General features: G+C 45.6%; 4 protein-coding genes and 1 non-coding gene across 19 annotated transcripts; 2 read left to right on the plus strand and 3 right to left on the minus strand.

Annotated features, from left to right (window-relative positions):
• Positions 1 to 9,489: 9,489 nt before the first annotated feature.
• Positions 9,490 to 17,457, minus strand: tfap2a (transcription factor AP-2 alpha). Of its 4 annotated transcripts, none has more exons than XM_028970193.1 (7): positions 17,351 to 17,457; positions 13,927 to 14,343; positions 13,345 to 13,396; positions 12,022 to 12,250; positions 11,547 to 11,665; positions 10,585 to 10,726; positions 9,490 to 10,208 (listed from the first exon to the last, which is right to left on the minus strand). In XM_028970193.1, exons 1-7 carry the CDS (start codon positions 17,381 to 17,383, stop codon positions 9,920 to 9,922), a joined length of 1,281 nt encoding a protein of 426 aa, XP_028826026.1. In that variant the 5' UTR covers positions 17,384 to 17,457; the 3' UTR covers positions 9,490 to 9,919. The 4 variants fall into 4 exon arrangements, with proteins under 4 accessions (XP_028826026.1, XP_028826025.1, XP_028826031.1 ...); XM_028970192.1 differs by lacking the exon at positions 17,351 to 17,457 and adding an exon at positions 16,106 to 16,225; XM_028970198.1 differs by lacking the exon at positions 17,351 to 17,457 and adding an exon at positions 15,452 to 15,677.
• Positions 17,458 to 22,241: 4,784 nt separating this feature from the next.
• On the plus strand, positions 22,242 to 34,090 carry LOC114766978 (zinc finger protein 883-like). Of its 6 annotated transcripts, XM_028958387.1 has the most exons (5): positions 22,242 to 23,002; positions 25,492 to 25,596; positions 27,753 to 27,881; positions 31,182 to 31,286; positions 31,892 to 34,090. In XM_028958387.1, exons 1-5 carry the CDS (start codon positions 22,891 to 22,893, stop codon positions 33,757 to 33,759), a joined length of 2,319 nt encoding a protein of 772 aa, XP_028814220.1. In that variant the 5' UTR covers positions 22,242 to 22,890; the 3' UTR covers positions 33,760 to 34,090. The 6 variants fall into 6 exon arrangements, with proteins under 6 accessions (XP_028814220.1, XP_028814229.1, XP_028814238.1 ...); XM_028958396.1 differs by lacking the exon at positions 31,182 to 31,286; XM_028958405.1 differs by lacking the exon at positions 27,753 to 27,881.
• A 485-nt stretch (positions 34,091 to 34,575) lies between these two features.
• On the minus strand, positions 34,576 to 34,694 carry LOC114784970 (5S ribosomal RNA). Its single transcript, XR_003748974.1, has one exon. It is a non-coding gene; the product is annotated as a 5S ribosomal RNA (ribosomal RNA).
• A 512-nt stretch (positions 34,695 to 35,206) lies between these two features.
• On the plus strand, positions 35,207 to 38,340 carry tmem14ca (transmembrane protein 14Ca). The gene is made up of 5 exons (XM_028958503.1): positions 35,207 to 35,287; positions 35,499 to 35,575; positions 35,647 to 35,748; positions 36,191 to 36,278; positions 37,089 to 38,340. The coding sequence occupies exons 2-5, from the start codon at positions 35,500 to 35,502 to the stop codon at positions 37,144 to 37,146; spliced, it is 324 nt and encodes a 107-aa protein (XP_028814336.1). The 5' UTR covers positions 35,207 to 35,287; position 35,499; the 3' UTR covers positions 37,147 to 38,340.
• mak (male germ cell-associated kinase) lies at positions 37,279 to 47,006 on the minus strand. 7 transcript variants are annotated; one of them, XM_028958444.1, is made up of 16 exons: positions 46,835 to 47,005; positions 45,627 to 45,876; positions 44,772 to 44,826; positions 44,556 to 44,677; positions 43,599 to 43,678; positions 42,516 to 42,648; positions 42,219 to 42,390; positions 41,874 to 42,041; positions 41,340 to 41,603; positions 40,779 to 40,966; positions 40,557 to 40,699; positions 40,335 to 40,469; positions 39,852 to 39,923; positions 39,461 to 39,580; positions 39,214 to 39,309; positions 37,279 to 38,529 (listed from the first exon to the last, which is right to left on the minus strand). In XM_028958444.1, the coding sequence occupies exons 2-16, from the start codon at positions 45,725 to 45,727 to the stop codon at positions 38,369 to 38,371; spliced, it is 2,010 nt and encodes a 669-aa protein (XP_028814277.1). In that variant the 5' UTR covers positions 45,728 to 45,876; positions 46,835 to 47,005; the 3' UTR covers positions 37,279 to 38,368. The 7 variants fall into 7 exon arrangements, with proteins under 7 accessions (XP_028814277.1, XP_028814269.1, XP_028814287.1 ...); XM_028958436.1 differs by lacking the exon at positions 43,599 to 43,678 and adding an exon at positions 42,799 to 42,881 and having other exon boundaries at positions 46,835 to 47,004; XM_028958454.1 differs by lacking the exons at positions 39,852 to 39,923; positions 43,599 to 43,678 and adding an exon at positions 42,799 to 42,881.
• Positions 47,007 to 57,830: the final 10,824 nt, after the last annotated feature.

The raw sequence follows: 57,830 nt of genomic DNA on the forward strand, positions 1-57,830 counted from the left end.
GGCCTTTGGTCCCTGAATATGGAGAATAGGGGTTCTCTTGTAAATGTGCATTGTCGCTCCTGTACATTATTCATATTTGGTGCAACTGGAAGAAAGTATAGGCATTTTGTACCAATTTGGCAGTGATTAATACCCATGACGCATGAGGAAAGTCTGAACTCAATCCTGTGTATTAGTTTTGGCTAGATTTGCTCATGCTAATTCCCACTTCTCATCGGTTAAGTAATAATTCATAGTAGACTTATTCTCTGTCTGTGGCCAGTTGGCCGGGGGTCAAGAAAACAAAACGTGTCAGCTGATCTCTCCAATCCTTTTGACAGGCTTAACACTAATAGATGTTTTCGACCAGAGATATTTAATGTATGTGTGCGTGTGAGAGTACTGCTGTATTAATCGTGCTGATCGACCTTCCCTACAGGCCGTCCCATTGCCAGACCGGGAGCCGCCAGGTCACAAAGCCCTCTTTGACCCAACAAATTACCCAAACTCAATCTCTGTGCAAAATCTAATTCATTATAACTAAGTTTTTCTTCCATTTGCACAGACTGCAAAACAGTAAATTGTTACACTGTGGTTGACACAGGGATGAAAGAGGCTCAGAACACAAGGTGCCTTTGATGGTGGGTGTGGCGCTGAACACCCCTCGCTATGATCATCTGGGTTCGGGGGGGGGGGTGCAAAAAAGAAAAAGTAGCATCGCCAGGCTGTTGCAAAGCTGATTTGTAAAACACCTGTTTGCAGTGGCTAAAAGCAATAGCCTTTAATAGCCGGCCATAAATCGCTCACCCTATTGTCCTGTCAGCCAGGTAGCCCTACCCACCCACCCACCCACCCCCCCACACACACTATCTGAACAATGTGAGAACAAGGGCATCTCATTCAACAGACTGCGCGGGTCCCTGCTGTCGCTTCATGCGCTCGCTGTTTATGAAATGGTTGGGCGTCTCGTTTGAATTCACTAATTGCATCGCACGACTGGTTTGGTTAACAATTTTTTTAAAAGTGCATTCAAATTTTTATCTGATTTGCTTCACAAAGATTAGCTTGACAGCTTTTCGGACCGATGTCTGACAACTCATAAGAATTTAACCCTGATGAGGTTCTTGCACGTTAAATGAATCATTTGGTAAGCTTGTTCCGATGGTGCGAAGAAGTGCTAATATGCCGGCGGTCAGCCGTGAAAAGAGCAGTCGGCATTGGACAGGTTGGACTCTGGCCTCTCCGGGTTTGAAAGACACAGCTTGGTTTCTAAGTCGTTTTAAGTCAAAAGATGTTTAGAGGGGGTCTGAAGGTGAGTTGAGATCGCCTGAGATCAAATCAGTCGGGTGTAGTTCCGGACATCTTGGCTCTCGCCGTTTCCGAAGGGAGAGCCCCCATTATGTGTAAGATCAAGGGGCTGCAGATGTAGCGGTTGCAGCGGTGAGGCAAGCTTTGCCGCATTGTCTGTCTAGTTAATGTGAAGAGGTTCTAATAAAAAGCCACCATGTGCCAATTGAGCGCATACAATTAACAGATTAGGGTGATGAAGAGGTTGCATGGCTGCGAGGCAGGGCCGCCTCCCCAGGCCCCAGGGCAACATGGGCAGGGGAGTGGGCTGTGCCACTGATGAGGGGGCCAGATAATCCCCCCACCCCACCCCACGCACCACCCTGTCTCCGTCTCTCCCTCTCTCTCTCTCTCTCTCTCTCCTCCCTCAGCCCCTCTCCTCCTCGCACCCGTGCCCTGGAGCACCTCAACAAATACCTGCTCAATATTCCAGCAAAGAGAGGAGGTGTTGGGTGGAGATTTGTGTCGGGTGGGGGGTTGGGGGGGGGGGGGGGTACATGGCCTGTCTGCAAAAAGGAGATACAAAAGCCGCTGAAACAAAAAGCGGAACATCTGCTAAAGCGATTGTGAGCAAATACGTTTGACAATTATTGTTTACAGTGACAGTGGTAACAGTTCACAAAATCAAACCACATTTATACTTGCAGTGAAGCAGATGGGCCTACAGCTATCCATTAACAACCTGTCAAAAGCTTAATTTCCAACTTACTTTTATGTTTGCGCTCTGCCGTGTGAAGGAAGCGCTTATTTAGGATAATGATTGTTATCAATTTGCCTGGCACGTAGCGCTGACATCTAATTCGTCGTCTTCTTCCCTCCCCCCCCCCCCCCCCAAGTCGCCAACGCATGCAGTTCATTCGATGGCCCCCTCGTCCTCCCCGCCTTAGCGCCCCAGAATCGGATTTGGTTTCGACGAGGGCCGTGATCGGACTGTTTGATGCAGGGGGAGCTGTGCGTTAACTGATCGGACTCCGCGTAATGCCGACGGTCAACGCGCGCAGGCGCCCCTCCGTCTTCTGCATGCAAAGCACGCATTTTGAATACGGCACGCAAATGCCCAGACTTCAGGCAAATGCTCGTTGCAGCGAGACATGATACAAGAGGTGCTATCTTTTTATTTGTCTCCGCTTAGCGCCGGTGACGGGGTGGGGGCGGGCACACGCGAAGACCAACACCTCCTCAACCCCGAGCCCCTCTCACCGAGCCTCCTTAGCACCGTACATCTGATACACTCAATCAAACGTGTTAAGTCATAATTAACCCAGGCCCCCGTTGCTCTAATTGATGCCCATTAGAGGGTCACGCGATTCTGTGATAAACACATTGCCGAGCGAAAAGGCGGCTCAGATCGGCGAGCGGAATATGCTTACCGGGGGTAACCAACACTTAATTATCAATGAGGTTTTTGCACCACTTGAGAGGCCCGGGGCGGCGTTTTCCTCGGTTAAAGTAATGGGCTCCTTCTAATGGAACTTGCGTTCGCTCCGCCATCAGCTGAGGGTGAAAACGCACGTTTTGTTGATTATAAGTGGTGGCGCTCATTTGTCAGCCGCAAAAGTAGATGCGCTGTAGAGGGGGCGGTCTGCGGCGCGTCTTCAGCGCCGCGCCCTCTCCCGGGACGCTTCGATGCTAAGCAGGGTTAGCGCCTGCTACGAAGTCGGCCGTTTCGGCGCACGGGCCCGCCCGTGTCGAGAAGAGAAGGCCACACAGCCAGATGAATGACACGGACTGTTTAAGGGGAGTGGAATTAATGGCTCATCAATGAGCCCTGAGCTGCTAACTCAGCACTGCATCGTGGGCCGTGAGCTACAGCTGGCATACAGAGACCCCCGCCAAGCGTTTCTAAATGGTAGCGGGAAATAATAAAACTGTATTGGCATTTAGAGAGGATTTTAAACCCTGTGATTAGCCCCCATTATTATGCATTACTATGTAATCAATATTATGGTGTTTTGCCCTCTTGATGGCGATGAAAGTATGAATGAAGGAAGTCATCTCCAGAAGACATAATTGATAGTCATGCTTTGTGTCTCTTCAACACAATAGAGAAGCTAATGGCTCGCCCATCAGGGACGTGCAGAGAGAGAAGGTCTCCGCCGAGGTCACCGTGAGCCAAGACACAGGAGGTAAGAGACACGTCGAAAATTCAGGACCTGCTCTTAAACAGGTGAGAGGCGGTCAGGGACAAGGGCGTTCAGGTCAAAGGACGCACACATAAAACAAACCGCTAACAATGGCCTATATCAACAAGGACTCTGGGAACTGATTAGCATGAGCATGGAAGTAGACCAAATGTTAGTTGAAGGTAGTGTGATGCTAATGGAGAGCCTCCCTCTGAACCCCCACCTCCAGCCTGCAATGATGCTAAGTGTGTCTCTGAGGCCTGGAAGCAGGCGACCAGGTAGGGAGACAAGATTCCGAGAAGGACCCTTGGACAACGTTTCCAACAGAGGTCCAACAGACTGGTTAGTCCAGAAACAGACAGCGATGGAGGAAGAAGCAGATCAGATGTGTTGCCTGCTAGTAACAAAAGCTTCATTTGCGTTAAAAACACACAGAATTTGTCTCTTTACTTCGCATCAGGGTGAAGTGGCTAGATTGACAGGCAAGGGTGGTGGGCTGCTCTTCATCATATGTTCCTGGGACAGTCGGCTGATCTGATGACCTCCCTGCTGCCCGGGGAGCAGCATCAGAAAGCCCCGTGCGGCAGACGCATGGTTACCTGCAACGGTATCCAGCACGACCGGGCACCGCAGGCATCTACTGATGATTTCGTACGAAACTAATGTCACATGTAGGAGTGCGGGTGGACCTCGGATTCTGCGACATCTGACTCTACAAATTCAACCGAAATGTGCGAATAAACGTCCAGGCTGTACAACGTGGGCAGAAATACAACAAAAAAGAAACAAATTCAACGAAAACCTGCATGTCGACTGGGAATCTCCACGTGTGAATGTACAATCTAGATATATAGACAGAAAATGCATATTTCACTGTATTCAGAAACAATTACTTTATAACTTGTACGGATTTTTTTTATCTTTTTGTTTCCACAGCGAGGTTGCTTTATAATAATAATAATAGAAACACGTTCACATTCATCTCCAATCAGATAAGCAGTGGTGTTTAAAAAAAAAACAAGATTCATTTCTACAGCGCTGGGGGCGTCCTGGCCTGAGCAACTTCCAATGAACTGGCGCACTTTACTTTGTCTTGGGTCGTTCGTAATTTACGTGTTTGGGCGCCAAAATGTGATCTGCCATAAATAAATACATACATGTTTTAAATTCACAGCAAGCCTAAAGTTAGTCGCTGTCCCGTTGTAAAAAAAAAATATATATATATATATATATATATATAATAATAAAATGGAGAAAAACGCGGAGAGGCCAATCCTACGAGTTGATTAGGTCTCCAGTGAAAGCTGCTGCCTGAGTAAAGTCCTTTATCACGGGGCGGCACCGGCATCGCCCGCAGCTACTGCTGGCCCGGAGCAAGGTGCCGGGAAAAGCGAGCGGGATCCTATCACCGGGCCCCATAATAACGCCGCAGCTGCGCTCTGACCCTTTGTGATGGAGCAGATAGCTGCGAGATGAAATAGTGTTCTTCTTTCGCCGTGAAATTATCATGTCTATTAATTCGGGCAGACGTCGCTCTCTCTCTCTCTCTCTCTCTCTCTCGCTCCCTCTCTCCCCCCTCTCTCTCTCTGTCTGTCTCCGTGAAAATATGCGATTTCCGAGCAAATGGTCCGTTTTACTGGAGTAATTTTTCATCGTTGATTCGCAGAAAAATAAGGCCGACGGGGCGCTGAGGGGTGGCGGCGGGACGAGGGTTCCTCCGTGCCACAGTGGCGGGACTGTAAACTGTAACAAAGCATGTGACACGTACCGTTATTATCTCCCTCAATGTACGCATTCATCACGACCAAAGATGAATTTTTTTTGGAGAATTCGGTCAGCTCGTCTGGAGCGATGGTAATTAAAAAAAAAAAAGCAGCCATTCCTATATGGGATACGAACGTTGATTATGAGGATCGCGCACCACAGTATTAATAACGCGCACCGTTGTTTGTTAATAACGACGACGACGCGAACGCGCGACTTCACTTCAAAGCGCCTTTGTGCCCATGTGCGGCGGGAAAGGGCGGCTTTAAAAAATGCTTTGGGTCTGATTACCATGCATTAACCCGGCGAAGACCTCTAAGCATGTTATTGGGTCAACATTGCTCGAGGGCCCTGCGACTTGCAAAAAAGTACGATATCTCCAAATAACAGACCGACGCCGAGCCACCGGGCCGGTGGTGCAGCGGGAAAACGTCCCCAAATTATTCTCTCTCTCTCTCACTCACTCACTCTTTAAATAGGCATGTTTTTATGTCGTAGAGTCGGTGTAGGTTTTTTTTTTCCTTTCTGTAATAACAACATTTCAAACTGAAAAGTTTGACGCCCCCGTGTCCTTATCGTCTAAATATTAATTAATAAAAAAAGAAGAAAAAAAAAACGAACCGATTCGTACTTACGAATCGAGGTTTGTGCTTATGGAACGAAATAAATTAAATGATTGTGTGAGTAAAAATTCTAACATTAGAATATTTTGCATTCCTTCGTATCGAGTTTTTTTTTTGTTGTTTAAAGCGTGACGTTCCAAAAATGACGCACCGTCAGTGGAGCCGTTTTAACGTGTTATCGGTTTCTAGATAGATAGATAGATAGATAGACAGACAGACAGACAGACAGACGTGTTATTTAAGGAGCGTGACGTCGTTCGTTAAACGCGCGTCGTCGCCTGTGAGGTCCCGGGTTCGATAGAAGGCGACAGGGCCTCAGAAATGGTCTGATTGAAATGGCGTGTGCCTGGCTGACGGGAGCCAGCGAGGGACAAAGCCCCGCGAAGCCACGGCCACTCGAGCAATTATTCGTGCACGCTGAATTTGGATTAGCGCGATGGAAAGAAGCATATGTTTGGCCCGGGGCGACACCCCCCCCCCCCCCCCCCCCCCCCCGGCTGGCGGCAGAAAACGCGGGGAGAGAGAGAGAGGGAGGCCGAAGCTGGAGTAGAAACTCTATTAAGCGGAGAAGGAGGGGAGGGGACATTAACACACACATTTCTCTCTTTTTTTCGTTTCCTAAATATACTAAACAAGCACGCGTGTTGTGACCGAATTGTGACGTCATCCCCCGTAGCGTTGCAATTTTGGTATTCATCATTTGCAGGTCATCATTTCTATGTGGTGTTCGAGTCGGCCCGCAACTCCTGCGTGGACACCTGTCCTCTAACTCTTAACGCTTGCCAAAACGCGGTAGGCGTGGCCTGCCTACTCCAGATTCGTTACGTGTTTTCTGATCGATTACCCGGTGCCTCGAGTAATCACGGGCGACTTTTCGCGAAAAGTCGTTGACCTCTCCCTGCGCTAGAGGGGCGAGGTCGGGCGTGTGTGTGGGAGGGGGGTCCTCACGTCGGCGTCGGGAACAATTAGGCATTTTGCGCCTGGGTGGAAACCCTCCGACCGCGTTTCGCGCCACCTCCGCTCTCGGGGCCGTCGTGTCCTCTCCCAACAGAGACGTCGGCGTCGTTTTGTCCTCTATTAATTACCACAAATAATCCTTCCGAAATGTAACTGCGATTTTTTTAACAGAAAATAGAAATGATTTATTTTAACATTTGAATGAAAGAGAGAGAGAGAGAGAGAGAGAGAGAGAGAGAGAGTGTGTGTATGTCTCTGTATTTTGAATGGAAGCAGCAGTCGGGTGGGTTGCTCGTGGGCACCAGGGAGCAGGGTGCCGTTCCGCATTACCTACACTTCACCGTCTGAACTTAATGCCTCCCGACTACAGCGGAGTCAGGGAACATGCGCGCCTGCGTAAGGTGCGCCGCACTCCACGGCGCATGTCTGAGTGTCTGAGTGTGTGAGTGTGTGTGTGTGTGAGAGAGAGAGAGAGAGAGAGAGAGAGAGAGAGAGAGAGTCGCTGTGTCTGTTTTTTTTTTTCTCCGAATGTGTGAACGCATTATTTTTAATATTTGTCTGTTTTAACGTCAGAGCCGCCACGTTCATTTAATCAACTCGTGCTAAAGGGTTTGGGAGGGAATGTTGAGAAATGTTCAGGTTAATTATCAATCAAGAGTTAATACTGAAGGTTAAAAGACGACGTGTTCAACGCGGATCCCGGTTTCTTTTACTTACAAATATACATTTCGCCCAAAAAATGTGTATCGCTAACCGAGTGTATGTCATTTAAGAATAGCAGTAGAGAAGTAGTCGTTTTTTTTTGTGCCCTTTATTAGGAACGATTGAATGAACTGTTGTGGATCATCGAGTAAAAAAACGCACACATGCTTGTAATGGCCGCTGTTGTGATAGATGCTCTTCCGAATGCTTTAGTTTCGCTCCTAGAATTAAAACAACATAGAAATATAAATGTATATATATGTGTAAAATAAATTACATTAACATTACCCACGTGAGCCCCTAATTCCGATGTCTATAAAATGACAATTTATGCCTTTTTTTTTGCATGGCAGCAGGAGCAGCAGGGTATTTCTCTTTATGAGTTGAGCTATTGTGCCTGGGGTGAGGATCCCACACACAATCTGAGATGCAGCCAACAAAAACAGGCCTGACAGACAATGGCTCGCTTCACCTGCTCCACCAGCGCGCACATGTATATATATTTATATTTAAATCTATCTCCACACACACACACACACACACACACACACACACACACACATATGCGCATGTGCGGTGAACTCATTCGGAAGCGCGGCCGTCAATAAACGTTCAAACTCAAACCGCGCGCCGGGTTACGTAACGTTGCGTGCGGCGCGCGCGGGTTAAGGTGCGTCTAAGCACGTGATCACCACGAGCGGCATCAGACGGGACGGAGTGAAGAAAATACATCAGCAAAATTAAAATGGCGTGTTTCAATTAGAAACAGAGCAATTCACACGATGCACATTCGATTAAAAAACAAGAATAAAAAATTATAATACATCGAAAAGCAGACGCGTAGAGTCGGTAACCATCCGCATAAGCCACTCAGTCCAGTTTAAAGAAACGTTTCGCTGCAGGGCTGAAGTCTTCTATGTAGTTTGACTCGCAAAACAAAATTAAAAATCTAATTCGCCGCCATATTTGTATGATCCTGTGCTGTGAAGGAGTTTGAAGTAAGTCTTATAATAGTTATTATTATTATTAATATTATTGTTATTATTATTATACATGATGGAAACAGTACTGATTATTGCAAGCAACCGTCAAGGGACAGTTAAACCCAATTACTGAATAGTATATAACGAATATATATAACAGCACACTGCTGCGAACGAAAACACGAAATAACAATAAATTGCGTGAATAAAACTGACATGAAGCGTATCAAATATTTATTTTTTTCTGGGCAACAAAGGACTATAATACATTGACAGGCATGGGAACTATTGCCAGCACAGGTCTATACAATACAGCTAAAACCGCCTCCAATTTGGATACTGGACGTACAAGATATCAGATGGTCCCAGATGCTTTGAATTTCTTCAAACAATTAAAATTAAAAAATTAAAAAAGACAATATCAATTTATTGCTCTTATGGTGCTTCAAGGGAAGAACAGGAGGTGAAACGTATTCTGATTGGCACAACACTTGAAAGCTTGTATTTAAAAAAAAAAAAAAGAAGAAGAAGAATTGAAACATTAAACTATTCTCATCAGGGTCTGATGCTTTTTTCGATAAAAAATAAAGAATGGCGTAAGGTTGATATCGAGAGGAGAAAAAAATGGAAGTTTATTTCTATTCGATTTTTTTGTTCACTTGCTTTAATCTCGCCTCAACATGCTACAAGAGGGCTCAATTGAAATATCCCAGAGAAAAAAAAATACCCCAAAAAACTTCAGTTTCTTTTTTTTCTAAGAACCATAAAACCACAGAACTAACCGAATATTTAAACCCACTAAAACAGGAGGCACCAGATAAATAAAAAAGAAGATTCAACAGACGCACCATATGTACAATTCCCATTAAATTACACATAAATAAATATATACATACATGAAACACAGATTCCCTCACATCACCGCGAATCGTGTTGAAATTCAGAGTTCAAGTTGGTCTCTCGGAGTGAAAGTCTGAAGTCGGGACATGGTCGTGGATCTTTTTTTTTTTGTTTTTTTTCTCAAGTTTATTATTCACAATACTGATAAAAAAAGAGAGAATCGTCCATCTTTCCGCTTCTTTTCTGTGGTTTGGCTACAATCGCGTATTGGGGGGTGGGGTGGCACGGGGGTCCGTTGCAGCTCGTTAAAAAGATGGAAAATGAGGAGTGCATGAAAAGTTCTCGTCTTCTCTTTTCCACTCCGGGTGTATGTGTGTGTGTGTGTGTGTGTGTGTGTGTATGAGAGAGAGGGTGTGTGTTTGTGTATTTCGTTTTCCTTTCTTCTTATGGTCGGCCATGAATCCGTGGTTTTAATCGTCGTGGTGAGGGAGAAAGTCGTAAAAATGCGCGATCGATCTTGTAATATTTGTTTGTTGGTTTTTTTTATATCTATTTGTATATATATATATATTTCTGTAGGTCTTGGTCGGGGCGGTCAGCGTCACTTCCTGTGCTTCTCGTCCTTGTCGCCGCCTTTCGTGCCGCTGTCGGAGTGGCTGTTGGGGTTGCTGCTGAGGTACATCTTGTCCATGGCTTTGACCGCCTCGGTCAGATAGTTCTGCAGCGCGGTGAGCGCCGCGCACATGGCCGGCGTGCCGAATCCGTGCGAGATGAGGCTGAAGTGGGTCAGGCAGCTCTGGATGCCGGGCTCCAGGATGGGCTGCGGGCGCGAGTTGCCCAGGGGCGAGCGGTCCTGGGACAGCAGGTCCGTGAACTCTTTACAGATCTGTCTAAAAATGTCCAAAAAAGAAAGAAAGAACACTTTACACCCCCTTGCCATCGTAAAGAGCTAAAAATGACATTTCCAGTCGTAAACCTCCGATCTGACCTAATGGCCGAGTTTATTATAGGAAGTGATGCCCCAGTGGATCGTGTCTAAACACCAGCAGAGTAATGCAGGGTCTGTAACTCCAAATAACCGAAAACCCCACCGACCGTTACTACTAATGTTAATAAAATGAATAAAATGAGTCGTTTTTTGGATAGTCATGGTCAAGCATATCGACTTTCGCCGAACATAAATTGTGGGCCGAGTGGAGTATTGGCCTTCGGCGCATGCGCAGCAGCGCGCCCGCGGGACACCTGAAGGAGAGGAATGGCACTTACTTCGTCGCCAGCAGCATGTTTTTCCTCTGGACCTGCTCGTTCGGGTCGGAATGCTGGCGGTTCACGTACTCGGCTACCGCCTTGGCGGGGAACTCGGTCTCGCACACGTACCCGAAGTCCCTGGCAAGGTGCACCGCTTCGCCTGGGAGGAGGGGAGGGGCAGAAAAAAAGCGGGGTTCAGTGGCGGTGCAACGCGGTGCACTAACTCACCGACGATCGGGCCCGGTGCGATTAACAATTTATTAGCGCCTTTGCTGTTTTAATTCCGCGGAACGGGTTTGGCCTTTTAACTGCGGAACGGCGCATGCGCGCCGATCAGCGTCACGGACGTCCGGTCCGGCGTGGACTGTCCGCTTTCCACAAAAACTCGGGAAAAAAAGCCGGCGTCCCTTCACCAAGCAGCGCAGCACCCAGCACCCACCCCCCACCCCAGGGAATCGCTTCTCCGGCTCTAATGATTAACGGGAGCCAATGGAGCGTCCCGGAGCCCTCACCTCCCAAATACCACCGCGCTGAATAATCCAAACGGATTAGTCCTCACAGTGGAACATAATTAACTCGTTCGGTTATTTATGTAAAAAAAAAAACTAGATATGTACGCGTGTGTTATAATAGCTTTACGAACCACCGGTCACCATTATTCCGTCGCGGCCGTTCTTTTGCCTCTCGAAAACGTGCACGGCGTCCTAACCACAGCGCTCCGATAGAGTATCGTTAAAGCGTCGTTATCGCGACGCGATTTGTCGTGTGGCTGACTAATAAATGTCTCCAGTGATGTTTCACAACGAATTCTACAGACGTTGCACTTAATAAAAAATCCACTTTTTGGTTTATGCGCATCGGTCTCCTACCATCACAAGCATGGTGGCGCTCTAATGGAATATCGTTTTCTGCCCTGTAATAAACGGGGGCCGCAAAGCCCGAGAGCACCTGCCGCCGGAACCGGAACCGGCGCCGCTCACCTTCCACTAGTGACGTCAGCAGCGTCACGTTGGCGGCCTTGCGTCTACCTGCGGGCAGGTTTAATCCAATTTTGTCCAGTTTCTCTCGCAGGGACCGGCCTCCGTTCTTCGATTTGGCTCTGCAATGGGGAGGGAGGGGGGAGAAAATGATCGGTATTTTACACGAATCATAATAGTTCATATTCATATACTGTATATGTTAAGTAGAGTTCATGAAGCATATAAATGCATAAAAGTTCACTAGTCTGTGTGTTCTGAAATGTGATGTTTTTTTGTCTTGTATAGAATATATGTTGTGATTTTTTGTGTTTTATATATATATATATATTTATATATAACTGTAGATAGTCCGAGAAATGGTCGCGGACTGTGCACAGTATTACTGATTAATATTAAAAGGCGCCGGAGTAGCGCAGGAAGAACGCGCTGCCGATACTGTAATATTATTCGTTTATTATTGGGAATAAAAGTGTACCTCCTCAGCACCCCGCCCAGCAGGGACGCGTTGAGACACTCGGGCGGCGACAGGCGCCTCTGCACCTCCGCCACCGTCACCTTGTACTTGGACGTGGAGCTGAGCAGCGACAGGCGGCCCGGGACCGAGCAGAACACCTCGTTCGGGTTGATCACCCCGCCGAACAGGCCGTCCTTGTTAATCGGGATGGCCGAGACGTTGCTGTTGTTCTTGGACAGGGAGACGGGACCTGGGGAGACGGGGAGGGGGGACGAAATAAGAAAAATCGGTAATCTGCTTCGGTCTCTGCTCGTGCCGCCCGATCCATCGTGACAGACAAATATTCAAGATTTGAATTTTTTTCTACTGGAACACCTTCATCATATCTCGATGGTTTTTGGCACGTTTTTACCGAATTACCGACAGAACTGACCGCTGCAAAGCTATTTAATGCGATATGATAATTTATAATACTTCTGGTTATTATGAACACCCCCAGAAGCCAGCAGATGATGATGATGATGATGATGTTCGAAGGGGATGCGTTCCTAAACGAGATTTTTTTTTTTATGTCAAAATGGACACGACGGTCTCGGATAATAAAGTGGCGCCACCCGTCCTGATTTTTAACGTGGATTCGCCGCGACGCGGTACGCGGGAGAGACGGCTTCCGGCCTGGCATGTCGACTGCAAGTGTGTGTGTGTGTGTGTGTGTGTGTGTGTCGCTACAAACACCGTTTCTGTAAACCGTCCGAGTGTCATCTGTAGACATTTCTCACCCAGAACGAATAATAAACGGCGCGAGAAACCGAGCATTAAAAAAAAAAACCCATGTGAGAATTATTCTGGGAGGGGGGGTCCGGACGGTAACCGGAGACAAAGGCGCGCGCGAGCCCCCGTTTCTTTTTTTCCCGGGATAGATCACTGCTGACGTTAATAGCTCAGGGGAGGCAAATAGAGACGATGGGAGTTAAACGAACTCTGGAGATTATCAATTATCATTGTCTCCTCGACGTCCGACACACACAAAAATAACGATAATAATAATACTAATAAAAATAATCATCCGACTTCAAATCCACGAAAAAGCACTAGAAGCTCCCACGGACACCACACACGCGCGTGTTATTTCCACCAGTGAAAGTTAACCACAGCTTCGCGGATTTCCCCCGTCTGCTAATGCGCGGCTTAAAGTATCAAGAGGTTTACATTTCGTGAAACCAACGACAATAGAAGAAGAATATATATATATTTATTTATTTATTTATTAAAAATATTTTTTAAAAATCTCGATCTGAGTTAAAATCCAGGGCCAGTGATGGAACGGAATGAGAGAGCTTTTACCTTTTTTAATGACGGTCTGGTCGGGGATGTGGATGCCTTGATCCTCGACATGCTGGAAGGGGGGAAAGGCGGGAGCGAGGGGGTTAACAAGGTCTAAACACGCTCTTTCCAAAAAAATAAAAAATATCGCAATATTTGTAAAAAAAAAAAATGAATGTATTACGTCGTGGCGTTAATAAGGACGTTTTTTTTTTAAATAGACTGTAAATATGCGGCATGAACAGGCTGCGTCACTCTGGTCTCCGGCCTACATTTTTTTATAAAATAAAAGCTTATTATAAAAAATAAAGGTGAAAATTGATAATTCAGGTATCACCTACTTTTATCATTTTTTTCGTTTAAACTCTCTCGACTTGTTGTAAACAGGCACCTTAATTTTTTTTTGTTGCTTTATTACAAATCTTATTTCTGGAGGGAATTGGAACGTCCAACAAAACGCAAAATAACCAAACGAATTCGATCTAGAATTATTCGGGCCTTTTTCGCCCCCCCAGAAATGTGCTCGTAGCTGCGCGGCTTTGTCCGGGTTTCTTGAACACGGTAAAAAAAATAAATAATAATAATTAAAAAATCCGTCCGTACCTGAACGTCATCTAGCGAGTGAGGTATTCCGTGGATCGGCAGCGAGTCCGCGAGGCCCGCCTCGAGCCCGTGGCCGGACGGCAGCAGCACCTCCCGCCGGTACTCCCGGCACAGCTGGTGCGGCAGGGCGCGGTGCTGGTGCAGCAGGCCGCCCTCCTGGCTCTGCCGCTGGCCCGGCCAGGCCGGGTGCTGCGGCTGCGGCTGGCCGTGCAGGGAGTTGAGGGAGTAGGGGTCGCTGACGTGCGAGTAGGGGTCCTGCGACTGCGGGTAGATGGGCTGGTAGGGCGGCGGGAAGTAGGGCGGCTGGAAGTCGGAGTTGGGGGTGTGCGAGAGCGGCGGCGCGCTGGTGTAGGGGGACTGCACGCCCCCCAGCTGGGGCAGCCTGGCCGTCCCGTTACTGGTACCGTCGTGACGGTCCTGGGGGCGAGAGGGGGGGAAGAACCGCGTTACAGTCAAATAACAGCAAATTAATCTTGTTTTTTAATTGTTCCACCCGGTCGTTTTTTTTTTTTAATTTAATTTCTGTGATAATAAAATAAAGCCGACCCCGACTCACCATCGCGGAGAAGCTGTGCACTAACATCTCCGAAGATTTTTTTTTTCCCCCGAGCGATTCAGCAAAGACAAAAATATAGACGAGCTAATAAACGACGAAAGGATTTTAAAAAAAAAATCGCAGATCTGGTAACAGAAAAAAAAGAATAATAAAGAGTAATAAAAGTGGAGCAGGAGCGGAGGAAGAGAGCCCCGCTCGGACCGTCAGACGCGGGCGGCGGAGGAGCGATAATCCATCAGAAGCGTCTCCAGATCCGGCCGCTGCCGCTGGAGGAGGAAGAAGACGCGGCGGAGGAAGAGGAGGAGGACGGCGGGCTGCTTTCTCTCCTTCTTCTTCTTCTTCTTCTTCTTCTTGTCGGAGAAAAAAAAAACTTTCTTATATCCGTGGGTTTTCTCCCCTTTCTCGTCTCGTCCCGTCACCGAGCTCGCCCTTCTCCCGAGCTCACACCAGCCGAGAAGCCGCCGCCGCCGAGTCCCCCGCGCCGCTAACAGCACATATTCATGGCTGGGAATATTAGAGGAATACTTAATAACGGGACGAAAACGGTCGGAAATCGAGCGTGAAGCGAGGAGGCGACTCGAGGCAGGGTCCGCGCTAAATGACGTCCATTGAAGGAGGGAATCGGTATATCTAATCAGAGATGGGGAGAGAAAGAGAGGGAGGGAGGGAGGGAGGGAGGGAAAAACGAGGGACATTCTCCTGCGTCTGACGAATCAGAGAGAGGGGGGGACATTTTAAAAGGTCCGAGGGCGAGCAAAAGTGAAAGAAAGGAAGGGAGCGAGCAGAGGCGCGTGCGTCTCCAATAAAAAAAAAATCATATATTTTTATAATTGATTTATTTTGTCGAGTCGTGGCGTTTTCGAGAAGGCCGGTACTTATAGGTATTTTTTTCCCACGTACCTCGTTTTCACGGGTCGTTTTTTGTTTCGTTTTGTTTGTTTTGGTTTTTGTCTTTTTTTTTTTTTTTACCTCGTTTTTCGACGTCTCGTGCTCCATGAACCCCTTTCCCGAGCTCCTCCGACGAGTCCGTACCCAGATACAGGAAGTTTCCACGCGAATTCCACTCGGAGCGGCAGTCGGGCTGCCCTTCCTCCGCCTTCACTCGCGAAAACGGCGGAAAACGCGGTTTTATTCCCGCCGACGGGACAACCGGGGAGAGAAACGCGGAGTTCTTTCGTTCTTTCTTTCGTTCTTTCTTTTTTTTTTTGGTTTCCTGCTTGCGGGGCGAAAACACGTTCGACTGGCTGCGCCGCTCCGAAACAACTCCCCCAAAAATAAAAAAACAGAAAGTTTCCAGCACACCGCACAACGTACAATAATAATACCAACAGACACATAAAGGAGCCGACATGATGCCGGGAGTCTCGCTTGAAAAATTCGCACACTTTTTAACCAAGTGTATTGCTATAAATCCAGCAATAATAATGACGTTGTTAAGGTTTCTGAATTCTTATTTTCATCACTGCTGTCGTTGTTAGATCATTAAATAAAAGTGTTCATTAAATCCAAGTTCAATTCCCGTGCATTGTTTTAGGTGCGTTCATGTAAATATCAATTCTTCACTTCATGCAAAAAAAAAAAAAAAAAAAAAAAAAAAAAAACCCACAGCGCCCGGCCTCTTACCTCGCAGTCTTCATATTTAATATTATCTGTTAATTTCCAGAGCATTTTCATGGGTCGGGGTGTCTGCTGCGGCCGGCGGACGGGCTTTTCGCGCTCTGAGATCTCCCTCTAACGGCGGAGGCGGAAGGTAATAACGCGCGCCCGCGCGCGCGCTCGCGCGGCCTCATTAGCATATACCACCCGCGCCGCGGGAGCGCGCGTCGCAGGTAAAAACGCGCGCGCACTCTCACCCCCCTACACCCCTGTACGCGTAAACACACACACACACACACACAAACGCACAACAAAAATGTCCATCTTACCGACAAAGAGACAACTGGAATGAACTTTATTTTAAGAAAATCGTTTTTCAGCTGATATGTGTTGGGAGTGTGAGACGCGTGGGAGGGCGAACTTGTGACAGCGACGTTTTTTAATGTCGCCCGACTGTTGTTTTAGTCCCATTGAGATCCGAGGCTGGACACGCAGTCGCGTCACTGTCATGCAAAAACGTCCCATTCTGCACAAGCGTCCTTTTTTTTTTTTTTTTTTTTTTTAGAAATGTAAATCATTAACACAACAACATGCGCGGTTGCATGTGAAAGGGTCTCTGCAGTAAAGTTTAGCCCCCGGTCGGCGGCGGCGCGAGCACCCCACGTCGCGGGTCAAGGGGCAGGCCGACAACTTTACCTGCGGTGCATTACCATTTCTGGCGGGGTGGCCCTCGACCAGTTGTCATTAATGAGAGGGCGACAGAAACCGGCCAGCAATGACAATGACCCGCTGCCGCGGCGGCTGGACGGGCCCGGGTCCGACGCTGCGCTTTGTTCTGCCCCTGTTTGGTGTGTGTGTGTGTGTGTGTGTGTGTGTGTGTGTGTGTTGGGGGGTGTTTCTCGGCGAAACTGGCTGCGTTTCTGTGACACTGCGCGGGGTTAAACTGGGCCTGTCACAGGACCCGAAACAGACGTGGCCAACCCTCCCCCCATAACCCCACACACACTTCATACTTTGTACTTAACACTCGCCTAATCCTGCAACTCTGCACTATATTTAGAGTACATCATAGAGTACGTGGAGTACTTTTGACACTACATCGATTTTGTCACAATTGACCATATTAAAACGGTCGCGTGATTAAACGGCAGCGTTTCGCCGTCGCAGCTTTGATTCGACATTATTTACGTGGAAAGGGAGGCCAGTATCTCTCTCTCTCTCACACACACACACACACACACACACACACACACACTAGCGCGCCGCACGTACCTGCCAGTCCCCCATCTTGCCCATTAGCGACATCCTGCCCGGTCCTCTGCGTCCTCTGCGTCCCACGCACGGCGCCAGTTTCTGCCTGTACCTGAACACGGCCAACTCACCTGGCCAGAAAGACGCACCTGGGGCGCATGCGCACCGAGGCGCCGGCGTGCGGGAGCAATTTACCTAGAAAGAAGGGGCAAAATAGAGAGATAGAGGGAGGCGAACCACGTCCCACCTATCGCTCCCCAACCAGAAGAAATGTATATAAAAAAAGGACAGAAAGTTGGAGGAGAAGAAACGTGTGACAGGTTCAGCGAACACAGCAAGATGCACCAGATGACAATATGAAATATGAAATAAATAAAGATGAAATAATCCCGTTCTTCATTTAATGTCCGTTACAGCGACAGCATGACCGCGTTAGTCACCCGCACAGCAATAACAATGCATAATAATTATTATTATTATAATAAAAAAAAATATTATTATAATAAACGGATTGGTCTTCTTTGCTTCGAACAGGAACAACACGTGCGCACAGGTGTGCGAACACTTACATAAATATATTTCAATTAAGATGAAAAAAAATATATATTTTTTATATTGTTAATGTAAAAAGTTTTTTTTTTAAATAGTAAAATTAATAATATGCGTAAGCCTGTGCTTTTGATTGTTATCTCATTAGGAAATCGCTTGAACGTGCGACAAATTGAATCTTCTCATTTTCTGAAGTCAATATTGAATTAATTGTCGCGTAAAATGCTTTAAAGTAGAGTAGTAAAGCAAAGCAGTTTTCTGGCACATTGACCTCTTATTAATAACCAATAACCCAACAAACACAACACACCTAATAACCTCTTATCACAACAACACAACAATCACAACACAGCATCAGGTGAACTTTTATTTCCGCCTGTCCCGGGAACATGCAATCGAAATTATTCTAATAATTACACATCGTCTTATAACCACGCACCGTCATAGCTGCGACGTGAAGGGAAACGCGCGCGTAGGATTTATTGGGACAAATGTCACCAAGTCGGCACAATAAACATAACGTAACTGCGAACAACTCGTTTGTTGTAAACTTTTACAGCGAACGTGTTCTCTTGGCTGGGTGACTTGACGCGGGCTAGTTGAACTTCGTGTAGAACAAGTCTGCGTTTCTTACGCAGCAATCATGCGTCCTGTGGCGCCACCTTCCGTTTGAAGAGAACATTGCAGGACTTCGGCAACGCTGCTGTTTGGTGCTGGTGGCGGGAATCTGGCCCCAGATTTTTACTGAGTGAGCCTATTGATAATCGTGTTCAAAACTAACTGAAATGTACAATGCATGTCTTACTATACACATAAATGTCATAGTTATCGTTTATAGCGAACTGAAGTGATTGTCATTGTGAAACACAGCACACGGTGACAACAAAATGTTGTGCTCTGCTTTTAACCCATCGCCCGTGGTGAGCAGTGGGCAACCATGACAGCAGGTGTGTGGGGACGGAGCTTTGCCCAGTGGCATCTTGGCGACTCGGGATTCGGACCTGCAACTTTCCGATAACGGGTTCCGCTAGGCCACCACTGTCCCATAAAGTGGGGTAATTCACCTGCCACCTTCCTGTAAGTGACAGAACAGCACATACTGCACAACCATATAAAATATTTTACTCTTCATTAATGCACGGGTCTTAAAGTGGCCACGTGTGATTCCGATTCGAACCAGCAACCTTCCGATTACGAGCCCGTTTCCTTACACGCTAGGCCACCACTGCCCCATTACATAACATTATTTTTAAATGTTAACCAATTATCTGGATAATGCATGACTTGCTAATAGAAATTCTGGCGCCATTGACGATCAAAGCGAATATTGCAGTGAAATCCATTTTATGAAACTGTTCCAGACACTCCAGCTGATCAGATCAAGATGGTGATCCCCTGCCGACGGGTTATGATACGTTTTTTATTTAGGCCCATAGATGAGTCGCTCACATCATCCAGATTTAAGATTCCAAATGTTGGAATTGGCAAAGCTCTGTTCAGAACATGGTTTATTGGCCAGTGTGTGGCGCATTTTAGATTCTATCTCGACTTCAAGCCAGTGGTGGCCTAGCGGTTAAGGAAGCAGATCCGTAACCTTAAGGTTCAAATCCACTGCCACTGCCACTGAGGTCCCCTTGAGCAAAAGCACCGTCCCCACACACTGCTCCCCGGGCCCCTGTCATGGTCCCCGCCCACTGCTCACCAAGGATGATGGTTAAAAGCAGAGGTGCACCGTGGCTCACAATGACAATCACATCACTTCTTAATGGAACATTTTGACATTACATTTACACCATTTAGCAGACACCCTTGTCCAGAGTGACTTACAACGTGCTTTCAGGTTACCATCAGGTTCACTAGGACCCCAAACCCAATGGATACAATCAAACTAAATCAGACTACAAGACAGTTAGTCTAAGTTGTCTTAATGGGAAGGTTAGGGTATGAGAAAGCACCCAGGGACTGTGCTGGTCTGACCTCTTCATTACACCACCCAGAAGAGAAGAGAAGAGTCTAGATGACCTTTAACCTTCAGTGGTCAGCATTAGTGTTTTGAATCTGTTACTGGGAGCCAGTGGAGGGAGAGTAGCGGTGGGGTGGGGTGGGAGAATTTGGGAAGGCTGCTGCTGCATTCTGCGTTAGTTGTAGAGGCCGGATGGTATTCCGAGGTAGACCTGCTAGAACGGGGCTCCAGGAATCCAGTGGCGAGAACCACGTCATTGTTGGTGCGCTGCCGCCATCTAGTGGCAAACATTCGAACCGCATGAAATGACATACGTAGGCAGAAGGTAGAACTTTATTAAACCCTCAGGAAGGTCCCTCAAGGAAATTTCTAGCAGCAGTACAATGGCATAAAATATAACACAATGGATGAAAATTATATTGGAAATATTAAAAGTACAAAAACAGCAGCAATCACACAGAGACACTGAGTAGTACTAAATAGTGGTGGTATAAAAGTAACAATTAGCGAGCCTGATATTGTCCATAATGGTCAGCAGCTTGTTCAGACAGCTTTTGTTGCGTGGGGTGTAACGAACATCACTCACTGACCCTCATCACTTCTCGACTGGACTACTGTTATGGATTGGTCTTACCATCAAATTCAACAACAATTCCAACAATTTAAGATAAGATAAGATAAGATAAGAAGAACTTTATTTATCCCGAGGGAAATTATTTTGTCAACAACATGCTCAATGCAGAAGGAGAAACAAGAGGAATAAATTATATTTACAAAAAATAGTACAATATGTGCAGTTATCAAAAATAGCTTAAGGCTCAATCACAATAATGATATTACTATAACCAGTGAAATGCCCAAGATAGTGCTAAGTGACATATCGATCATGCAATGGGTAATATTTAATATTTTACGTACATAATTTCCATAACATTGCCCATGCCGATGATGCTCAGAGTCATGAGTCCATCTTTGGACCAGCAGGACCCAGGTCGTGGTGCGGCCCGTAGTCCATGTCCGCTCTCTTCTTTGGACTCTGGAGGTGGTCTGGCCGCCTGATTCGGAGCCTCGGAGAGAACAAACAAAAAGAGCGGCAGACGGAGGCTTGACTAGGTGACTGTGTATTAAAATGGACTTCAGTTATTGACTCTGTGTCTGGGATCACTCTGGCAACGCAGATGTGTTTTCAGTTTCGATTTAAACCCTGATACTGTGTCTGAATCCAGAACACTGAGCAGCAGGCCATTCCACAACCGCAGAGCTCTATAAGCGAAAGATCTGCTCCCAGCTGTGACCTTCTGTACTTTGGGTACCAGCAGTGACCCCACACCCTTTGAACAGGGGGTGTGGCAGATCATAAATAACTAAAAGTTATTTCCTCTGGTTCTAGTTAGAACTCTCGCAGCGGCATTCTGAACTAGCTGGAGCTTACTCATGCACACACTAGAGCATCCAGACAGTAATGTGTTACAGTAATCTAACCTTGAAGCAGAGATGTTCATAAATAAGTCTCTAGTCTTGAGTGACAATGTCAAGTCAAGTCTCAAATGACTGAAATGATGGTTCTGTAGATAATACTGCTTTGGTGTAAGAAAAGTGCTTATATATTTTTAGACCATAATGCATTTTTGCAGTAGACTATGCTATTTTGCACGGATTATTACCCGGGAGGGGTCCTGTTAGTGAATATTTTTCTGCATTCTTCGCAATAACTTTTTTCTTTAACCATTAATATTAATATTATGATTATTATTTTATTTGACTGTATCAATCAGGATACACTAAGATTTTTATAGAAAGATTTGAAATCCACAAATACTAAATGGCTCAAACTCTACTCGACCCAAGAGTGCCATCATCGTCAGTCTTGATTTGAAATCTGCACATCAGGGAGGAAAAATAAATCTGGGCAAAAAAAACTGAAATTACAGCATTTAATTTGAATGATGGATAATATAGCTGTAGGAATGTACTTTTATCCCATCTGGTTAAAAGTCAAGTCAAGCCACAATTCATTGTTTGTGCGACTCAAGTGTAACTCGAGTCCGAGTCTCAGACTCCAGTCCCCATCTCTGCCTTGAGATAATAAAGGCGTGAACCAACTTTTCTGCATCGTGCATGAATATCATGTTTCTGATCATTGCACTATTTCTAAGGTGAGAGAATGCTATTTTAGTGAATGTTCAAGAGTCTGCTGAAACCCTACCAATTTACAAAGGCCTTCAGGCAATAAGCCTGAAGGTAAGGTGAAAGTGATTACTTGTCACACGTGACACGCCACATCACAGCACCCGGTGCACCCACTGAAACGTGTCCTCTGCAGAGGGAGCAGTAGGCAGCGTCATACGAGCTCGGACAGGTAGGGTGGATTTGGACATTTAAAAAACGAATCCTAAAAGGTACGGGCGACCAGTGGAGGGAGGCTAAAAACGAGGTTTGCAAGGTTCTGATGTTCATGTGTTCAGGTTAAAATGACAGTGGTTGCCAGAAGGCTGCAGCCAGCCGAGTGTCACCACGCACTGGGTGCCATGGCCGACCCACTTCTTCTACAGGGATGGGTGCCATCGAGGTCCCCACACAGAGATTTATCTCCTTCCACACCACTAGGTGGCAGAGTCGCGCCGCCGGCCTCGTCACTTCCCTCCAGACAGACAGCGGCCGCGGCGGCGAGCGCAGGCAGAACCGAGTCGGGGGCGCGGCCGCGCGTCCCCGCGTCCACGCGTCTCCCCTTCCGGCGAGAGGGACCAGAGGGACAGAAAGAAGCGGGCAACTTTCGTGTCGCTGTCACGCAGGAGGAGGGGGGGGCAAGGCGTGAAAAAAATGGCTACGCGGAAGTGTCGCGAGGGATTTTTTTTTTTGTCACAGCATATAAATACACAAACGTTGCGTGCAAATGTCTCCGTATTTGCCTGCCTGGTGGAATTAAGCAACGGGCCGCCACGCGTAATTAAACGTAATTAACGTTGTTATTACCGACCGACCTGCGGCCAGAGAGACAGAAACCCGATTTTACAGCACGTCGCCGGCGGAGGACGCTGTCACGTTTCAAATGGACTGCGTGGACTCGGACCCGCGGCTCGGCAGGGACTCTGCAGGCCCAGTCCCATCTTCTGATGGGGATGAAGATGAAGACGTACCGGGAGACCTGGAGGATGAGCAGAGTGAGTAGGACATCGATTAAATCCTGTTTGTACAGTGTCCCACTGTTAAACCCCGCTTTTTGGGGGTGGGGGGTACACACACCGAGAAATGGAAGGACCACTGTGTACCTATATATATGGGTACAGGGTGGTAGAAGCCTAGTGGGTAACACACTCGCCTATGAACCAGAAAACCCAGGTTCAAAGATGCTTAACCCTGATTGTCTCCAGGGGGGACTGTCCCTGTAACTACTGATTGTAAGTCGCTCTGGATAAGGACGTGTAAAATTATATTTACACATAAGTATGATGTAGTGATCTGCCCAGGGAGCTGGGGGGTTAAAGACCTCGTGGAAGGAGCCACAGACGTGGGGAGGCTGGTCTCGATCTGGCAACCTTCAACTCACAGGCACAGAGTCTTAGTCCACTGAACTATACATTTACGGTATTTACCAGACGCCCTTATCCAGAGTGACTTACAATCAGTAGTTACAGGGACAGTCCCCCCCTGGAGCAACTTAAGGTTAAGTGTCTTGCTCAGGGACACAATGGTAGTAAGCGGGATTTGAACCTGGGTCTTCTGGTTCATAGGCGAGTGTGTTAACCCACATATATGCTACTGTGTCTGTCCGTCTGTCTGTTTGTGTTTTTTTTTTCTATCATTCATGTACATTCCTTTTGTCCTTTGTTGTGTTATGCTGCTGTGAAAAACTTATTTTTACAAACATGAACATCAGACACTTTGGGAAAAATTGGTCAGATCCACTAGCCATTTTATCACCATTGTACAGCTGAAATCTAGCAATTTACAAGCATTTTTGTTGGTACATTGGGGTTCATTTGGATAATTTCCATGTGGTGCAGGTTCGTGGGTACAACTATGTACTTTCCCAAATCCACATTTGTGGACATGGTGTCACAAAGGACCTGTCCTGTACTTTTTGAGGTACAATCAACTGAAAGGAACAGTTTTGTACCTGGATGTTTAATATTGTACCCTGTGCTTTAAAGCTGGAGGCGGGATGAGGAGGAGAGTAAAAAAGTAAAATGAACCCACTAGTTTTGCGTAACGGAACTAAAGAATATTTGTGCTCATTTTTACATTCAATGGCCTCTGCTGTTGCTGTTAACTACGAACGTATGTACATACGTACAGCCGCGGTCCGTATCCTGCATACTCAAAAATTAACGTAACGCAATTCGAGATCTGCACTCAACAGATGACGATTTTAAGATACTGTATTCGTTTATTTGGTTTGCAAGTATATCACAACAAACGTTAACAATCCAACTGTGTACGACTACGCATGCGTAGCTCACAGCAAGTATATTTCTGGCTTTACTCTGATCTGTGTTGTGTGTTCCTCTACTGTGACCAGTCAACGCATTACAATCTTGCTAGTTCACCTTTGGACAGATTTACTTTATTTCAGTGAGACTTGGTCATTTGCAGCCACTTCTTGGTCATTTCCTGCTCTCAGGTTGAAATGGTATTTATTCATTTAGACGCCAATCGTTAACTTGCGTCTGGCTGATTTGGTGGCAAGGTTTTCTGGCTAACATTTACAGTCAAAGATAACAGCAGATCACCTGCATTCTGGCTACATGGGCCGGTCCATTTATATTCTTCCAGTATGGATCATAATCTGATCTCCTGTCAGTTATGACAATATTTGTTTTTTTACACGGTATGAACAAAATAATGTGCAACCTGGATTCAAATGCATTTTGATTGGTCAATTACTGCAGTGACTAATATGCTTCAAGGTGACAGTTAAATGATTGACTGAAACACTGCCGCACAGCACACAGTGCACACAACAAAATGTGTCCTCTGCTTTTAACCCATCACACTTAGTGAGCAGTGGGCAGCTTGGCGGATCGGGATTCGAACTGGCAACCCTCTGATTACGGGGCCGCTTCCTTAACCACTAGGCCACCACTGCCCACAGCAAGCAGCATATCATTTTGTCTTAACTGATAAACTAATTATCTGAATATCTTCTAACACAATAACCACATTGTCCATGGCCATGGGATGTGCCCTCCAATGTCACTGCGATTCAAATGGGTCAAATTATTGGCCTGCATCAAGCAAATAAAACCACTAAGGCGATCACAAAATTAACAAGGCATTGTTGAAACCTGGAAGGAAAGCAGAGAACTGACATCTTGGGAGGGAAAAAATGTGGATTGAGAACATTTTGGTCAAATCATAGAAAAACGCACACACACAAAGTTAAATTTCCACAAGATTGGGAGAAAACAGCTGTGTGATCATGATGAAGCCACTTGTTAGTGAGTCTAACTGTGGGGATTCACATGGACAAGCCCTATGTGTGAGAAGACATTCAGGAGAACATGAGAATTTATTCTGCCATGAAATCTTGAACAGTGGAACAGTCAGGACCATTGGGAGGACACAAATGTGATCATATTGGACCATATAGATGCTCTGTGTGTGATAAGGCTGACCGATACCTAAATTATTCACACTTCTGCATATGAAGGTACCAAAGCTGAGCCTCGGAAAGAATCCGATGACTCAAGCATGGCTCCTGTGACTCCAAAGCTCTCTGAAGAGGAAGGAGGACCATCTAGTTCTGATAACCACAGTGAGTAGCATTGAAATTGCCATTTTATATAATGGAATAATTTGTAACAGAACAAATTGTCTCATTAAAAATGGGACATATCTCTTTATAGAGTGCCAGTATCCTTGCTTTAAACTTTAATGCCCATTGTCGAAATTCCTCGTTTGGTTCACTAGGATCTGTGAATACCACAAGCTTAATAACTAAGACTTGTATTTTAAATATACATAAGGGTTAGTAGCATTTAGTATTTCCTAAAAAGGAAAAATGTTTATAGACTGTGTTTGAAGATCTTTGGTTACTCAGATGGAACATTCAATATGCATTCAAGCAGAGGCACCTTGCCGGTTCGGGATTTGAACTGGCAACCTTCTGATTACGGGTGTGCTTCCTTATCCGCTAGGCCACCATTGCCTGACATGAGTGAGATGCAAGACAAGTAGGAAAGGGAATCACCTATAGCTAACCAAAGGTTGCATGCACTGACAGAAGGACAGTAAGTGTTTAACGTCCTGAGGGACACCATCATATAATTTGCAAGGAGCAGATTTGTATTCCTTCCATGTCACCTGATAAGGTCGGTCCTCCAGATAGGAAGCTATCCACTGTCATGTCATGGCACTAATTCCAAAGCTCCTGAGGATGGTCCAAGATGGTCTTGTGTATGTATCAAATAAAAGTTTTTTAAGCTCGAACCTGACATTGTTGTGGTGGCTGATGTCACGCATCATAAGTCTTTTATACATTTTATAACAACATTTTTCAGGGGCAAAGTTTTTTTTTTCCACTCCACAGACACCTAGTGTCCATTTCACGCTAATTGAAACACATCACCTGAGCGCTCATTTGAAAGTGAAGTGAATGTGAAGTGTTTTTCATTGGGAAACATGGTGCACACAATGAAATGAGTCCACAATGAAATGCATCACCTTTAGTGAGCAGTGGGGCAGTGGTGGCCTAGCGGTTAAGGAAGCGACCCCGTAATCAGAAGGTTGCCGGTTCGAATCCCGATCCGCCAAGGTGCCACTGAGGTGCCACTGAGCAAAGCACCGTCCCCACACACTGCTCCCCGGGCGCTGGTCATGGCTGCCCACTGCTCACTCAGGGTGATGGGTTAAATGCAGAGGACAAATTTCACTGTGTGCACCGTGTGCTGTGCTGCTGTGTATCACATGTGACAATCACTTCACTTTACAGTGGGCAGCCATGACCGGCGGCCAGGGAGCTGTGTGTGGGGACGAGCCTTTGCTCAGCCTTCTGATTACAGGTCCACTTCCCTATCCGCTTGACCAACCACTGTCCAATTAACCGTGCAAGTCCTAGCCAGAGTAAAATGAAGGAAATTAAATCATGGCAACACAAAATGCATCTATATAACACATAACATGCCACAATAAATGTACTGGCTGAGTGTTCCCTTTCAAACCGATTATCAGGCCAAGATGAGGCAAATTCAAGCCCTTAAATCACCTGCACTTTTAATTTAGATTTTCTTTTTGTTTATCTTGTTTTAATGTTCAGATCAGTTTTAAGCACCAACACATTTTCTTGTAGACTTGTGCTTCAAATAAAGACCTTTATGTTAACCAGATTGTTGGTTAATCATTTACAAGTCAATATTGCCAAAATGGGCAGCAATTAAAGAAAAGAAAAAGAAAAAGTGGACCTCCAAAACTGCATTGGTAAATGCGATGCTGTCGAACCCAACTTTATGCGCACCAGTACAACCAGTGCAAAAAGTTAGTCCTGTGTGGTGATGTAGTTATTCTTTATTATTCCACCCACTTCGCGAAGATCACAAGTACCAATGGCAGCAAAACAAAACACAGGGCGTGATGCTACTTCCACCATATTTAAAAACACTCCAAACGCAATGGCAAGTTGGTATTCCAGCATATCCAGTTTGTGGAAGGCCTGGGACTTGGTGGTCCCGGGTTGTTCCTGAACATCCAAACCAATTTCCTCTAAGCTGAGGGTGAAAATTTGGCTTTTCTTTGAGACCTTGGCAAAGTGGCAACACCTCCCAATAACTTGAACTGATGATCTAGGAATTCCCGCACTAGGGAATTGGCAGCTTAGTATTACACAACAAGCCTTGGCATGCGGTGATGTGTACTGTTGTTCTACTTCCCATTTCAGTGAACAAACGGCTGTCTTTTACCAACTTATTTCCTTAGGAAGATACTCCTCAACGATGACTGGTGCCGGTCTAGTAAAAAAGCGGAAGCGGCCGTATAAGTGCTCTGATTGTGGAAAGGACTTTGAGAAACCCGGAAAGCTCGAACTACACAGGAGAATGCACACAGGTGAGAAGCCTCACCGCTGCAGTCACTGTGGAAGATGCTTTGCTACAATTCAAAACATGAGGGTGCATGAGAAAATTCACACGGGGGAAAAGGCGTACCAGTGTCCGGATTGTGGGAAGAATTTCATAACTTCCAGCCACCTAAAAACTCACAGCTACACCCACACCGGAGAGAAGCCTTTTAAATGTTCCCTGTGCGACAAGCAGTTCCGACAGTGGGGCGGCCTGCAGGTCCACACGCGGAACCACATGGGCGAGAAACCGTACCGCTGCTCCGTCTGCGGCTACGCCACCGTAACTATGCAGCAGTTAAAACAACATCAGCTGATCCACACCGGCCTGAAGCCCCACCCCTGCCCTCAATGCGGAAAGTGCTTTGTTTATAAAAAAGATGTTAAAAGACATCAGCGAATCCATGAGCGACAAGCTCCTCCTCCATGTTCTGAGTGTGGGAAGACATTTAAGCATTTTTCACTACTGAAAAAGCATAAGCGGCAGATGCATTCGCAGCAGGACCAACCGGTAGATGAACAGGCTTACTGGTGCTCTTGGTGTGGAACATGCTTCACAACTGTAGAGGACTTGAAAGACCACGAGAAAATACACCCAGCTTTCCAGTCGTACTGCTGCTCTCAGTGTCAGTGTTCTTTTACAACCCAGACATCCCTAAGAATACACGAGCAAAGTTACTGTGGTGTAAAGCCTTATGTCTGTGTTCAATGTGGCAAGACCTTTGGTCGAGCTGGAGATCTAGAGAGACACCAAGTACGTCATGAAATAGAAATGCCTCCTCCCTGCTTCGTCTGCCAGAGGGTCTTCCGACACTTTGGATCACTGAGGAGGCATGAGCAGTTGGCTCATCCTAGCACAAGTGAGAAGGGAAGCAGTCCCACTTGTTCCACCTGTGGAAAGGGCTTCAGCACCCTCTCCGTGCTGAGATATCACGAGAGGAACCATGGGTCCGGGGAGTCCCACTGCTGTTTGAAATGTGGCTTCACTTGCGAAACGGAGAACGATTTGAAAGACCACGTCGAGAGCCACGCCAAGCCAAGACCATGCCGCTGCAACCAGTGTGGCAAGACGTTTACAAGACCTGCCGACGTCAAAAGGCACCAAATGATTCACGCCCGACAAAATCCTCCTCCCTGCTCGGTTTGCCAAAGGGTTTTTAAAAATGTTGGGGTGCTAAGAAGACACGAGCTGCTGGCCCATCCCAAGGAAGGCCAGGAACGGACGAAGAGCGCTTGCTGCTTCTGCGGGAAGCGTTTTAAGAACTTGACCATGCAGAGAAACCACGAGCGAGTTCACGTGTCTGAGAAGTGTTACCGCTGCTTGCGGTGTGAAGTCACCTGCGAAACGGAGGATGCCTGGAAACAACACGTCGGCATGCACTCTGGGCCGAAGCCGCACCACTGCAATCAGTGCACCAGGAGCTTCGGCAGACTCAAGGATCTCAGAAGGCACCAGGAGATCCATGCCAGGAAAGTGCCCCCATGCTCCGTATGTGGGAAGGTGTTCACGCGGTTTGGGGTGTTGAAGAGACACGAGCAGCTAAAGCATCAAAGGAAGATTCCGATCAGGAAGTACACGTGCGCTCAGTGTGGGAAGTGCTTCAACAAAAAGCCATACTTGAAGAAACACGAGAAGGTACACTTGCCTAAGATGGTACACCAGTGTTCCAAATGCGTGTTCACGTGTACAAATGAGACGTACTTCAAGCTTCACCAGCAGTACCACGCCGGTGGGAAGGCGCACCACTGCTCTGTGTGTGGAAAAGGTTACAGTAGGTCAGCAGATCTAAAGAAGCACGAGCGCGCCCATGAGGTGGACACTCAGGCAGGAAGCAAGCCCATCTGTTGCGCCCTATGCGGCAAGATGTTCTCCAGCCACAACACTCTGAAAGTACACGAGAAGATACACTTTAGAAAGAAGCCTCATACCTGCCCCGAGTGCGGGAAAGATTTTGTGTCGCTAGCAACGCTGAGATATCACCAGCGAGTCCACACTGGAGAAAAGCCGTACCAGTGCTACCAGTGCCAGAAGAAGTTCGCATCTTCATCGTCGCTGGTGATACACATGCGGCGTCACACGGGCGAGAAGCCGTACCCGTGTACGCAGTGCGGTAAGATGTTCAGTCACGTCGCAGGCCTGAAAGCACACGAGCGCACGCACTCAAGCGACAGGCCGTATATCTGTCATTTATGCGGCAAGACGTTCAAGGGCCTCCCTTCTCTGAAGGCGCACCACGTCGTCCACGCGCTTGGCAAACGTCACCGCTGCTGCACGTGCAACAGGAGCTTCGCGTCGGCCGGAGGCCTGAAGCGGCACGGGAGCATCCACACCGGCGAGAGGCCGCACCACTGCCTGGAGTGTGGAGAGTCGTTCCGACTGAAACTGCAGCTGAAGAGGCACAAGCGCTCTCACCCGCCGGGGACCGGACACGATGGCGTGCCTCGCATCTCCGACGTGGAGACTCGCCCGATTAAGCAAGAGACTTGAGACAAGGGGCGGGAAAAGCCCTTTTAAAGCATGATTCTCATTGCTACTGTCATTGGTATTAATGGCGTTTTTGTATAATAATTATTATAAGAAAATCACTGTAAACTAAACAATTACCATTTCGTCAGATCGCTGGGAAATACGTCTTTCAGGAGAGATAAGTCACATTACTCAAGCATGAGTTGTAGCTGGAAATGTCTCAGTATCGTTGTTTTGGTTTAATATTGCTAACATTTTGTACCACTTGTGGGCGACATGATACCGGTATTTGCCTGAACACCGTCTTACATTAAATTGAATGTGCTTTTTTTTATTATTAATATTTGGGAACAGTTTAATACAGGACCTTTTATGAAACGCCTTACCCTTTTCATACCAATTTGTGCATGTCTGTGCCTAAGGAATTAAGACATTTTATGGCATTTCAAAATGGTGGACATAAAACAAAGTACACTTAAAATTAACATAGTTTAATATTAATATTATGAAAAAACATTGCAAAAAAAGCCCACACTGCACCTATAAGGGATCAATGTGTTTATATAAATAAAATAAACAATATTCAAACACATTTGCTTTGATGATGATGATGGTAAAACACCCGATGGAGTCCGGTTTTGTCTGGCCATCCATATTGTGTGTGCTGTATACCCTGTACATCCTCACATCAGCAGGTCCTCTTTCAATTTTGCTCCACATAATCTTAATTCCATAAATTGATTTTATAACACTTAGGTTATCTTTTGCACAATAGCGATCGTTACAAAAAATACCCAAATTATTCACACTTCTGCATGTGAAGGTACCAAAGCTGAGCCTCAGAAAGAATTTGATGACTCCGGTACGGCTCCTGTGACTCCAGCACTCTCTCAAGAGGAAGGAGGACCATCTAGTTCTGAAAACCACAGTGAGTAGTGTTGGAACGGCCACCTTGATTTATATTATCTGGTCAGATATAACATCGCGGGGGCGGGTTTGAGTCCAGTAGCTACGTGGCAGTGGTGGCCTAGCAGTTAAGGAGGCGGCCCCATAATCAGAAGGTTGGCGGTACGAAATCCGACCCCCTGCAAAGCGCCGTCCCCACACGCCGCTCCCCCGTCATGGCTGCCCACTGCTCACCAAGGGTGCCGGTTCAAATCCGAGGACACGAATATCGTCGTTTCACTGCGTCCTGCGCTGCGGTGCACTTTAGCGTTTGACTTTTTGACAGAAAACGTGACTGATCAGACCAGATCGTCTTCTTCCACTGGTCCATGGTCCTCGGACCATTTCTGGTTAGTATTAACTGCAACATACCGGTGACAGAAAGTCCCCGAGATCTGCAGTCCTGGCTTCGTCACACTCGCTCTTTTCCTGCTTCCAGCGTATCAGCTCCTGGAACCGACTGTTAACTTGCCGCCTACTCGATCCGCTCCTTTAACATGTGCCATCGTCACTCAGTGTTCAGATGTTACTGACTTCTGTCTAATCCCGTTTCCAAACACCTTGTCTTTTACCGACTTGTTTCCGTAGGAAGATACCGCTCGGCGGCAGCTGGCGCCGGTCAAGCAAAAAAGCGGAAGAGGCCGTACAAGTGCTCGGACTGCGGGAAGGACTTCGAGAAGCCCGGGCGGCTGGAGCTCCACCGGAGGATGCACACGGGCGAGAAGCCGTTCAGCTGCAGCCACTGCGGCCAGCGCTTCGCCCGACCCCAGAACATGCGGGTGCACGAGAAGATTCACACGGGCGAAAAGGCGTACCGGTGCCCCGACTGCGGCAAGCACTTCATCACGTCCAGCCACCTGAAGACGCACAGCTACACCCACACCGGCGAGAGGCCGTTCAAATGCTCCCTGTGCGACAAGCAGTTCCGACAGTGGGGCGGCCTGCAGGTCCACACGCGCAACCACATGGGCGAGAAACCCTACCGCTGCTCCGTCTGCGGCTACGCCACCGTGACTATGCAGCAGCTGAAAAAGCACCAGCTGGTCCACACCCGGCTGAAGCCCCGCCCCTGCCCTCACTGCGGAAAGAGCTTCCTTCACGAGAAGGAACTCGCCAGGCACCAGCTGATCCACGAGCGGGGGACGCCGGCCCCTTGCGCCGAGTGCGGCAAGACGTTCAAGCACCATTCGTCGCTCAGGAGACACAAGCACCTGATCCACTCTCAGAAGAGTCAGCCAGAGGTCAAAGTGCACCGAGCCAGGTCCCAGTGTACACAGTGTCACGCCACCTTCAGCAGGCCGTCCGGCCTCAGGATGCACCTGAAGATCCACGCGCGAGAGAAGCCTCCGCCCTGCTCCGTCTGTCAGAAGGTTTTCCGACATTTCTCGATGCTGAAACGACACCAGCAGCTGACGCACCCTCGAGGGAGCCGCGACGGAGGCAAGCCCACCTGCTCGTCCTGCGGGAAGGCTTTCAGGAGCTTCTCCGCGCTGGGGAGACACGAGCAAGTCCATCCGTCTCAGAACTCATACCGCTGCTTGGACTGTGACTTCACCTGCCAAACGCTAGATCATCTGAACGAGCACCTTGAGACGCACACGAGGCCGAAGCCGTACCCGTGCAGCGAGTGCGGCAAGAGCTTCTCCACCCCAACAGACCTCACAAGGCACCAGCTGATCCACGCGAAGGAAAAGCCCCCCCCCTGCTCCGTCTGTGGGACGACCTTCAGGCACGTCGGAAATCTGAAAAGACACGAGCAGCTAGTGCATCAAGACGGGGGTCTAGGGAGGGAAGGATCCCAGTCTTTTTGCTGCTCACTATGTGGCAAGAGGTACTCCAATCAGCGTGGATTAAAACGCCACGTGAAGATACACGCAGACAAAAAGGCTCATGAATGTCCTCACTGCGGGAAAGGTTTCGTGACGTCAGCGGGGCTGAAATACCATCAGCGAGTGCACACGGGAGAAAAGCCGTACCAGTGCTACCAGTGCCAGAAGAGGTTTGCGTCGTCGTCGTCGCTAGCGACGCACATGCGACATCACACAGGCGAGAAGCCCCACCGGTGCGGCCAGTGCGGCAAGACGTTTGCCAACGTCAGGGGTCTCAAGTCTCACGAGCGCTCCCACACCAACGAAAAGCCCTACATTTGTCATCTATGCGGGAAGACTTTCAAAGGCCTCCTCTCCCTGCAAGAGCACCACGCCATTCACACGCTTGCAAAAAGACACCACTGCTCCACGTGCACCAAGAGCTTCGCCTCGGCAGGAGGCCTGAGGCAGCACGAGAGCATTCACACCGGCGAGAGGCCGTACCACTGCTTGGAGTGTGGCGAATCCTTCCGGCTAAAACAGCAGCTGAAGAGGCACAAGATTTCGCACTCGCTGGAGGCCGGACGTGATTTCATGCCCACGATTTCCAGCGTGGAAACTCTGTCAATTAAACAGGAGGCTGTTTAATCTTTTGCCATTTTCGCGCCGCTCCCTTTCGGCTTGCCCAAGTAGGGGTCGCCACAGCAGATCATCTGGCCGGGCTGATGCCCTTCCTGACGCAGGCTCGGGACCAGCACCAAGAAGCGCATGGTCACATGTGTCCCCAGTGGCTGGGTCCTTTTTCCTTTTTCATAATAATAATAAATTATAATGTGCAGACATTGTCATGGTTGTTTCTTAACAAAGTTTTCAGGTATGTACACAATTTTGTAAAGCATTGAATGTAAAATTGATCCCCTTTTCCCTTGTAATTCTACGTTTGAAATAGAATGTCAATTGTAAATCAAATTACCACTTGGTTTTGGTGTGTTGTGTGTTTGAGTTATTCAAGATTCAAAGAAATTTATTAATCCCAGAGGGAAATTGTTCTTGGTTATACAGTTGCTCAGATTAATCAGTCCAATTAATTAATTAATCTACCGGGAAGGATGAAAAGTTAAAAATTAAAACAATGTAAAATACAACGAGAAATAACAATAAATAGAAGTAAAATAAAATAGAATAGTGTGTATACACACACACACACACACACACACACACACACACATATATATATATAAACATGTGGCATGTTTATTGAACCATTCGTTCAGATGATTTAGAAAGCATAAAATGTGCCCGTTCATTGAGTTCTCGCTAGAGGGCGACATTTCTACACGTTTTCCTTTGGAATAAAAATATTGTACAAATGCAATTTTGAATTTCATACATTTTCTGGAAGACGTATTTGCAGTGGTTTGTCCGGTTTTTCAGAGATCACACACATCGCAACGCGAGAAGAAAAGCTTACAGCACCTGGTATTCCCAGGCGGTCTCCCATCCAAGTACTAACCAGGCCCGACCCTGCTTAGCTTCCGAGATCGGACGAGATCGGGCGTTCTCAGGGTGGTGTGGCCGTAAGCGGAGAGCCTTCTCGCCTGCTGAGCTTTTAGGGTTCGGTGCCTGGTGGTTATAACTCCGGCATCTAAGCTATGGGTTCAAAGTTTGATTCTTTTTACGTTTTAAATCAGCCACCAAAAGGCACCTACCAAAAGGAATAGGATTTACCGCGAGGAATGACATTAACAGGCACAATTACTGAGGAGGTTAATGCGAATGTCATTTTGAAGTTTGTATGCTCATAGCTGAACAGAATCATCCTGGGCTTTTAATTTCTTTCCCCGCGGGAAAACGCACGTCGGGAATTATGCACCACGTGACCCGCAATGTCGCTGTCCCCGTAACCGCTTCCGGTTTTTTAAAAATCGATTGTTTGATCAAAACTTTTTTTTTTCTTATTAACGTGGACGGCTAGGTAACTCTCGTATCCGGGCATATTGGTGTTGTCTTACCGCTCGGTTCCCAGCCAGCCGCAAAGTTTCGCAGAAAACTCCATTTCCCATCAGCCCGCTGGAAGACGCCGCTGTCGCGAGCGCGTTCGTCCTTGCGTCCCCACTCGGCGCGGCCCCACGCACGGAGTGAAGGTACGGCGCGGAAACGCCTCGGTACAGTCGGAGTAAGTAGTGAACAGCTTTTACCCCGTTCTGTATCCGCGACGGAAAACTCGGCGGTCCTCGGGAATTTTTTTTTATTTTTAATTATTATAAACCCGATCGAAATCGAGGCATCGTGTCCTGGCGTGCAGTGGGTCCCGTGTCGCGGCACTGTTGTAAAGTGTCATGAATGTACGGGTTGGAGGACTAACCTTGTTTGTTTGCCGTGTGCAGCATGTCGGTGGACTGGGCTGGATGCGGCTACGCCGCGCTCGTCGCCACTGGTGGGGTTGTTGGTTATGTGAAAGCAGGTGGGTGGAGGAACATGGACGAGTTGGGTGCGTCGGTGCTGTGAAAGTCACTCTGCTATCTCCTGTCCCAGGCAGTGTCCCCTCTTTGGCTGCAGGCCTCCTCTTTGGGGGCCTGGCGGGCTTTGGGGCTTATCAGATTTCACGGGATCCAAAAAACGTCTGGGTTTCATTGGGTGAGTGAAGTCTTGTTTTGTGAGGTAGGTTTTAAAAACGAGACAATTTCAGGGAGATGTACATTTACAGCATTTATCAGACGTCCTTATCCAGAGCAACTTACAATCAGTAGTTACAGGGACAGTCCCACTTTGAGTCCCCCAGGTTCAAAGTGGGGTTTGAACCTGGGTCTTCTGGTTCATAGGTGAGTGTGTTACCTGCTAGGCTACTACCACCCACTGGATGGTATGAGATGTATTTGTAGCGCAAGATGAAAAGCTTACAGAACCTGGTATTCCCAGGCGGTCTCCCATCCAAATACTAACCAGGTCCGACCCTGCTTAGCTTCCGAGAGCTTTTAACCCTTCAGATGCGTCTGCGAAGTCTTGTTTTTGTTTTGAGTGGTTTTATATTTTATGTTTTGTGTGTGTGTGTGTGTGTGTGTGTGTGTGTGTTGAATAGCCACATCTGGCACCTTAGCAGCAATCATGGGACAGAGGTTCTACAGGTCCAGGAAGTTCATGCCACCCGGCCTTATAGCTGGAGCAAGGTACGATCAAGAACACAAACACAGCCTGTTCAAATACTTTTGCCAGGCTGTGCTCTTCATATAAAAAAAAAAAACTGGTTACCACACACTGCTGTGTGTATGCACAGTGTGTGTGTAGTGAAGTGATTGTCAAACACTGCTGAACAGCACACTGTGACACAATAAAATGTCCTCTGCATTTAACCCATGACCCTTGGTGAGCAGTGGGCAGCCATGACAGGTGCCCAGGGGGCAGTGTGTGGGGACGGTGCTTTGCTCAGTGGCTCCTCAGTGGAACCTTGGCAGATCAGGATTTGAACCGCCAACATTCTGATTGCGGGGCCGCTTCCTTAACCGCTAGGCACCGCTGCACCACATGTGTGCACGAGCATGTGAATTAATAGAAGATGGGATAAATGCAGAGTGCTTGAGCAGTAGGTATTCCATAGCTCTTGTACTTCTGTGATTTAAAATAGTTTCAAATGCAGCATTTTTTCTACAGTTCTATAATCCATTAATTTAATTACTACTTAGGCTAGTAGTTAAGTGGTGGCCTAGCGCGTAAGGCGGACCCATTATCAGAAGCTTCCCGGATCAAATCCCGAACCGCCGAGGTGCCACTGAGCAAAGCACCGTCCCCACACACTGCTCCCCGGGCGCCTGTCATGGCTGCCCACTGCTCACCAAGGGTGGTGGTTAAAAGCAGAGGACACATTTCACCGTGTGCTGTTTCACTATGATAATCACTTCACTTTCACAGTTGCCCTACGTTCTATGTAACCTATAAGTAATGTGACTGATTTGTCTTTTGTTTTTCCTTCTCTTCTCCAGTCTGCTGATGGTGGCCAAAATTGGAACTGGAATGCTACAAAAGCCCAGTGAATCCTAAATACACATACACGTGTATGCAATTTCTCAACATTTAGGTACACTGTTGTCATTATGATATGTACAAATACGTAATAAACAATAATGATTTCTATTTATAAAAAGTTTTTCTTTTTAAAAGCAACGCTTCTCCTTTAGTGTATAAAATATTAGAAAATTTTATTTACCCACAGACTGATTAAATCATTTAAAGACAGCTACAAAATATACAAATCATAGTCCAGATCTCCAAAAGCACCATAAGTGATAAGATCATCAATAGGTGGGTGAAAGATACTTCTCTCTCCCAATTATAATGATCTTTGGCCCTATGGTTGTTTTGGGGAAACCAGGTTCTCCACATTCTCTACATCACAGGAACATGACTTACAAAATGCAAAATGGAACTTGTGTAGTTGATTAATAAATAAACAATACAAAAGTACAAGAAAGAAAGGGCTACAAAAACATGTTTATATTAAAGATCTGAACAAAAAGGTAATACTAAATTCACTGTCCGGTTGGCTATATTATGTAGACATTTGACTAGTCTTATTCAACTTTATATCCCACAGCTAATATTTAAAATATAACCTGATTGATTACCTATCTTTTCATGGAGATAATGCTACATTGCATCCAGAAAGTATTCACAGCACATCACTCTTTCCACCCCCCTTCATAATTCTACACTCTGAACACTCCATAATGACAACGCGAAAAGGTTTACTTCAGGTTTTGTAAAATCAATCAATCAAATATATATAAGTATTCACAGCCTTTGCTCAATACTCAATACTGTTGATGCACCTGGTTTGATAGGAAGAGTCAGTGCACTCAAAGACATTCAAAGAGTCCTGATGCCACTCCTCTGATATCTTGGCTCTGTGCTTAGGTTTGTCGTCCTAATGAAAGATAAACCGTCACCCCAGTCTGAGTTCAAGAGCTCTCTGGAGCAGGTTTTCATCCAGGATACAGTCCCACAATCCTGACTAGTTTCCTAGTTCCTGCATCTGAAACACATCCCCACAGCATGATGCTGCCACAACCATGCTTCACTGTAGGGATGTCTGTAGACATAATCAAGTTTGGAATAAGACTGTGACATAACAAAATGTGGAAAAAGTGATTTGCTGCAAATACTTTCTAGATATTCCCTTTTATTGCTTTTAATAAATGCAGCACAGTGTGGATCTCCCCTGTGCCCAGAATCGTAGTCTGTGTCTTAGTAACATATCTACATGCTACCGGTGGCTTCCGTATTTGGCAGCCCAGTCCACCCTCCCGTGTACGGGTTGAATGGCTGGTGGGCGAGACAGGAGGTTGCCAGAATTCTTCCCCAGGGCCGAGTAGCTGGGTCCTTTCAGCTGGGATCTGTCCGCCCTCCTCTTCCAGCCATCGTAGTCTTGCCAGATAAAACCAATAATTCAAGTGAGACGTATGCATGCACAACAGCATGGGTTAAAACACTGGGCTCTAATAGGGCAATATTTGTCATATTGCCCTATTTAATTAGCATGCGCATGATTATTCAGGCACATAAAACTCACATTCATCTCAGTTTAAATTAAATGAATAAAAACGTACATATAAAGGTTCTGTAAAAGCCTACTGAGATCTTGTTAAATATACATACATTTCTATTATGTTACAGTGTCCTGCGAGCACTGCTCCATCACAATTAGAGGTGCAACAGTACAAGTATACCACGCTATGGTCTGTGCCACGGTTTAGTTCGTTTTTGGTGCATGTTTTGTGTGTAAAGAGAACAATGTGTGGGTTGTTTTCTTGTGTTTATCTGAACTGCAATGGTAGGTCTGTTCAAAAGCATTTCGATGCGGTTTGTAACGTGAGAAATGCACCCAGCATCTGCTAACTGTAAGCGACAGTGGACAAAAGCCGTCCCCGCCAGTTCATGTCCAATAACTGGACATTTCTGGACCAATTTCGAAATAAATTGCAGGACCGAATGGTTTGGTATTTTACAGAGTAACATTGCACCCATAATCACAAGACAAACACTATTTCACTAGCTGGCTTGTGAACAACCGCAGCTCATTCATCCTACACATATCAGCAGCAATATTACCTTCGTTACTTTCATTAACAGATGTGCTGGAAGCTGGCTTTGACTTTGAAGATTTTGATTTGCCAGTTTTATTGTCAGGGGTGGTGGAAAGATCCACTGAGAGAAGATGTGAGAAAGGAAATGGAGAAAAGTGAAACACCAGAAAGGACAGCGAGACAGCGTGATGTCAGGCGGACCTGAGGACATCGACGGACATCGGCGACAGTGACGGGAGTGTGAAGGCAAACAGCAGGATTATGAGACTTACGGGCATGCTGGCCTCCCAGAGGTGCCAGCTGAATCCTTTGACCTACGGAGCCCACCTCTCTTTTCTGGAAAGATGGGATATAACCTCCTGAGAGGTTGTATGTTGTGCTGACGAAGTTCCCTGTAAGTTATACGTTAGTTTAAAAGTCTGAATTGCAGCAGTATATTTAATAAATAAAACCATTTTATTTTACCTATTGCACTAACAGACTACAGTCTACTCTGTACGAACCATTACAACTTTACACTTAAAAAAGCAGGCCTTTCAGGTTAAATGAACTGAATCATTCTCATGTCTTTTCACCTGTCACTGATTGATTTGGTATTTAAAAGACAGAGCAGACTCGCTCCTCTCGCTAATGCTACTAATTGAGCTCTTTTCTGACTTATACCTTTTGGCTGGTCTATTCTTTCAAGTACTTTTTCTCTGGGATTATCAGATGGTTTAGTAGCACTGTCGTCAGCTTCCAAAAAAAAAAAAAAAAAAGGAGAAGTTGAAAGGAGCAGAAAGGCAAGCATAACGAATCAGACAAACAAATATACAGACAGAAAAGAGGTATAGATGTTAAGGTCTCTGAATTGAATCAGGGTTTCTGATATAAAGGAGGGGGGAAAAAAAGGAAGGAAGGCGGCCAGGTTTCAGAGAGGTTTCTGGGTGCCATGCTTGTTGGCCCAGGTGGCAAATGAATTATTGAAGGCCCCGTCTCGAGCCATGGCTGTGCCACTTAAGCTTCTTCTAAACACTGCTTTGTGTTGGCCCGACACTCATGATTAGCAGTGAACTGGGACGTTAGCACATTCATAGTGTGGAGCGTATCATGTTAGCTGTCTCTCAGATCAAACAATATGAAGGAAAATGGCCTTGAATCACTGACCTGCGTTCACTCTGCCTACAAGTGAGCCGCCTCCATTGGGAGCAAAGGGCTTGTTCATGAGATTGATGGTGTTGTCCAGCATATCTTTACTTGCGTCCTTGTCTCCTACTGACAGACTGTTCTTGTGGATTAAACCTGAGCATTAAAATGGTCACACATGAATGACATCCCCTGAATGGCAAAAAGTCCCCTGAATGGCAAAGAAGCATAAAGTCTTTGTACCTGGAAGGTATCTGGATTGGCGTAAGTAATGTTGTCTCGCTGACGATGAGCTCTGTAGGCCTGGGTCCGGCTGGTTCATCTTTATGTTGCTTGGTAGCTTCGTGACAGTGCTAAATGTGTAAAGGGGTTTCTTCTCTTGTGACCTAACGGCAACAACATGTTAGTACTTTTCCTGGATCTGAAAGGTTTGCTGAAATGTTACTATGAAACTTAAATGCTTACTGAGAGTTTGTTTCTTTGTTGGGTTTCTCCTCTGAAACAATGCTGGGCTTCTTGGAGGAGGTCATGGCTGTATCAGAGTGGTCAGACTCGTCCCAGCTTACTGACGGTTTGGCCATGTTCTGACCCCATCGCCTGCGGCCACTCTTGACACCCACTATGCTGTTCTCATTCCCAGCAAGCACCGGCTTCTAGAAAAAGACAAACATAAAGCGCTATGGTTACTGGGTCAAACAATAATTTATCAACAGTCTTAAATGAAATAGTTTGAGAGAGGGAGAGAATAGACATGATAACAAATGCATGGAACAAAAAAGTGTGCATGGGGCATTTAACAGCATTTACAGGATAATAGCCCGGGGTGCTCCAACACTAGTACTGGGGGGCATCAGCTCAACACAGCTCAGTTATTTACATCACTCTTGATTTCACGTGAAAGGTGCAATGGTGTGTGCTCAATGAGAAAAAGCACAAAACATGCATGGCAGGACTTGGGTTGAAGAGCCCAGCGACAGTCTTTGTGTTTTTCAGGGGGCTTTTCAGCAGTCACTTCTGACTCCTGACCTTTTGCAAGTTGTGTGGTTGCTCCTGTTTGACAGAATCAGCCAGGCTCTCTGTCTGAGAAAAGTTCTGTGGTAGCGGAATTTGCTGCAGGGGCTGATGGGAGTTCCTTCCTGGTGCCTTGACCGAATATTTTAACACGGGCTCTGAGACTGACTGCAGGTCAGGTTTGGGATCAGCAGGCTTCATCTGCGTCTTTCTTAAGTCAGAACTCAATGGCCGTGGGCCGAGCAGTTGACCCACTTGAAAGTAGGGGTACCGCAGTGCCTGACAAGAAAAAAAGTATTCAGATCAAATTTATAAATCTATTGTTGTTAATATTTGTTAAGTAAAGTCATTCATCACTTTTCTAGGCTATCTTGATTTTTAAGTATCTTAGGGAAAACAAAGGACACAGAGTGTTAACCATGATCTTGTTAATTGACCACCTCCTCTCCTCGGGTTTGAACCTGTGACATTGTGGTCTTCTGGTTCTTAGACGAGTATATTATCCACTAGGTCACTGAATATGTGAGAGTTAACCTTAATCTTGCTTACCTGCACAGCTGTGGGTCTCTTCTTGGGGTCCCATTGCAGGAGGTCCTTCATCAGTGCTATGGCCTCATTACTTGCATTGGGAATAAGGGTTTTCAGAGGTGTCGGCACACACTGAGGGAAGCGAAAGCTCATCGCTGAGGCAAGTTGGTATCCCTCCGGCCAATCAGACTGTAGACAATAAAAAGACATATCTAAGCATACTGGGTATTGTAGTTATCACCTTAGATGGGCTCCTCTACATTTTATTTGTGTTCTGACTGAGCATTTGTTGGTCAGGTTCTTCAGATAACCGTGCACTGACAGGTTAATGAATGATCAGGTTTGTGGCTTTCTTGATAACTTTACCTTTTTCACCGTGCCAAGAACCTGGCAAATCTTGAAGATTTCATCAACTTCGCTGTTCCCAGGGAAAAGTGGCCGCAGAGTATACAGTTCGGCCATGATGCAGCCCACGGCCCACAGGTCTATGGGCGAGCTGTACATGGAGGATCTGAGAAGAACCTCTGGTGCACGATACCTGAATTGACACGGTCACAGTCAAGTTATAAATCCTCACGAGACATGATGCAGTCCAACAAGTGGATCTACTTCAAAATGAATTAATGCATGCTGTATAAAGTATATATAAACATATACTCTTACCATCTTGTGGACACATAGTCTGTGTATGGGGGTCTGGAGCGTATCTCTCTGGCTAGGCCGAAGTCAGCGATCTTCACCAGCTCTGGGCCCATACAAAGTAGGTTCTCTGGCTTCATGTCCCGATGAAAAAACCCTGAAGGGATCAACACATATGTCACCGGTAACATCACGTGTTTTCAAATGTATGCACAGACCGCATAGAAGAAAGAAATGTGTGCTATCTAACGATCTCACATAAGGCCAGAAAAAATGAAAGAGACAGGGCAGGACTCAAGATTCTTACCATGTTTGTGTACAAATGCCAAACCAGACACCACTTGAAACATGATGTTCCTGATTTCATTTTCAGTAAACATCTTATTTTCCCTGATGTGCAGAGAGTGTGACACACAGGGAAAGAAAACAGAAAGAAATATAAGGAGAGAGAGGGAGAGACCCCAAAAGCACACCACTCCCAGGATATGTGAAACTGCTAGCAGATGTGTCATAAATCATAGAAATCTCATATTAATTTGCAAAACATAATCCAGTCCATGTCCATTTTGATGTTCATTTGATTGACTTCAGATAAACCATCTGCCCAGCAGCTCTTCGCCTTGCTTTAATATCTTAAGAGAAATATCTAGACACAGTTTCCAGGCTTGCAGAGCAGGAGTATTCTCATTGGATAATGTTGCAGTCCCCATTCTACACTGTGGGGATAGTGTTCTATGCGTGTCGAGTGTGGCTACTCTCATGCACGCTTGTGTTCTTCTTCTCTGGTGAACTCTCACCTACATCTATTGTGAAGTGGACAATCTGTGCTGCGAAGGTCCTGTCAACTTACATAAGTTTTTATTAAATAAACACTGCGTACTGCAAGGACACACCTGCATTTTCACATATGCTTTCGCCCAAGAACCAAGACAACTGAGCAGCTCTGAGAGTAAAGCAAACATCTGCATTCAACTTAAGATCCAAATGATAAGATTATTGAAGTTCATTTATAATTTATAATATAAATTATATTATTTCGCTGTAGAAAATCCTCAGTTGCTCAGTTATTCTTGTTTGATCGTTTTTTCCACCTAATGGGAAACCTACCATGTTTATGGATAAATGAAAGCCCCTGCATTATCTGAAAGGTTATGTTTCTGATGACTGACTCTGGAAACAACTTGTTTCTGGAAAATGAAGAATCAACAGACCTTACAAAAAAGTTCACAATGAGGGCTTCTTCATTAAACCTTCACCCTCAAAAAATTCTGCACTGTATTAAGAGTATTAGGGGTTCTGAATTTGAAAAATTTTCTCCAATTTTTGACCTTCAGCCTTGTAGGGGCAGAGCAATTCCACTGAGGCTGAGCTGGACTGAGGTCTGGACTTGACCTTTTACGCTCCAGCAGGTCAAGTGTGTTTCATTATTTTTGGCTTCTGCTGCTGGTCGTTGTTCTTAATCATCTCCGTTTCTTGTGAATTGCGACAGCATTTTCACCAGAATCCAGGATTTTGTCCCATATACAAGATGCCACTTCACAACTCAAGCAGGACAATGGCACATCTGCCATTGGTGTGTAGTGCTTACTGCAGATGCTAAAGAGCATCATGTTTAGCATGATGAAGTCAGAGAGCCTCTTTGTCTGAATTGTTCAATCATGTCTTCAGTCTTCAGATGAGCCACAGTACCTGTCTGCTGTATAGGATGGTTTTAGTTTTTCCAGGGCCTTTTGGTGAACTTCTTTACCTTCGGCTCTTCTTACCTGGATGCCTTTGGAGGACAGCCAGTTCTCAGCAGGCCCTTGACCGAGCTTTTCCACCTTTTAAATTATGGATTTTGCCATGCTTTGTGGGGTACACAATGTTTTGGAAATACTCTTATATCCTTGCAAGACAGGCCAATACTGGAATGGATTTAATAAAATATTCCTCGTCTTCCTAGCTTCTTTCTTCTCAGACAAAGGTCTCTATGCAAGTAAATCTTTTTTTGCAAAGGGATCTGGGTGTTTCCTAAAGTAAATTCAGTAAAACACAAATTTTCTTCTACAAATATCATTTTCATACCTGTCTTTCATGAGCTGATAGAGATTCTCCTTCATGTACTCAAAGACAAAGTACAAATGGTCATTCTCTCTGATCACTTCCTTTAACTTCACCACGTTGGCATGATTCAGTTTCTTCAGGGACTGGAAGAACAACAGCTGTTGTGAAGAGCTGCACCTCTGTTTCATTCTCATGTCTGTCTGTCTTTCTTTCTTTCCCTGGGGGACTGTGTCTTACCTTTACTTCTCTCAAGTTCATGCACTCCTCCCAGGAGTAGAACTTCCTCTTCATTCTGAGGATGAATACAAAGAACCATACAATCACTGGAGAACTCGCCTTGGACAACAAGATAAAAAAAAAAAACACGCTACCACGTCAAACAATCAACCAGGATGTGATTGGTCGAATCAGTAATTACCCATTCTGCGTGTTCTTTCAATGCATCTAATGCTGTACATTTACCGCATTTATCAGACACCCTTATCCAGAGCGACTTACAATCAGTAGTTACAGGGACAGTCCCCCTGGAACAACTTAAGTGTCTTGCTCAGGGACACAATGGTAGTAAGTGGGTTTTGAACCTGGGTCTTCTGGTTCATAGGCGAGTGTGTTACCCACTAGGCTACTACCACCACCTCTACAACGCTTTATTCTAATACTCCAGTATGACGCCTGTTAAAGTGTCATTTTTCATGTGGGGACCCTTTCCCAGCTCACCATGTGGAATGATGTAATGAATAGTAGTGCACGGCCATATTGTACATCTGTTTATGCAGCGCCGAGGCAACACAAGACTCTGCACTTTCCCTCCTTTCACCATCACAACGGGTATCGCTTTTCATGGTAACCGTCTGCCCTCACACTGGAGGTGCCTCAGGACGCAGCATCCATTATTTAGGCCGCCAGCCCCTGTAAGAACAGACTCTTTCCTGCGTGTGCTGGTCTTCGCGACGACGCTCGACGGACTTGTTTAACTCGATGTGTACCCGGTGTGACCCCTAGTAACTGGTAACGTTGGCCTTACTGTGACAACGTGCAGCAAGCCGCTAATTTTAGGAGGATTTGGCGTGAGGCTTTTTAATTAGTGCCTACCTCTTGATCGCCACCAGCTCTCCCGACTCATTGCTTTTCCCCATGAGGACGCTGCCATAGGTGCCATCTCCCAGCTGTTTCAGTGTGGTGTAGCGGTTCATCCTTCTGGCATCATATGTGACCAAAATCTCTGTTGCTGCCGAACGACAGTGGACGCAGACTCACACTGACATCGCTTCCAGTTTTTGTTCTCCTTTAAAAACGCCAACGCGATGTGACACGTAGATTGTGCTCCATCGTGGTGCCTGTTCTATAAAAAAATAGATATATATCAGAGTTTACAGTCACATTCATCAGCAGCTGAAGGAGGTCCACTTTGTGTGAATGAGACGGGCAGGTGGATTAAGTAGGTGTCAGCGGGTGAACTACAGCTCAGGGAAATGACTCAGCCTCAGGAGATTAGGCACATTTGCATGCAAACAGGATCTGGCTATCTTACATCGCCATAATGCTTACTAGCACAGGGCCGCCCCCGATCTCACTCACGGCCGGTGGCATTTTAAAGGTGATGCTGGGATTAAGAAATGCATTGTTCTGCGTTTTTTCCACAACACCTTCTTCAAATTAGAATTTGTTTCCCAGCACAGATGCTTCTGAGTAATGCCGATTCTGACAGAAACGAAAGAGCCTAATGCTCTTGTCAAATGTGAAATGAACAGAGTCATTCTAATAAAGACATACATTTGAATGAATCAGGTTTGACAGCCTGCCTGCGTGCACTGTTCACTCAGTGTTCACTCGCAGTAATCTGCAGCGGAGGGTTTTAAGGAGCATTAGTGAGATATATCCAGGCCACATGGCTTTAAGACGCTGCTCAAGGTCAACTGACACTTGTTCGATTCTCTATATAAGTATGTTTTGCATTCATACTTAAATTAAATATAAACTAAATACCCAAGACACAATCTATTGTTACATGCTATAATTAATCTTTAATCTAGCACATCTTCCTGAAATTAGTAAATAGCAGGAAACAAACAGAATAAACAGAACACTGTAATAACATTGTGATGCAACTAAATATAACTTCTAATTTGTATACACTACGTTTACAGTTTAACTTTATAGTAAATTATTTTCTACAACATCACCACGTTTTTCCAAACGTTTGTCGACTCCTGGCCACCTGTTGAGGTTATTTTCATGTAAGTGGAGTTAGCAGTAGCTTATCCTGCGGACACCGCGTCTGTAAAATAACTTCAACTCACCCCCTTCTGGTGGTCTGACGCTGACGACAACGCGGAGTTCCGCGGAGCGAGAATGAGAAAAAAAAATACACGCATATGTGTTTAAAGCCTCTTATTCCTTCCCGACTAGGCGTGTGCCTCCTTCTCCTTGGCAACGCAGACTCGAACACAGAACAACAGGCGCAGGCTCGCCGTCAGACGCGGCGCGGGGGATTCTGGGTCTTGTAGTCCAACACCGGTTCCCGGACGTCACGTGACCTGCGGGCGACACGGAATGAAGTCTTTGTAGAGCTGTAGGATGTTGTTGTTGTTTCAGTTGTTTCACGACCTACGACACATTAGCGTTTTTAAAAAAAGAGGCACGACTGGCGAGTCGGTCGTAGATGCTGTTGTTCCTTCACACGTTTCACCAACAGGCGGCAGCAAATCTCAACATTTCGGTTCGTGCAACTTACCTCTTTCTACTAATAATAGTTGCAGTAATAAAAGTAATAACAATAATTGCACAATTGTTTTTTTTTATTTTTTATTACTACTACTACCAGTAGTAATATAAGTATTTGTGCTGTTGTTGAACTATAAATGCCTGTTGGTTAATTTCAGTATGATATTTAGGGTGACCAGGTCATCCATGATGCCGGGTACAATTTGATCTATGGCTGGACTTGTAAACTATTATTTAATTTTAACCTAATTTCACCACTGAGCATGTAAATTGTGCTGACTGGACAGTTTCTTGCAAACGTACAGGTGTCAGTGATGTTTCTTGAAGAAAACAAACTTAACAAGTAAAACAAGCAATAGTCTGAAAAAGGTAGTAAAAAAAATCAGATTTTCAAACCTTTATTCACGTGCAAAATTGTGATCTGTTCAGGTCTGAATGTGGCCATTGGTAGGGTTCTAATTCTCTTACAGTTATTTGTGATAAAACTGTAAAGAGTAGAATAAACAGAATCTTCCCACTGTGACAGTGAACATGAGACTTTAATTCAATTCATCAGAATTCATGTCTTGTATTCTGTCTGTCTGGAGAGGCACTCAAAATGACTGAGGCTGTGGCTTTGGAAAAGATTGAGCTGAATGAATGGCTTGGAACTATTCCCTCACTTCAGCGGGCTGCTGGCGAACCCTCGAGTCCAGTGCGAGTGGCCTGATTGATGTCCCTTCTCCCTCTAATGTGACTCTGGAGCCGCTGTCCTCAGCTGTACCACAGCCGTACCACAGCCTAAAGTGGCTGAAGTCAGGCCACGTCACAGCATAAAACAATCAGTCTAAATGACAAAATTTTCAAAATAAAAAGTCACCTTCATTTCAAATACATTCAGTTCTTACACGATATCTTTATTGAATGTGGAACCTCTGACTTATTATCTAACTGGTGTTCTTGTTTGCACAAACTCTTGACAACGTAGTTTTCTTCTGATTATTATTGAGTAGCCATGACTTTCTTTTCTTTTTCTTAGTCTGTGCTGAAGCATTTGGATTTTTTTTTGCCTTTGAGGAACTGGAAATCTCAAGCACAAAACTGAGATAATTATTACTTATAATACTTTGTTATCGCTTAGCTATTCTGCTTGTGAGAGGGGCTGCACATGGTGCTTTTATTTAATCTGTTTAGACTTAATGCAAGAGTGATCCATCCGTCATGGAAGCGCTCAAGGCGATTTGGTTTGCATTGGTATTCATTAACCATTACAACGAGGGGGGCGCATCCTGGAGATGGGAGGATTACATTTCATAGGGGCATTCTTTTCATAGGCTCCCCCAGTTTACATTAAGGTTTCGGAGGCCACACATTGAAATTAACCTCCCCATGACATTTGTAGATATCAATGTCTCTGTCTTTTGCATTTTTAATGAGTTCAGTTAAATAGGAAGGCGCGCCTATTAAGATGCGAATATCAGGGATAAGCTCTGGGTCCCATGCACGGTAGGCCTAATGTTTTTAGAGTGTATGATGTATAATGGATGAGGTGCTGACGTGGAGGACTGTGCACGTGCGGAGGGCACAGGCTGCGATGACACTGGGACGCCACTTGAGAGCCGCCGGGGCACAGCAGTCATTGACCTGAATGACCTTCAAGCCAAGGTGGAGCACCTGAAGCAAAGCAAACAGCATTCGGTTTGGGATCAAAATAAGTCAACATCTTTGAGCCTGGAAGGTACCGCGTTTGTTGCCTAAACAGGTCACCGTACTCGTACCCGTACTGTATCCTCACCGCGTTCGCTAGACCTCTGCAGCTTGAGAAGGTTTATCAAAGGCCTAAAAAAAAACAGCACTTAAATTCAGACCTTTGCGTGATAAAAAGACGGAGATAAATCTTTCTCTCCCTTTTTCTTCTTCTTATTGTCATGGTCTTTAATCTCAGGGTGTGAAAGGAAAGGTTTACAGTCACCCTCATGTTCCCGTTTTTTGGGGAGCACAATAGTGGGCCGAAAGTTAAGGTGCAGCAGGGATGGCTGCTTTGAAGGAGCCAGAGCGGGCGGGAGAGAGAGGACGGGGTCAGCACCTGAGCTCTCAGGGCTCAGCGACAGGCACTTCACACTCTCCGGCGCTCAAAGGCCTCCGCTTGCGGTTGACGGCACACACCGGTAGCACCGAATAGTCCCAGCCGATGCTTATCTGCGGCGGCCTCTCTGCCCAGCTGGCTGCTCTGTTCTTCTGCTCTGCCGGAGAAGTGGATGTCAGGGTCGGGCGTGCGTCGCAGGAACTGAGCCTGAAGACCAAGGGTGCTGTTTATCAAACAGCGGATTAAGGGTTCTTGCAACAAATTTCCTGGTAACTTCGGAGAGGGCAAACAAAGAATAGCGTTTGGTGCAGCGGTGATTCTTCGAAGCCAGTCAGGACCAGAACGCCTGGATACAGCTACTGTATTACAGTGACCAACCATTATTTTGGTTATTTTGAAGAACCTAATACAGGAAATATATTATTTCACAAGCAACATTTCACAAATCTAATTTACGTTCATGACTGCTCTGCATACTATTTTCAGTCTGATGAGACGACCGTTAACACGAGTGAAGGAAAAGCAGCCGGCAAGTTTTCAGCACAGGAAACTCTTTCAAGGCTGCCGGAAAAGCCATCTCCATTGTCTAACTTGAGCAGACTGAGAGATGCCACCTTCTGTCATCACAGGTTACCATGAGTGAGTAGTAGGTGTGCAGAAACTGGTGTGTAGTTGCTTACCACCAAGCATACAACAAGAGAAAAGTCATGAATTACATTTAAATTACATTTAAATTACTATTAAATTGCATGTTTAGGTAGGTGAAGAAATTAGTAACAGGTTTAGCTGGGGTGGAAGTAGCCTAGTGGGTAACACACTCGCCTATGAACCAGAAGACCCAGGTTCAAATCCCACTTACTACCATTGTGTCCCTGAGCAAGACACTTAACCCTGAGTGTCTCCAGGGGGGGACTGTCCCTGTAACATGCCGTAAATGTTAAAAAAACGTTCCCTACATACAACCCTAAATGTGGCATCGTGAAACTTCTGTGTGAGTCAACATTGTGGAGAAGCATTCAGAAAAACTGCAGCTGCATCTTCTTCTTCTTCCTCGGTAACATGCATCATGTTTTCATAATTATAACACGTTCATACCGAAATGATTAACTAACCAGTGACAGATGTTGACGGGCTGTCATAATAGCTTCTCAGAAGCCGACACTTGATTTTGGCCATGACAGACGGGACTGGTGACAGAGGTGGGGCTGAGGGCCAGGTGCGCCGTGTCGTGCTGACTAGAACGGTGTCTGTCCCCTGGCGTGTTTATGGTGAGCGTCGGATTACAAAGAGCCGAATTTCTGGTCGGTTGCATGAACTCAGCAGTATTCAGGTCTCACACCAAATACTTTGCCCTTTTTCTGTTGTGTGTAGGGATCTCCGCTTGTTTTCCTTCTTTACCCCTCATTACACCTGCACTCCAAACACTGGTCAGACGACCATCCGAGGGGGGTCAGCGGCTCCCTTCAGGCCGCGCTGCCTGTTGCCGGTCATCACAGACACAGGCCTGATCTGTCAGTAGATTGTCACACTGTTTGAAGGGTAAATGTGCCACAAAACTGGCAGGTTACAGTACACAGACCAGGAAAATAAACAGAGCTTGTCCAGCTCCTGTTCAGAATGAGAGCTCTTTAGTTTAAGATCCCTTAAAGTGTGTAGAAACTATCTAGACGCCACAAAACCAAGTTCATGACGCTGGCATGAACTTGGTCAACTTACAAGAGCACATGTTTCAGCAGAAAAAATAGACAGAAAGTTTTAGGTAGTAGTGACAAAAAAAGTCACTTGTTCAGTCACTTGTTAATTATCTCATAACATGAGAGTGTTTTAGTTATAATTTTGTTGAATTTGAGAAAAAACTGTTGCTGTCTAGAGATGGGCTGGTGTCTCCCAGCTCTGTAAACTGATGAATGATCTCCTACGAGCACAAGACTGTACTGCTGCTCAGAGAACAAGCGAGTCTCTTTCTCCACACACGTACTGCCGCTGTTTCATGAAAACAAGGACATTCTGTGACAGTTTGGTTTAGGTAAATCAATAATTCATCAAAGCTTGACACGGAGGCTTTTTGTTACATTAACAAACTTGCTTGCAGCTCAGATAAATCATTTTGTTATATGTGTAATATATTATGTTAAGTCAAAGTAGTGCTTTTATGACAGTTTCAGACCATTGGATTATTTTGCTTGGCCCAATTTGATGCTTCATTTGTAGAAAACTATCATTGCAACCATCACACAACAGCATAGGTCATTCAGCCAGCCTATTCATCATAAAGTGTTGACAGAAATATTTTGCGTCATCATGGTTGTCTGTCTCAGTAGATCCTTTAAAGATCCGGCACAGTGGCATTTCAAAAAATAATTTGTCCAGAATGAAGGTGGTAAAAAAAGGTTTCATGTATTTTGTTCACCTACTTAAACAGTAACTTTGCACTGCAACCGTCCTTAACACCTTTTTTTAAACTTTCTTAATGTATTTGTTTTCTTTTCATTTTAATTTGTATTAATAATTTAATTACAGTACACAGTTTTTTACTTTGTGTTCAAATTGTGTAATTCTTGTTGTTGTACCTTAATAGTATTTTTAACCACCTTGTGTTGTAATTTTGCACAAAACGTGATGTATGAATTTGTTTGGTTGTGCGCAGCGTTCTGAGTATCTGCTGTCCAGCTGTTGCCTAGTTACCTTCAATCATGCTGGGACATGCTGGGATTATGGTCAGCTCCTCACAATACAATACACATCTAAAAGATTTATTTTACTTCTCCTTTGATGGAAACGTCTGGCTGGCGTAACAGTTTACTTTAGTGATAAAGCATGAACTTCACTTCTCCTCTCACACACCTGCCAGTAGAAGTTTCCTGAGGAAGCTACTGAGATATGCACGAGTTTGAGTCGGCACATGAGACGGGTTCGATAACAATTGCTTTAGAGACACCAGCGGTCAGAAGCAAATTCTTTATGTGTCTTAGCATTCTTGGCCCAGAAATTAACATGTGAAGGCCAGTGTGCCAGATAGCAGCAGTAGCTTCTATCAGTTTGCTTTCTTTAATTTGGACTTAATGTGGCAAAGGAAGATTGGTTCACAAAAATAAATGTTGATATCTGGTTTAACTGGGATAAACAGCACATAAACATGACATGATTTGGTCAAAGTTCATCATAAATGTTATGTCCACCATCTTAACCTCCCTTAATGCACATTTCTTGGTTTGTTTTGAGGTGATTTGCATTTTGCATAGACACAGAAGCACAATTGCACCAGTACAAATGTTCACAATTGTATAGGTCACACTTGTTACACTTATTTTATACTCCACAACTGTCCCTTTAATTGACGCTCTCTTGATGCTTTGTGCCTTTGTACCACCACCAGAATCAACATTTCCTGAGTCTCTTTCTGAAGTCTCCAAACAGCCATCATCCCCATGCGCGTGAGCCTTGAAATAAGGTCCACTTTCATCAGCATGAAAAACAAGAGGGGGGAAAATTGCATTTGAAATGCTTATCGCATGGCGGAGTAAACCATCACAATGGAGCCATCAAAGGCCGGCTTGCAGAAATCAGACATCAGCATCTCTGACAATCAGCTATCTCTGTGCAGACCAGGATAACACGCAGACTGACGTGTGCAAGAGGCCAAGCACAGTCAACAGTCTTCACTTGTGTTCAGTCCTTCTCAACGATGTTGCGATGTTATCAGTAAATAATAAAAAAAAAAATGCAGCCAGAGTATTTTGAGTAATGTAATGCTGGAACGTTGTCAGGTTGGTTGAGACGCAGAGCAAAAACTCCTCATATTTGGTCTTGTTTCTTAAACTGCCCTCTATATGACACTCGTTTGAGTGAAGAATAATTCAGTGGTTTCCGCTCACCTAGATGTATTACAGACGTTGCTCTCTCGTTCACGTTTCTGGGACGTTGTCAGGCAGAGTCGGCTGCTGCCACAGTCTTCACTGGGTTTTTTTTTTTTTTTTACCTCTTATGCATTCAGGAAAAATAAAAAGTTCCAAAATATTAATACCAGAATGGAGTTCTGCTGTTATAATATAATATAATACAACTTAACAAAAACATGAACAAAAATCACATTCTAAGTTGTCTTATCATCATTATGACCATTACAGCAGTTCAGCTCCTCCAACACTGAGCTTTCTCCAACAATAATAAGTGTTGGGCTTCTGATTGAACATTTACATTTACGTCATTTATCAGACGCCCTTATCCAGAGCGACTTACAATCAGTAGTTACAGGGACAGTCCCCCCCATGGAGCAAATTATGGTTAAGTGACTTGCTCAGGTACACAATGGTAGTAAGTGGGATTTGAACCTGGGTCTTCTGGTTCATAGGCGAGTGTTTTACCCACTAGGCTACTGCCACCCATGTTTTGCCTAGAATTGCTCAAAATATTTCACAATATAAAAATTGGGTGCAATATTGATATATATATATATATCTCTCTCTCTCTCTCTCTCTCTCTCTCTCTCACACATAAAGATGTGGAATTTGTAATTGAGTGTATTGGTAGTGCAGAATATCATTAACTGGGAGAAAAGTAGAGAAATCATTGTCCAGACGGTCTGGATGCCGCAGCCATGTCTGCTGTGCCGTGTTATCGCTCGGCCTCTTAATAGCCCCTATGCTTAGAGGACTAGGTGAGCCTCACAGAGTGCATCCATGCACCACCATTCTCTCAGCGCTGTGAAGCTAAGAGGTCTCTTCATGTTCCAGAGCAGCTGTGGGTGATCCATTACACAACAAATATTGTTTTTTTTTTTTTATTGCTTCTGATGAAAAGTGTGAAGGCATAATCTGTGCATCTCTTTATGACAGCAGATGACTGTATATGTTCATCTGCTGTATATATATATAAATCGGATGCATATCTGTGTAATATGATCATGTTTCGAAACGCTTCAGACCACAGTGTTCTGGAAAAAAAAAAAAAAAAATCTCCTCCCAGCTCCGGTCTTAGATGTGGCTTCTGGCTAATGGCTGTTTTGCTTCTAATGTCACTTGGTGTTGATCAAAAACAGAAGGATGACTGCAAAGGGGAGAGGTGGGAGAGAGGGATGGGAGGAGGAGTGAAACAAGCCCAGAGGAATCCTGAGCGCTGAGACAGCTGGCAGATTGCTTATCAGGAACGATGCACAATATCCTGACTATAAGATGGTTATCTGGGTGGCACTGGCTAAGCCAGCAGCTTCATGCATCTTTAAGAAGACAGTACATTTTTGGCTTTCGCTTCCCGCTCAGATAAGGATTCTCACGGAAAGGTGTCTTCTCTGGAGCTTATCTTCCTGGAGCATCAGGTAGCTTCAGAACATTCTGTGGGGATAGGGACCTTCACTGATCTTGTGCTGCTTTTGGAAGTGACTCCATAAATTCCCATCATGATTGACCAATACACGCATAACAGCAATGGAATTTTTTTATAGAGTTTCCCCTCCCCCTTTCTGTTGTCAGTACCGCATATTTCAGAATCACTTCCTAAACTGAAACTACTCCTAAACATGACGTGGAGTGTGCACTTGGTTTTCAAGATTAGGGAGTAAATCCCCCCCAAAAAAAAAACATGCACAACAGGATATTTGGGTGGGGCAAAAGCCCTGTTTTTCTCAGCAGCCATCGCTTTCTCTTTTACTGCTGTGATTTTTATTAACTGGTAAGTAAATTACTAGGCACTTATATTAGATGTGGTATACATTATGTATGTTTAATGTCTTTTTTAGTGAGTTGTAATTTAATATTATACTGAAGTACAACATGTACAATACCTGTATGCTTTTCATTCTGCTATTAATATTTTAATTAATTTAGATAGTATTGTATATTAAACAATTACAAAGTATCTATTAAGCTAATATTTATACGTATGTGATACACATTGCATACAATGAAACACACCATCAACAAATGTATGTACTTAACAAAGAAAAGCTTTACTGTTTGAATAATATAATGCAAATATGTTGCATCACAGGTGCAGCAGGCTTTTGCCCAGGAGATGGGGCTAATTCCCTTTTGCTTCAACACACTTTGAACAGAAACCATTTAACATGACCATTTAGCAAGTCCTGTTTTCTGCTTAATGGGCGAATTCCAAGGAATGTTTCATTATTCCCATTCTAAACTATCTGTGAACGTCTGTCAAGTAGTAATGTCACCGTGGCATGTCACTCTCCCCAATTCCTGACAACTCCATCCACACTCTGCACCCAGGGGCCATGACGCACGCCTGTGTAGAGACAACACGGAGCTGAACTCAGGTTAGGCCGACCGGAAAAAGTCTTTCATCTCTCCGGCTTGGCCTCGTTCACTGCCAGTTCACACTATGGCAGAGGCGATCCGCACGTAGGCACATCTTTCGTGTTCCGCAGGCTCGGTGCCAGCACGTGGCCAAGAAAACTCCTGATCATGCTGGTAGCTTTGATAAAGTATCAGCTCCTTCAGATCAGCTAAACAAACCTACGCGCCACAAGCATCAGCGGTGGTGTCTAGTGATGGCAAAGAATGCAACTGTATACAAATCTCCGCAGGACATAAACTAGCAGCTCCGGCATGGCGTCTGAGCGTAAAAACGTGAAGGGCGCTCCCGTGCTTTGCCTTTCGCGTGTTTTCTGTTCGTCCCGGTTTGGGTTTCCGAATGGCTGTGGAAATGTTTTGCCGCAATTTGCAGGTTGGCTTGCGATTCACCTGGACGGCTGCCATTTCTCCTGCGCCGTCCAGGCCGAGGTGAAAAAAGAAGAAGGAGACAGTGGTAGTAACCAAGGATGATTAATCTCCTGGCACCAGACCGTGTCAGAGTTAGCGTTGTGCAATCCGGTGGTGGGGGTGGTGGAGGAGAGGCCATTTCTGTCAGCAGCCAGGAGATCCTCTTCCTTTTACATTTTAGAGAGATTTTCCCCCGTGTGTCATGTGTCTGGTGACTGGCAGCCTTTCGTTTCTTTATCCTCCTTTAATCTTTAACCTAGACTCAGCAGGCACGGCACGAGCATTCATCTGTTTGCGAAACGTTGATTTATTTATTTCGTCCTAACGCGATGAAAGCGAACATGGAAGGGATCGTATCTTCAAACGCACGGAATCGGGATCGGGGTGCCTGGCCTAATTATACACTGGTAACACTGTGTGGAGGAGGAGAGGGGCTGGGATCAGATTTTTGGGAATTGATTTTATGTTTAGGGTGTTTCAATCAGATGCCGAGATTACCGGAGAAGTATGCGCTCACGGTTCACGGCCATTTTTTTTTTCTTTTTTGGGGGGCTACGGCAAGATTGTATGCAATAGATTTCACAGCAGATGGGTTTCGACTCCACCGCGGCACAGAAGCTCGGCAGAGTGGTTCCCTGGCGCCTTTGTGCGACTGCCACTTGCTACAGTCACACTCTTCTTAGCACGTTCACGTAATGATGATCTCAGATACTGTCTGGCCCCGAGGAGGATGTTTATATATTTCACGGTGTCATTCAAAGTGCTGTATGAATGTGGAATGCCAGGAATGAGAGACGTTCGCTTGCATGAAAGATATCAGGTTGAGTATTTTACTAAATACTGTGCCGCATCGGAAATAGCACATTATACCATGCAGCATGCTACACTAATGCAGTGTCCTCTTTAGTCCCAAGGTGACATATACTGAACCTCCTGGTGCAGGAAAGTGATAGTGTGTGAATTGGTGTTCCCATGCCATTGTTTTTAAAATTACGGCAAATATCATCTACTGTGTTACATCTAACCTTTTTTGACCAAATAAATAACAGTGGTGTAATATATAGGACCTGTAACTTAGAATAATCAAAGAAATACTATGTTTTTTTTCAATGTTTTAGTTATAATATATAACCAAAAAATATATATATATACACAGTGTAGATGAGTATAAACGGGTCCACATTCTTAGCCATCTTATATCCACCATTAAGCCATGGTGCTGAATGAATTGTGGACCGGGGCAAATTACTCTGATGCAGTGACATATCATGAACTGACTGTCCCTCCCAGATATCAAGTCAGAATTCCTGGAGGGACCCACCCAGATGTCTGAGAGCTGCTGTAACATGATTTAGCCCACTGTATGCGCCTGCCATGTTCTGAGCATCCAGTCTTGGCTTCAGTAGTTTTAAATCTGAGAATTAGAGACGGAACATTATGAACACAGTGCACCTGAACTGGCCACCCAATTCATTTCATCCCGGCGTGCCTTTGTGCCTTTATCCCAGCGTGCCTTTTTTTTAATACTCCTGTATTTGATCCATGACAGGCAACTCCTTGTGACCCCAGGCTGGTGGCGAGACCCTGGGGGCTGACAAAACTAAAGTAATGGTGATGAGCGGCAGTTGGAGCCCCGCCTTGTGAATTTTTGCATAGGGTCCCAACTGGATGTTGGTGTTGGGCCACAGCCATGAGAGAGTTGTGGCTCTTGGCTCTTTCACACTGGCTCTCGGCTTTTGCTGATGTGAGGATTATGCTTCTGCCCAATCAGCTGCCTTTTCCTCATAACCG

Source organism: Denticeps clupeoides, chromosome 2 (assembly GCF_900700375.1).
Source record: "Denticeps clupeoides chromosome 2, fDenClu1.1, whole genome shotgun sequence".
NCBI classification, from domain to species: domain Eukaryota; kingdom Metazoa; phylum Chordata; class Actinopteri; order Clupeiformes; family Denticipitidae; genus Denticeps; species Denticeps clupeoides.

Bases quoted from the DNA above. Each gene is read 5' to 3' on its own strand.
- tfap2a (XM_028970192.1), bottom strand. From the start codon at position 16,156: ATGAAAATGCTCTGGAAATTAACAGATAATATTAAATATGAAGACTGC. The intron at 10,727-11,546 runs GTGAGCGGCGCC...CCCTCCTCCCAG, and splicing joins GCTGACGTCACTAGTGGAAG to GCGAAGCGGTGCACCTTGCC. The intron at 10,209-10,584 runs GTAAGTGCCATT...GGACATTTTTAG, and splicing joins AACATGCTGCTGGCGACGAA to ACAGATCTGTAAAGAGTTCA.
- LOC114766978 (XM_028958376.1), top strand. From the start codon at position 22,891: ATGGACTGCGTGGACTCGGACCCGCGGCTCGGCAGGGACTCTGCAGGC. The intron at 23,003-25,491 runs GTGAGTAGGACA...CTGCATATGAAG, and splicing joins AGACCTGGAGGATGAGCAGA to GTACCAAAGCTGAGCCTCGG. The intron at 25,597-27,752 runs GTGAGTAGCATT...TTATTTCCTTAG, and splicing joins ATCTAGTTCTGATAACCACA to GAAGATACTCCTCAACGATG.
- tmem14ca (XM_028958503.1), top strand. From the start codon at position 35,500: ATGTCGGTGGACTGGGCTGGATGCGGCTACGCCGCGCTCGTCGCCACT. The intron at 35,576-35,646 runs GTGGGTGGAGGA...CTCCTGTCCCAG, and splicing joins TGTTGGTTATGTGAAAGCAG to GCAGTGTCCCCTCTTTGGCT. The intron at 36,279-37,088 runs GTACGATCAAGA...TCTCTTCTCCAG, and splicing joins GGCCTTATAGCTGGAGCAAG to TCTGCTGATGGTGGCCAAAA.
- mak (XM_028958436.1), bottom strand. From the start codon at position 45,727: ATGAACCGCTACACCACACTGAAACAGCTGGGAGATGGCACCTATGGC. The intron at 42,042-42,218 runs GTAAAGTTATCA...TATTGTCTACAG, and splicing joins TTCTTGGCACGGTGAAAAAG to TCTGATTGGCCGGAGGGATA. The intron at 40,470-40,556 runs GTACAAAGACTT...TTTAATGCTCAG, and splicing joins CCAATCCAGATACCTTCCAG to GTTTAATCCACAAGAACAGT.